This window comes from Dryobates pubescens, chromosome 13 (assembly GCF_014839835.1).
Source record: "Dryobates pubescens isolate bDryPub1 chromosome 13, bDryPub1.pri, whole genome shotgun sequence".
NCBI classification, from domain to species: domain Eukaryota; kingdom Metazoa; phylum Chordata; class Aves; order Piciformes; family Picidae; genus Dryobates; species Dryobates pubescens.
Window position 1 is genome coordinate 822,481 of NC_071624.1, and position 65,582 is coordinate 888,062.

At 64.4% G+C, this 65,582-nt stretch overlaps 3 protein-coding genes across 3 annotated transcripts in view; 2 read left to right on the top strand and 1 right to left on the bottom strand.

Annotated features, from left to right (window-relative positions):
• LOC104308791 (myeloid leukemia factor 1) overlaps window positions 1-9,280 on the top strand; it is an 18,734-nt gene extending 9,454 nt beyond the window's left edge. Inside the window, exons 3-8 of the mRNA XM_054166951.1 lie at window positions 1,908-1,952; window positions 3,624-3,713; window positions 4,480-4,608; window positions 6,876-7,035; window positions 8,009-8,123; window positions 9,030-9,280. Of these exons, the coding sequence (XP_054022926.1) occupies window positions 1,908-1,952; window positions 3,624-3,713; window positions 4,480-4,608; window positions 6,876-7,035; window positions 8,009-8,123; window positions 9,030-9,132 (642 nt within the window). The 3' untranslated portion in view covers window positions 9,133-9,280. The remainder of the gene's footprint in view (window positions 1-1,907; window positions 1,953-3,623; window positions 3,714-4,479; window positions 4,609-6,875; window positions 7,036-8,008; window positions 8,124-9,029) is intronic.
• A 3,648-nt stretch (window positions 9,281-12,928) lies between these two features.
• LOC128897692 (elongation factor G, mitochondrial-like) lies at window positions 12,929-38,218 on the top strand. Its single transcript, XM_054166813.1, has 17 exons — window positions 12,929-13,081; window positions 14,241-14,373; window positions 15,515-15,719; window positions 17,039-17,155; window positions 18,370-18,520; window positions 18,992-19,146; window positions 20,075-20,159; window positions 21,114-21,251; window positions 22,747-22,848; window positions 23,639-23,695; window positions 24,235-24,372; window positions 25,971-26,053; window positions 33,594-33,756; window positions 34,804-34,948; window positions 36,180-36,340; window positions 37,574-37,627; window positions 37,824-38,218. Exons 1-17 carry the CDS (start codon window positions 13,073-13,075, stop codon window positions 37,953-37,955), a joined length of 2,028 nt encoding a protein of 675 aa, XP_054022788.1. The 5' UTR covers window positions 12,929-13,072; the 3' UTR covers window positions 37,956-38,218.
• A 1,844-nt stretch (window positions 38,219-40,062) lies between these two features.
• Window positions 40,063-45,440, bottom strand: LOC128897654 (alpha-1,4-N-acetylglucosaminyltransferase-like). Its single transcript, XM_054166464.1, has 3 exons — window positions 45,417-45,440; window positions 42,911-43,360; window positions 40,063-40,674 (listed from the first exon to the last, which is right to left on the bottom strand). The coding sequence occupies exons 1-3, from the start codon at window positions 45,438-45,440 to the stop codon at window positions 40,063-40,065; spliced, it is 1,086 nt and encodes a 361-aa protein (XP_054022439.1).
• Window positions 45,441-65,582: the final 20,142 nt, after the last annotated feature.

Consider the following 65,582-nt stretch of genomic DNA (forward strand, 5'->3'; position numbering starts at 1 on the left):
GCTCCAGGCTGGGTGGAGAGTGGAGGCAGAGCAGTGCTGAGGAGAAGGAATTGACCTTCTCACCAGCCAGCAGCCCCAGCACAAGCCAACAGCTGGGGCAGGGAGGGGATTCTGCCCCTCTGCTCTGCTCAGACCTCCCCTGCAGTGCTGGGGCAGCTCTGGAGCCCTCAGCACAGACAGGGACAGAGGAGGCCACAGCAGTGCTGGCAGCTCTCTGCTGTGAGAGTCAGGGCTGTTCAGCCTGGGGAAGAGAAGGCTCCAGGGAGACCTCAGAGCAGCCTTGCAGGATTTAAAAGAGACTACAGGAGGCTGGAGAGGGACTTTGGACCAAGGCCTGGGGTGCCAGGATGAGGGCTGATGGCTTCAAACTGGAAGGAGCTGGATTGAGACTAGAAACTGGGAGGGGATTCTCTGGCAGGAAGGTGCTGAGGCACTGGGACAGCTTGCCCTGAGAAGCTGTGGAGGCTCCAGGGCTGGGAGTGTGCCAAGCCAGGTTGGATGAGACCTTGAGCAACCTGGGCTAGGAGGAGATGTCCCTGCCCCAGGCAGGGGGCTGGAACTCGGTGACTTTTGGGCCTCTTCCAAGGCCAAGCAGGCTGTGACTCTCTTTAACAGCCCTTGGCAGGCACTGTGAAGCACAGTTTGTGATCTGATGACTAACAGCTTCATTTCCGAGGCTGTTCCTTTGCACTGGAGATGTCTGTCAAAAACTCTGCTCTTTCTGTCACTCCCTGGTGGAGCTGCAGCCTGAAAGAGTCCCTGGAGGCACTCCACAAGCAGGGAATTCCTTCCTGTGGCCCCTCAGGCCCCAGGGCAGTGCTGCTGCTGTGTGAGCAGCCTCTCCTCAGGTTGGCTTTCCCATGACCCTCCAAATCCCAGCTTCCTGGAGCCATCCTGTGCTCCCCCAGCACCTCCCTGCCCTGGACTTGGGGATGCTGAATCTCAGCTGCTCCCCAGGAGCTGCACTTCCTGGTGCTCATAGCTGCAGCAGAGGAAGGAGATGCTCAGGGAAGCTTGGGGAGGCTCTGCAGATGATGATGGCTTTACCTGGAACTCCTTTGCACTGCCCTTTGAAAGTGCTGCCAAGGGAAGGCCTGGGCTTGTTCCTCCCAAGGGGTTTGTAGCTCTCCTGAGAACCTGTCAGCAGCAAGGCAGCCCTCCAGTGCCTCAGGCTCTGAAACTGGGTGCCAGGCAGAAGTGCACACTCCAGGGGGGAGTGACCTGATCCTAATGGCCTGCCAGTGCTTGCAGGGCAGGGGGCTTCCCTGAAGCAGGGATGATGCCCTCCACACTCAGCACTGGTGAGGCTGCACCTCAGACCTTGGGTTAAGTTTTGGGGCCCTCACTCCAAGGAGGACACTGAGAGGCTGGAGCAGGGCCAGAGAAGGGCAAGAAAGGTGAGGAAGGGTCTGGAGAGCAGGGCTGGGGAGGAGCAGCTGAGAGCTGGGGGTGTTCAGCCAGGAGCAGAGGAGGCTGAGGGAGACCACCTGACTCTCTACACCTCCCTGAGAGGAGGCTGCAGCCAGCTGGGGTTGGTTCCTTCTCCCTAGGAACAAGGGATAGGGCAAGAGGAAATGAGCTGAGGTTGCAGCAGGGCAGGTTTGGGTTGGGCATCAGAAGAAGCTTCCTGACTGCAAGGGTTCTCAGAGCCTGGCCCAGGCTGCCCAGGGAGGTGTCTGAAGCCCCATCCCTGGAGGGGTTTGGAGCATGCAGAGGTGGTTCAGCAGCAGCCTAGCTCGAGTCAGGGGGTGGTTGGAGTTGCTCTTGCAGCTCCTTTCCAACCAAAGCCATTCTCTGACTCCACTTGGCTGGAACTGTGCCACTTCCCCTGCTGGCTGTGCAGATCCCCTCTGCTGGCTCTGCTAACAGCCAGAGTGACTCAAGGTCTCTGCTGCTTTTCCTTCCAGGCCACAAGCTACTCCCTCATGCCCTTTGGAGGCTTTGGTAGACTGGTTGGTATCCCAGGAGCAGCCATCCCTGGAGCTCCTGCTGCTCTCTGTATGCTTCTGCATAGCTAAAGCATGGATGTGGGCTGGGCTGAGGCTGCCTGGGGGCTGCCTGGGGGCTGCCTGGCTTGGAGTGGTTCCAGAAGGACTTTTTCCTTCCCACAATGTTGGGATGGTCTCAATGTGCTGATCTCAAGGCTGTAGAGGGGACTGCTTGGCTTGTGTGCTCAGTGATGGATCTGCTGGTGCTTGATCTCTGGTGGCCAGGAATGAATTCATCCCTGGAGACAGACCCCAAGCTTGGACACTAGCACAGAATCCTGGCATGGTCTGGGTTGGAAGGGACCTCTGTAGGTCATCCAGCAGCTGGGAGGGAGGTGGAATCCATGATTCCAGCAAGAGCTGTAGCACAGCCTGCTTCTGAAGACAGAGTTGCCCCTGGAGCTGGCCTTGGAGTGCTCTCCAGCTGTAGGTTTGTGAGGGTCAGGAATACCTTTTAAAGACCTGTACAAAGGACTCCAGGAGAATCAGTTGCTGGCCCTCATGGAGCCTTCTGCTTCCTCTGGGAGGTTCTAAAGAGCCCTCAGCTTGGAAAGCCTGGAGAGTGGCCTTGGAGCACAGCTTGGTGTTGGGTGCTTCCAAAGGTCCCTCTGTGCCCTCAGCTTCCAGCCCCTACCAGGGCAGCCCTGCTGAGGAGCTCTCCCTTGTGCCCTCAGCTTCCAGACCCTACCAGTGCAGCCCTGCTGAGGAGCTCTCCCTTGTGCCCTCAGCTTCCAGGCCCTACCAGGGCAGCCCTGCTGAGGAGCTCTCCCCTGTGCCCTCAGCTTCCAGACCCTACCAGTGCAGCCCTGCTGAGGAGCTCTCCCCTGTGCCCTCAGCTTCCAGGCCCTACCAGGGCAGCCCTGCTGAGGAGCTCTCCCCTGTGCCCTCAGCTTCCAGACCCTACCAGTGCAGCCCTGCTGAGGAGCTCTCCCTTGTGCCCTCAGCTTCCAGACCCTACCAGGGCAGCCCTGCTGAGGAGCTCTCCCTTGTGCCCTCAGCTTCCAGGCCCTACCAGTGCAGCCCTGCTGAGGAGCTCTCCCTTGTGCTCTGAGCTTCCAGACCCTACCAGGGCAGCCCTGTGCATGCAGCCCTGCTGAGGAGCTTCCTCTGTGCAGTGTTGGAGTTCTGCTTTCCTTTTAACACCAGTGAATGTTTTGGAGTGAAGCTGCCACTGGAGTACCAAGTTTCAGCTGTGTGATGATGGCTTTTATCCCCCCTGCCCCTTCATGAGTAACCCTTGCTGCAGCTGTGCCTGCTGGGCTGCATCTTCAGTGTGGTTCCACCTGCTTGAAGGGATTCACAGGGAGGTGATTTGGTCACCAGCTGCTGATCAAGGCATGGGAGGTCACATGGTGCTTCCTGTAGCAGAATCTGCTTAGGTTATGTGGGACAGAACTGATGCTCATTTGGCACAAGGAGAGCTGCTGTTGATACTTGAGTGCCAAACCCTTCCCTTCTGTGCTCCCAGTGTCTCCACCAGCCAAGCTTCCTGCCCTGGCTTCCCCTGGTTCCCTCAAAGCAGCATTCTGGCCTGGCTGTGTCTGTGAGCCCTCCCTGGTCTGCTCTGCAGGAAAGAGGACCTGAGCAGTCCAGAGGCAGAGCTTCATTGTTCATCTCTCCTCTTCTGTTCCTGAGCAGGATGCAGATCTGGGGGAACCTTTCCTTGCCATGGACAGGATGATGGCAAACATGAGAAACAGCATGCTGGAGATGCAGAGGAAATTTGTAAGTGTGAATAACCCCCAGCCCCTGGCCTGGCCCTGAGGGGAGTGCTGCTGGAGGAGGGCAGCTGCTGAAAACTCTGCTGGCAGGGAAAAGGTCAAATCACAGCCTGGCAGGGGCTGGAAGGGGCCTCTGGAGATCATCCAGTCCAGCCCCCCTGCACAGCAGGGTCACTCAGGAGCACACCCAGGGGGGTTGGAAGCTCTCCACACCAGGAGACACCACAACCCCCCTGGGCAGCCTGCTCCAGGCCTCCAGCAGCCTCACACCAAACAACTTCCTCCTCCTGCTCACGTGGAACCTCCTGGGGGCCACTTTGTGCCCCTTGGCCTGTCCCTGGGCAGCACTGAGCAGAGCCTGACCCCAGCCTCTTGCCCCCCAGCCTTTAGCTCCCCTCTGGGGCTGCTCTTCTGCAGGCTCCCAGCCCCAGGGCTCTCAGCCTTTTCTGCTCCCAGAGCTGCTCCAGGCCCCTCAGCAGCTCTGCAGCCTCCCCTGGACCCTCCCCAGCAGTTCCCTGTCCCCCTTGAGCTGGACCCAGACCTCCAGACATGGCCTCCCCAGGGCCTGCCCTGTTTCCTACACAGGGAAACCAAGAGCCAGCCAAGGGCAGGAGAAGAGTGGGCAGCTGCCAGGGTCTGTGTTCCCCAGGCCTGAGGGTTAATTGCCAGAGGGATATTCTGCTTCATACCAAGGCAGCCTCAGAGGCCAAGAAGTAGCTTTTATCCCTGAGTTTTAACCTGCAGTAATGAGCAGTGTTCCTTGCTTGCAGGATGACCTGTCTGTGCACCCTGATGCACACACCTTCAGCTCTTCCTCTGTGCTGACCTACTCCAAAGTAGGAGATGAACCTCCCAAGGTCTTCCAGGCTTCAGCCCAGACCCGCACGGCCCCCGGAGGGGTAAGTGCTGCTGGGGTGGCCCTGAGAGGGGCAGGGAGAGGGCCTGCACCAACCCCCAGCCTCCTCCAGCTGCTTTGCCCTGCAGGCAGCTCCCCCTCTAATTTAGAAATGCAGGGGTGGGAAGGGAGCTCTGGGGCTTGAGTCCCAGCCCTCTGCTGCAGCTGGGTCACCCAGGGCAGCTCACACAGGAATGCAGCCACAAAGAGGTGTTGGGAGCTTGCCCTGCACCAAAGGCTGCTGGAGCCAGAGTGCTCTTTGCTCCCTGGGCATTTGGTCTGCTCCTAAGCATGCCTCAAGTCAATTGGAGGCCTAGCAAATGGAGGCCCAGGACAGCTGAATCTTCAAAGCCATCTCCAGCAGCTTTCCCTTCCCTTGAACACTTCAAGTCCTGCCTCAAATCCCAGCTAACAAGAAGCTGTTGATGTCTGCTCCTGCAGAGCCCAGCTTCAGCTCCTGCCCCCTCCCTCAAGCCCTGTGGGCTGCTTATGTAAGGCTGGGGCTGGGGCTGCCCTTTCAGACCTCCCCCTGCAGCTGTTGCCTCTAATCCTGCTGAGCAATTTGAATTTGAGTTTGAACCCTGCAGTGAAGTTCATGAAAGACTATCCCTGAGCAGGGCAGGCTGTGGAGGGCTGAGTGGCTGGGGGTGCTCAAGCTCAAGCAGACACTTGGGTTATCAAAAGAAGGGTTCTAATAATAGCCCCCAGAACACAGGGCTGAGTGGTTGCCTGGGTTTCAGCTGGGCAGCAGGACAGCCTGGCAAGGAGCTGGCCCTCCTGGGGGGGTTCCAAGCCAGGCAGCCCAGCAGTGAGTTGTGCCTTTGTGCTGAGAAGATTGGCAGCAGCTCCTCCTGTTGGTGCTCAGGGCTGGCAGGGAGGTTCAGGCTGGAGGTGAGGAAGGAATTCTTCCCAGGCAGAGAGATTGGCCCTGGGGATGTGCTGCCCAGGGAGGTGGTGGAGTCCCCATCCCTGGAGGGGTTCAGGAAGAGCCTGGATGAGCCCTTGGGGCCATGGTGGAGTTGATCAGAAGGTGCTGGGTGAGAGGTTGGACTGGGTGCTCTTGGAGGTCTTGTCCAGCCTGGTTAAAGCTGTACTGTGCTGCTGCCAGGCAGAATGGTGAGCACTTGGCTGCATGGTCAGACTAAGCTTTTCCTTTCCACCCCTCAGTAATGAATACTGCAGCCATCACCCCTCACCCTCTCACCCCATGCCTTGGGCAGAAGTCCCTCTCCAGCTCTCCTGTGGCTCCCTCCTCGTGCTGGAAGGCTGCTCCAAGGTCTCCCTGGAGCCTTCTCCAGGCTGAACAGCCCCCTGGAAATAAAAGAATCAGAGAATGGCTCAGGTTGGAAGGGACCTCAGAGAGCATCTCCTCCAAGCTCCCTGCCATGAGACTCAACTAGCCCAGGCTGCCCAAGGCCTCATCCAGTCTGGCCTTGAGTACCTCCAGGAGGCCTCCACGAACTGCCTGGGCAGCCTGCTGCAGATTTGTACCTGGGGAAGGCAATTTTCTGCAGCTTGAGCTGCTTGGATGCCCTGAATTCTCTCTAGCTCTTGCCCAGAGGTCTTGGTAGCCCTTCAGGAGTTGGAGCTCTTGCTCCTCAGGAACCAAGCTGAAGGTTTTTCAAGTTGGTTTATTTTCCTGAATGTAGCTGCTGGAAACCCCTTCAGCCAGGCAGCTGCTAGCAGGGTTGGCTTCCTTTCACTGCTATACATGGCCAACCTGCTCCTTCCCAAGGGCCAGCCCTGCTCTGCCTCAGCTCCAAACCATTCCCCTTGGCCTGGCTCAGACCCCCTCAGCAAAAGTCTCTCTGCAGCTTCCTGCAGGATCCCTTCAGGTGCTGGCAGCAGCTCTGAGGTGCCCCTGGAGCCTTCTCCTCTGCAGGCTGCACAGCCCCAGCTCCCTCAGCCTGTGCTGACAGCAGAGCTGCTCCAGCCCTGGGATCACCTCTGTGGCCCCCTCTGGACTCCCTCCAGCAGCTCTGTGTCCCTCATGGGCACAGGATTGGAGGGGAGGTCTGAGCAGAGCCCAGGGGCAGAATCCCCTCTCTGGCCACCCTCCTCTGGCTGCAGCCCAGCTGTGGGTGCTCTGGTTTCATCTTCCTGTCTGTGGGCTGGAGGCAGAGACTTGGTGCAGTGTGTTCAGCCCAGGCAAGGGAAGAGCTGCCTGGGGAAGCCAAAGCTGTCCCAAAAGAAAGGCAGCAAAACTAAACCTCTCTAACTTTGTGGCTTGGCAGGACACTTCATGTGGCTTTGGGCTTGCTTTCTGTCCAGGTTAAGGAGACCAGAAGAGCCCTGAGGGATTCTGAGAGTGGAGTGGAGAAGCTGGCCATTGGCCACCACCTCAGGGAGCGTGGCCATGTCATTAAGAAATCCAGGAACAGCAGGACTGGGGACGAGGAAATGAACCAGGAGTTCATCAACCTGGATGAGAGTAGGTCTTGGTGTGCAGCTCTGCTCTCTCACCTGCCAGGTCTCAAGCCTGAGGCAGCCTCAAAGGGAATTTACTCAGCCTGGAAGCCTGCAAATCAAACTCCCTCAGTTGTGATATACATTTGGGCAGCTTGAACCAAGCAGACCTGAGAATGTTGTGTGGTGTGCAGGGGGGGCTGGCTGCTGCAGCCCCTGCTGCTGCTGGGCAGGACTTGGGATCAAAGGGTCACAGAATGGTTTGGCTTGGGAGGGATCCTGAAGGTCACTGAGTTCCACTGTGGGCAGGGGCAGCTCCTCCTAGCCCAAGCTGCTCAAGGCCTCATCCAACCTGGCTTTCAACTCTGCCAGCCTTGGAGCCTCCACAGCTTCTTAGGGCAACCTGTCCCAGTGGCTCAGCCCCCTCCTGGGGAAGGCTTTCCTCCTCATGCCCAATCTCAATCCAGCTCCTTCCAGTTTGAAGCCATCAGCCCTCATCCTGTCTCTCCAGGCCTTGGTCCAAAGTCCTTCTCCAGCCCTCCTATAGTCCCTTTTAAATCCTGGGAGGCTGCTCTGAGGTGTCCCTGGGGCCTTCTCCTCTCCAGGCTGAACAGCCCTGACTCTCTCAGCCTGGCCTCACAGCAGAGAGCTTCCAGCCCTCCCAGCACTGCTGTGATCTCCTCTGGCCCTGCTCCACCAGGTCCCTGTCTGTGCTGAGGGCTCCAGAGCTGCCCCTGCACTGCAGGGGAGGTCTGAGCAGAGCAGAGCAGAGGGGCAGAATCCCCTCCCTGCCCCTGCTGCCCACCCTGCTGGGGCTCAGCCCAGGGCAGCTTACAGCCTGCTGGCAGCAAGCTTGGAGTTGTTTCCACATCCCTTGCAGTGTGAGGCCTCGTGGGGAATGCAGAGCTTCAACCCCACTGCTCAGAACCCCTCACCTGCATCACATGCTGCTTTCCCCCCTGTTTGTGTTTGTTACAGCTGAACTCTTTGTTTTCCAGCTGAGGCCCAGAGCTTTGATGAGGAGTGGCAGAAGGAGATTATGAAGTTCAAGCCCTCGAGATCTGGAGGCCATTTGGAAGCTCCAAAGTACAGAAGCATTCATCATGTGCCCAAGTAAGTTGGATTGAGAAGGGGAAAAGAGTTTCCAGGACAGGAGATAACTAGAGGCCAGATGAAAATGCAGCTGTGAAGCAATCTGCTGCTGAAGGAGCAGTGCTGCCAGGCAGGCTGAGGGGAAACAGCATCTCCTGGTCCTCCTCTGGGCAGAAGCTGCCCTGCTTGGGCTGCTCTCCACCAAGCCTTCTGGGCTTCTTCCTCTCCTACTGCCACAGGGGAAGCTGTGATGCCTTTATCAGTGCATGTTTGGTAGAGAAGGCTCCAGAAGGGCAATGCTTCTCTGCTCTAAGCTGCAGTGAGGCCAGCAGGCCAAGGCAGCTTCTCCTCCCCCTCTACTCTGCCCTAGGGAGGCTGTATTGAGTATTGGGTCCAGCTCTGGGCTCCCCAGTTCAAGAGGGACAGAGAACTGCTGGAGAGAGTCCAGAGGAGGCTGCAAAGCTGCTGAGGGGCCTGGAGCAGCTCTGGGAGGAGCAAAGGCTGAGCTCCAGCCCTGGGGCTGAGAGCCTGCAGAAGAGCAGCCTGAGAAGGGAACCTTCTCAAGGCTCAGCAAGAGCTCAAGGCTTACATCTGACAACTGGAGCCCCACAGAAGCAAGGGACAGAAACTCCATCATCATTTCTTGATGATGATTTAGGCTGCAGATGAGGAAGAAATTCTCAGCAGTGAGGGTGGGGAAGACACTGGAACAGGGAGGCTGTGGCTGCCTCCTGCCTGGAGGTGTTGAGGGCCAGGCTGGATGAGGCCCTGAGCAGCCTGTGCTGGTGGGAGGGGTCCCTGCCCAGGGCAGGGGGCTGGGGCTGGATGATCTCTGAGGTCCCTTCCAGCCCAACCCCTTGCATGACTCTCTGGATGTATTTTCCCCTTCCCCAGCACGTGGTGAGTGATGGTTGGCTTTTGTTTCAGGGAGAAGCCCCTTGCCATCAAGGCTTCCAGGGAGCCCAGAGCTTCCATGGAGAACCTGAATGTGAGAGGAACACACCTGCCCCTCAGGAGCAGCAAACAGTAGATGGCTTCCATTGGGCTGCTGGTGCTGCATTGCTTCTCTTGATCTAAGTACACCTCTCTCCATGACCAGTCTCTGTTCTTTGTGCTTCTGGGCAGTCCTGTGCCTTGCCACTCCCCATCTCCTGGCACCTGAATGTCCTTGGCAGCCTCACCTCGAGCCCTCTCATTGCAGCAGGTTGTAGCCCCACCACCCTCTCCACTTCAGTGGGTTTGCAGGAATTCTGCTTGGGATAAAACCAGCCCCAAACTTCTGCCCTGCAAGGGTTTGCTGCCCCCAGCTCAGACTTCTTGTTCAGCCTGGTGATGCAGCTGCTTTCCCCCCCCCACACTAACTGGCACAGGAAGTAAATTCTCTGTGTGGCTGGAATGATGACTATGTTAGTTTAGGTGACAGAGTAACTACACTGCAGCCACTGAACAGAGATCTAGAACTGATGTCTCTCAAATCAGACTGCAGATTGCTCTGCAGCCCCCAGCTTCCCCTCCTTTCCATGAAGAACAGCAAGAGGAGACAGGTTGAAGTCTTTGCCATGGCAGGGACTTGCACTTTATCAGCTTCCTTTTGGCCACAATTTGTTTTCCACCTCTTTCTCTCTGCTTCTGCTCCTTGCTCTGTTACCTGGGGAGGTCACCTAACAATGGGGTTCCCCCCCCCCCCCCCCTTTGAAGCTGTTCTGTAGTAGCTTCTAACTCTTTGGTGATAATCCCACACTGAGTCCTCCAGCTGAGCTGTGGCTTTGCTACTCATCAGCAAACTGGGCTGAGGAAGCAGGAGTGGAAGTGGATAACCAACACTGCACCTTTCCTGCTGCTCTGGAAGCCAAGGGGAGCCTTCCCCTGCCAGCTGAGATGTGCTTCCCTCCTGCTGTGCCCTGCTTGACTGGATGGAGCCTGGAAATCCCACACCTCATCCCCCTGAGTGTTGGCTTTGCTTACTGCTTGGTGAAGCTCTGAGGTTCTCAGCCTGGTGTCCAGAGCCAGAGAGGTCTCTGTGGCAGCAGGGTTGGAGCTCAGAGGAGATTCTGTTAGGCAGGATTGATCCCTGTGGCATCAAGAGCTTCTGTAGGCTGGAACACGACAGCTTCAGCACTGGAGGGTGGATTTCAAGGCTAAAACACTTAGTGTGGCCTGAAAAATAGACATCATTTGTATCAGCAAATAGCTTTAGTGACTTCAGCTTTGGCTAAGAAGGAAGTGGCCTTCAGATCCTCTCTTCCTGCAGCTGGTGACTTGCTGGTGACTTGCTTCTGCACTGACAGGTGCAGAGAGAACTGCTGTGGAATCCTGAGAGGGACACTGCTCTGAGGCCAGGAGTCCCTTTCAATTGTTTGTCACTTTCTGAGCAGGGAATTTGTCCCCCAGATACCTTTGTAACCTTTCTTTTCTGGCCAGGAAATGTGCCCAGGGTTCAGAGGAGCCCTGAGCTACTTTTCAATTCCCTTTTTTCCTGTTCTGGTAAGGAAAGTGTCAGAGTTGAGGCTGAACTGGCTCAAAACAATTCTTTGCTGCTTTATTGCATTCTAAACTTGGTCTCTTCCTGTTACTGGAGCAATAAATCCTTGGGGCTGTAATTTTGTGCTGTTGAATCATTTTGTGAGTGGCTCAGGTAAGGAAGGTGGTGAAGAGGATAACAGCAGGAGAGGATCAGCTCTTGCCCCAGCACACTGAGTCTGAAGGATGCTCTCTGACACTGAGCACACCTCAAGGGCCTCCCCTCCCATCCCTAGGGGTAAGCTAAGCTTTGCAGTGGGTCCCATGGGCAATTTAAGGCCAGGGAGGCATTTTCTATGCCTGACACTCAAATTTCAGAGTAATAAGCAGCAGCAAACCTTTGCCTCCAGCTTCAGCAGGCTTTGCTGGGAGGGGTGCTGCTCTTCAACAGGAGAATAAATTCATCTGGGAGCTGAGATGCTTGGCTGTGCTTCAGGAGCTGGAGGAATTGCAGGTGATCAATACAAGTGCAGACTGTGGCTTTGAGCAAGAGGAGGAAGAGGCTAACTGGTGACACTCAACTTTGTTATGCAAAAGAAAGGCACTCAGGGGCCTGAAGTCACACAGAGGAACTTGTTCTTCTCAGAGACAGCTGAAGCTGTGACTCTTGAATAAAAGTTATTTATTGGTTACTGTGGTGGTGGTTCTGGTTCATTCTGCACCACAAAGCCCTTGGTGCAGTGCTCAGTCCGGGCTGTTTCCAAGCACTCCTCAGTCACAGCGGGGCAGGGGCTGGAAAGGACCTCAGAACATCCTTGAGTCCAGCCCCGCTGCCAGGGCAGGGCACTCAGAACACATCCAGGTGGGGTTGGAAGCTCTCCACACAAGGAGACTGCACAGCCTCCAGCACCCTCACACCAAGCAAGTTTCTCTTCCTGCTCAGGTGGGACCTCCTGGCTGCCACTTTGTGCCCCTTGTGCTGTCCCTGGGCACCACTGAGCAGAGTCTGGCCCCAGCCTCTTGCTCCCCACAGGTCGTTTTGCTCAGCTCCCCTCTGGGGCTGCTCTTGTCCAGGCTCTCAGCCCCAGGGCTCTCAGCCTTTGCTGCTCACAGAGCTGCTCCAGGTCCCTTCAGTGTCTTTGCAGCCTCCCCTGGACTCTATCCAGCTGCTCCCTGTCCCTCTCCAACTGGGGAGCCCCGAGCTGGCGGCCGGACTGCAGCTGTGGCACAGTGGAGGGGGAGGAAACCCTCCCTGGGCTTGCGGACCGCACTCACCCTCCCGGCCCTCAGCTCACCCCTGGCGTTTCTGACCTCAAGGGCACGCTGCCCTGCAGCCCCAGCCCCTGCCCGGCGCGGCCCCGGCCCCGCCCCTGCCGCCTCCGCTCCGCCCCCGGCTCCGCCCCCGCCCCGCCCCGCCCCTGCGCCGCGCCGCGCCTGCGCCGTGCCCCGGAAGCGCTGCGGGCGCCGCGGGCAGGGCGCAGCCATGCTGGGGCTGCTGGCGGTGCTGCGGCCGCCGCGGGCCGGCCTGGCCCCGAGCCTCGCCCGGAGCCTCCTGCAGCGGCTCCGGCGCAGACACCCGCAGGTGCGGGCCGCGGCGTGACGGGCGGGGCGGCCCAGGGGCCGGGGGACACGGCCTGGGGCTGCGGGCTCGGGTCGCGGCCAGAGGGCTGAGCCCGCCCCGGGACACGCTGACCGCGGCGCGGGGCCGGGGGAGCCGGGGCCGGGGGGAGCCGGGGCCGGGGGGAGCCGGGGCCGGGGGGAGCCGGGGCCGGGGGGAGCCGCGGCCGGGGGGAGCCGGGGCCGGGCTGACCGCCGCAGGCTGCACGTAAGGTGACACTGCCCCGCCGGGGCCATGGGGGTCTCCCCCGTGTTACCGAGGCGCTGGGAGGGAGGAGAAGGGGATGGTGGCACGGAGGGCACAGAGCCGGCAGGCAGCACCGCATCAGCTGCGGGAAAACCCTGCAGGGACTCGGTCAGATGAACAGGACGGAAGGCTGGGACTGGAACGCGGGACATAGCCCGGGGGGGTTGCCTGGGTTCCGAGAGTGTGATGCAGAGCTGTGAGGAGGCACTGAGGAGCTTCTGGAAGGGCCACGGTGCTTTAACTGAGCAGCACGGCTGGGGCCAGGGCAGAAGAGCTCCATGGAGTCACAGAGCTGTCAGGGCTGGAAGGGACCCCAAGGACCATCCAGTCCCAGCCCCCTGCCATGGGCAGGGACACCTCCCCCAGCCCAGGTTGCCGCAGGCCTCCTCCGGCTGGCCAGGGAGGGACTATGCAGAGGCTCCCTGGGCAGGCTGCTGTGTGGTCTGCTGAGCCCCGGGGCTCCGGGGGAGCCGCTGAGGCGTGGTGTTGCCCTGCTCCCCAGGCCGCGGCGCCCTGCTGCCGGCTGTGCTCCTCGGCGGCGCTTCCCAACGAGCGGATCCGCAACATCGGCATCTCGGCGCACATCGACTCGGGCAAGACCACCCTCACCGAGAGGATCCTCTTCTACACCGGCAGGATAGCCCAGATGCACGAGGTCAGCAGCCGCGGGCAGGCCAGGGCAGGGCAGGCTCGGGGCAGAAGGGAGCCGCTGGGAGATGGAGCTCTGGAGAGCCCCCCGCAGAGCCACACAGTCACAGCAGGGCAGGGGCTGGAAGGGACCCCTGGAGAGCAGCCAGTCCAAGCCCCTGCCAGAGCAGGGGCACTAACAGCTTGGTGAACAGGCATGCACCCAGATGGGGCTGGAAAGGCTCCAGAGCAGGAGACTCCACAGCCTCTGTGGGCAGCCTGCTCCAGGCTCCAGCAGCCTCACACCAAAGCTTTTCCTCCTGCTGAGGTGGAGCCTCCTGGGTTCCAGCCCGTGCCCAGTGCCCCTCATCCTGTCACAGGACACCACTGGCAAGGCCCAAGAGCATGGATCTGCTGAAGAAGGTGCAGAGCAGCACAAGGGTGCTCCAAGGGCTGGAGCAGCTCCTGTGAGGACAGGCTGAGGCTTGGGGCTGTTCAGAGAAGAGAACCTTCTGGGGAAGCCTCAGAGCAGCCTCCCAGGGGGCTGAAGGAAGGGCTGCAGCAGAGCTGGAGAGGAGCTGTTTGTCAGGGCCTGTGCTGACAGGACAGGGGCAGTGGTCTGAAGGCAGGGCAGGGGAGGTTTAGGCTGGACAGCAGGGAGGAGCCCTCTGCTGTGAGGGTGCTGAGACACTGGGATGGGTTGTGCAGAGAAGCTGTGGACACACTGTCCCTGGAAGTGTTCTAGGCCAGGCTGGATGAGGCCCTGAGCAGCCTGGGCTGGTGGGAGGGGGTTGGAGCTGGGTGGTCTTGAGGCTGTGCTGCAGCTCAAAGCCATTCTGGGGCTGTATGAAACAGGGAGCCCAGGGCTCCAGGGATGCTCCCCTGTGGAAGCCACCCTGCAGATCCCTTCTCTCAGGGGGGCACATGACAGTCAGGTGTGCAGGGGAAGCTGCAGATGAACAGATGAATCACACTCCAGAATCATGGAGCCATTTGGGCTGGAGGAGACCTTCGAGGTCACCCAGTCCCAGCACTCAGCACTGAGCCATGGCCCTCAGCACCACATCCACACAGCCTGGGATGGGGACTGCCCTGGGCAGGCTGGGCCACTCTGAGCTCATGAAGCATCAGCCCTGCAGCTGGCAGGGCCTTGCTGAAGCCCCTCCTGGTGTGGTTTGTGTGCCAAGGTGAAAGGCAAGGATGGAGTTGGGGCTGTGATGGACTCGATGGAGCTGGAGCGCCAGCGGGGCATCACCATCCAGTCTGCTGCCACGTACACCATGTGGAAGGGCACCAACATCAACATCATAGACACCCCAGGTGAGCAGCTCAGGGGCTGGGAGGGGGCCCCTGGGCCAGCCTGCCTTCTGTGGTGGTCACTCAGGGGGAGCTCGCAGGCTGCCTGGGGCTGGAAGAGAGCTTGGAGTTGGTTGTGTCCGGGCACTGCCAGCTCACCACTGAGCCATGGCCTCAGCACCACAGCACCACAGCCTGCAAACCCCCTCAGGGAGGAGGATCCAACCACTGCCCCGAGCAGCCTGGTCCAGACCCTGGGGAGGAAATTGTCCCTCCTGTCTAACCCAAACCTCCCCTGGGACCTGCAGGCCTTTTCCTCATGTCCTCTCCCCCAGCCCCCGGCCCCAGCCCCCTGCGGGGTGCCTTCGCCCCCCCCGGCCCCAGCCCCCTGCGGGCTGCCCGCGCCCCCCCCCGGCCCCCGCCCCCTGCGGGCTGCCCGCGCCCCCCCCCGGCCCCCGCCCCCTGCGGGCTGCCCGCGCCCCCCCCCGGCCCCCGCCCCCTGCGGGGTGCCCGCCCCCCCCCCGGCCCCAGCCCCCCTGTGGGGTGCCCGCCCCCTCCCGGCCCCAGCCCCCTGCGGGGTGCCCGCCCCCCCCCCGGCCCCAGCCCCCTGCGGGCTGCCCGCGCCCCCCCCGGCCCCAGCCCCCTGCGGGGTGCCCGCCCCCCCCCCGGCCCCAGCCCCCTGCAGGGTGCCCGCCCCCCCCCGGCCCCAGCCCCCTGCGGGGTGCCCGCCCCCCCCGGCCCCTGCCCCCTGCGGGGTGCCCGCCCCCCCCGGCCCCAGCCCCCTGCGGGGTGCCCGCCCCCCCCGGCCCCAGCCCCCTGCGGGCTGCCCGCGCCCCCCCCCGGCCCCCGCCCCCTGCGGGCTGCCCGCGCCCCCCCCCCGGCCCCCGCCCCCTGCGGGGTGCCCGCCCCCCCCGGCCCCAGCCCCCTGCGGGCTGCCCGCCCCCCCCCCCGGCCCCGTCCCCTGCGGGCCGCCCCCCCGCAGCCCCCTCCGGGCCCCCCCCCCCCAGCGCTGCTCTCCAGAGCCTTGGTTGCCCTTCCCCGGACCCCCTCCAGCCCCTCGGCGTCCTCCCGTGGCTGGCGCGGAGCTGGAGGCTGCTGTGCCAGCTCTGCTCCCCCTGCAGCTGGCCAGCAGGGCTGGGGTCCCAGGGGCTCTGCTGCTCCCCAGGCCACGTGGACTTCACCATCGAGGTGGAGCGGTCGCTGCGGGTGCTGGACGGAGCGGTGCTGGTGCTGTGCGCCGTGGGAGGGGTGCAGTGCCAGACCATCACTGTCAGCAGGCAGATGGCACGGTACAGGGTGCCCTTCCTCACCTTCATCAACAAGCTGGACAGGCAGGGCTCCAGCCCAGAGAGGGCACTGCAGCAGCTCAGGTATTTACCCCCTGGGGGTGCAGATCTCAGCTCTTCCCAGAGCAGCTGAGTGTGAGAGGCTCTGAGAAGGCTTCTCCTGGGGGCAGGGTCCTGGGGTTGCAGTTCCATAGTGTCAGTCAGGGTTGGAGGGGCCCACAAGGATCATCTACCCCCCTGCCATGGGCCAGGAGGCCAGCACTTCACTGGAGGTTAAATCTGCATCTGACCCCCAGACCCTCCAGGAGACCAAGAGGTGCTGCCAGCCCAGGCTGGCAGTGCTGAGGAGCTGAGCTTGGGCATTGCTTTGGTTGATGGAACCTGAGCTTTTGTTTCCCCCCCTAGACTTTGGCAGGGCCCAGCAGGGAGCTGGCACAGTGCTGGGCATGGCTCACACCCCACAGGTGCTGCTTGTGCCTTACCTGCAGCCTGCCTGCTCTGTGGGACCCAGGGGGTAACAGTCATTGAGGCAGAAGCAGCTCCCCCAGGCAGGTGATGGATCTGAAGCTCAGCAGGAGCCAGCAGGGAGCACTGGCAGCCCAGAGAGCCAAGCAGAGCCTGGGCTGCAGCAAGAGAAGTGTGGCCAGCAGGGCCAGGGAGGGGATTCTGCCTCTCTGCTCCACTCTGCTGAGCCCACAGCTGCAGCTCTGGGGCCAGCTCTGGAGCCTCTGTGCCAGGAAGGGTCTGGAGGGGCTGGAAGGTGTCCAGAGCAGGGCCAGGAGGAGGAGCAGAGGGCTGGAGCTGCTCTGCTGTGAGCACAGCCTGAGGGAGTTGGGGTTGTGCAGGCTGGAGAGGAGAAGGCTCCCAGGAGACCTCCTTGTGGCCTTCCAGGATCTGCAGGGGGCTGCAAGAGAGCTGGGCAGGGACTTTGGAGGGTGTCAGGGAGGGATAGGACTGGGGGGGATGGAGCAGAACTGGAAGTGAGGAGTTGGCTGTGAGGAAGTTGTTGCCCAGGAGGGTGGTGAGAGCCTGGCACAGGCTGCCCAGGGAGGTGGTGGCAGCCTCCTGCGTGGAGGTGTTTGCAGCCAGGCTGGAGGTGGCTGTGAGCAACCTGCTGTGGGGTGAGGTGTCCCTGCCCATGGCAGGGGCTGGGGCTGGCTGAGCCCTGAGCTCCCTGGCAGCCCTGGCAGCTGTGTGGTTCTAAAGCAGTTTGTGCTGGAGGTTGCTCTGCTGCAGCCACTCAGGTTCACAGCAGCAGTGGTTGCCATCAGCACTGGGGGGGTTGGCACTGTCCAAAGCAGCAGGGAGTGTGGCTTTGGGCAGGCTGGGCTGTGGGCACCTGGGGAGCAGTCCCTTTCCAGGGGGTTCTGTGGTGGTGGTTTGCTCTTCTCTCCCTTTTCCAGGTCCAAGCTGAAGCACAATGCAGCTTTTGTTCAGATCCCCATTGGGCTGGAGGGCAACTTCAGAGGCATTATAGACCTGGTTGAAGAGAGAGCTCTCTACTTTGATGGGGATCTGGGGTGAGTTGGGGACCTTGGGCAGTGGGTTGGAAGTGCAGCAGGGCAGAGTTAGGTTGGACACCAGGAGGAAGCTCTGCACAAGGTCATCCTGTTCCAGACCCCTGCCCTGGGCAGGGACACCTCCCCACAGCCCACGCTGCTCAGGGCCTCATCCAGCCTGGCCCCCAACACCTCCAGGCAGGAGGCAGCCACAGCCTCCCTGGGCAGCCTGTGCCAGGCTCTCCCCAGCCTCACTGCCAGGAATCTCTTCCTCCTCTCCACTCTCAGTCTCTCTTCTCCCAGCTCAAAGCCATTGTTCCTCAGCCTGGCACTCCCAGCCCTTGTCCAGAGTCCCTCCCCAGCTCTCCTGGAGCCCTTCAGGCACTGGAAGCTGCTCTGAGGTCTGCCTGGAGCCTTCTGCAGGCTGAGCAGCCCCAGCTCTCCCAGCCTGGCCCCACGGCAGAGGTGCTTCAGCCTCTGACCATCTTGGAGGCCTCCTCTGCATCTGCAGCTGGTGCATGTGGGGGTGCCCTGGGGTGCTGCTGGGGGGGTGTGTGCAGCTGCTGGATGTGGGGTGCCCATGGGGGGGTGTGGGTGCAGCAGAGGGTTTTGGGGTGCAGCTGGTGGATGTGGGGTGCCCATGGGGGGGTCTGTGCAGGCAGAGCGTGCGCTCGGAGGCCATCCCGGCGGAGCTGAGGGCGCAGGCGGCGGCGCGGCGCCGGGAGCTGGTGGATGTGGGGTGCAGCAGTGGGTCTGGGGTGCAGCAGTGGGTCTGGGGTGCAGCTGGTGGATGTGGGGTGCAGCTGGTGGATGTGGGGTGCCCGTGGGCTGTGTGTGTGTGCAGGCAGAGCGTGCGCTCGGAGGCCATCCCGGCGGAGCTGAGGGCGCAGGCGGCGGCGCGGCGCCGGGAGCTGGTGGATGTGGGGTGCAGCTGGTGGATGTGGGGTGCAGCTGGTGGATCTGGGGTGCAGCAGTGGGTCTGGGGTGCAGCAGTGGGTCTGGGGTGCAGCTGGTGGATGTGGGGTGCCCGTGGGCTGTGTGTGTGTGCAGGCAGAGCGTGCGCTCGGAGGCCATCCCGGCGGAGCTGAGGGCGCAGGCGGCGGCGCGGCGCCGGGAGCTGGTGGATGTGGGGTGCAGCAGTGGGTCTGGGGTGCAGCAGTGGGTCTGGGGTGCAGCAGTGGGTCTGGGGTGCAGCTGGTGGATGTGGGGTGCCCGTGGGCTCTGTGTGTGTGCAGGCAGAGCGTGCGCTCGGAGGCCATCCCGGCGGAGCTGAGGGCGCAGGCGGCGGCGCGGCGCCGGGAGCTGGTGGAGTGTGTGGCCAACGCCGATGAGCAGCTTGGGGAACTGTTCCTGGAGGAGAAGATTCCTACAGCTGCTGAGCTGAAGGTGCCTTGGTGGTGGTTCCCCTCCCTGTGCACAATGGGAGCTGCGGGGGGGGAGGGGCTGGGGCAGAGGCCTGCCTGTGGCGCCCAGCGGCAGGACGGGAGGCAGGGAAGGGGCACCAGGAGGTGCCACGGGGAGGTGAGGGCCAAGGAGAGGGCAGCTGAGCTCTGGCTCGGCCCCAGGGAGCTCTGGTGATGAGCAGAGTGCAGAACCTCTGTCAGGAGGCTCTTGAGCAGGGCAGCAATGGCTTCAGGCACAGAATCACAGCCAGCGTTCAGCCTGGCACAGAGCCTCCGGAGCACCGAGTCCAGCCCAGAGCCCTGCTCTGCAAAGCTCAGCCTAAGCCAGAGCCCCAAGCAGCCAGCCCAGGAGTAGAGATGGCCAGAGGGAGGACCTGGACCGCTGCATGGCTGCAACCCCCTCAGGCTGCTGCAGCTGCTGCAGGGGGAGAGTTAGGAGCCTGCTCTTTTGCAGCTTGCCATCCGAAGAGCGACGCTGAAGAAGTCCTTCACCCCGGTGCTGGTGGGAAGTGCTTTGAAGAACAAAGGAGTGCAGCCCCTGCTGGATGCTGTCCTGGAGTACCTCCCTGACCCCTCAGAGGTGGAGAACTTTGCTATCCTGAACCAGGGGTGAGTCTGTGCAGGGGGGCATGGAGGGCTGGGGAGCTGCTGCCCAAAGCAGGCAAAATATGGAGCAGGAAGCTGCTGAGAGGCCACAGCAGCGCTGCTGAGTGCTTGGTTGTGCTCACATGAGGCTGCAGGAGCTGGGGCTGCTCAGCCTGCAGAGGAGAGGGCTCCAGGGAGAGCTCAGAGCAGCCTGGCAGTGCCTGAAGGGCTCCAGGAGAGCTGGGGAGGGACTCTGGACAAGGGCTGGGAGTGCCAGGCTGAGGAACAATGGCTTTGAGCTGGGAGAGGAGAGACTGAGAGTGGAGAGGAGGAAGAGATTCCTGAGAGTGAGGGTGGGGAGAGCCTGGCACAGGCTGCCCAGGGAGGCTGTGGCTGCCTCCTGCCTGGAGGTGTTGGGGGCCAGGCTGGATGAGGCCCTGGGCAGCCTGTGCTGGTGGGAGGTGTCCCTGCCCAGGGCAGGGGGCTGGAGCTAGTGCCAGGCCAAGGGGCACACACTGGCACCCAGGAGGCTCCATGTGAGCAGGAGAAAGTTGTTTGGTGTGAGGCTGCTGGAGGCCTGGAGCAGGCTGCCCAGAGAGGTTGTGGAGTCTCCTGGTGTGGAGAGCTTCCAACCCCCCCTGGGCACTGTGCTGCTGGGCAAGCTGCTGGGGGTGCCCTGCTGGAGCAGGGCTTGGGCTGGGGGAGCTCCAGAGGTCCCTTCCAGCCCCTGCCCTGCTGGGCTGTAGGATGTGAAGGTCTGACACAGTCTGAGCCTCCTCTGAGCACCTGCTGCAGTGTCTGAGGTGGTTCCTGAGAGTGTGAGAGCCACATCTGTGAGCAGCTTTGATTCTGCTACCACCCTGTGGAGCTGGAGGCCCTCAGGGGTGGTCTGAGGTTGGGCTCATCTTTGGCTTCACAACATAAACTCCCTCTGCACCTCTCTTCTTCTAAGGGATTCTAAGGGTGGCAGCAAGTTCCTGCTGAACCCTGCTCGAGATGACTCCCAGCCCTTCATAGGCCTGGCTTTCAAGCTGGAGGTAAGAGCTGCCCCTGGCCCCTCCTGGCACAAACCCAGCAGAGGCAGGGCACTGCCTGCAGGAGCTGCTGCTGCCTGCAGGCCCCGGGCAGGCTGAGAGCTGAGCCCATGGCAGCCTCAGGAGGGTCAACCAGACCAAGGGCAAGGTCCTGCAGCTGGCTCAGGGCAATCCCAGGCACTGCTATAGGCTGGGCAGGGACTGGCTTGAGAGCAGCCCTGAAGGAAAGGCCTTGGGGGTGCTGGGGGAGAAGCTCAGCAGGAGCCAGCAGGGAGCACTGGCAGCCCAGAGAGCCAAGCAGAGCCTGGGCTGCAGCAAGAGAAGTGTGGCCAGCAGGGCCAGGGAGGGGATTCTGCCCCTCTGCTCCACTCTGCTGAGACCACAGCTGCAGCTCTGGGGCCAGCTCTGGAGCCTCTGTGCCAGGAAGGCTCTGGAGGGGTTGGAAGGTGTCCAGAGCAGGGCCAGGAGGAGGAGCAGAGGGCTGGAGCTGCTCTGCTGTGAGGACAGACTGAGGGAGTTGGGGTTGTGCAGGCTGGAGAGGAGAAGGCTCCCAGGAGACCTCCTTGTGGCCTTCCAGGATCTGCAGGGGGCTGCAAGAGAGCTGGGGAGGGACTTGTGAGGGTGTCAGGGAGGGATAGGACTGGGGGGGATGGAGCAGAACTGGAAGTGGGGAGATTGAGATTGGCTGTGAGGAAGAAGTTGTTGGCCAGGAGGGTGGTGAGAGCCTGGCACAGGCTGCCCAGGGAGGTGGTGGCAGCCTCCTGCCTGGAGGTGTTTGCAGCCAGGCTGGAGGTGGCTGTGAGCAACTTGCTGTGGGGTGAGGTGTCCCTGCCCATGGCAGGGGCAGGGGCTGGCTGAGCCCTGAGCTCCCTGGCAGCCCTGGCAGCTGTGTGGCTCTGTGCCCCTGGGGCTGGCAGGGCTCCTGTCTGACTGGGGGCTGTTGGTGCTGTGTGGCAGGCCGGGCGCTTCGGGCAGCTGACCTACCTGAGGGTGTACCAGGGGCAGCTGCGCAGGGCTGAGCACATCTACAACACCCGGACCGGCAAGCGGCTGCGCGTCCAGCGCCTGCTGCGCATGCACGCCGACACCATGGAGGTGAGTGCCGGCTGCCCGGCCCCGGGCGCTGCTGGGCAGCCCGGGAGCGGCCCCTGCCCGCCGGGCTCCCCCCCTGCCCCGGCAGCCTCTGCCCGCCGGGCTCCCCCCCTGCCCCGCCGGGCTCCCCCCCCTGCCCCGCCGGGCTCCCCCCCCTGCCCCGCCGGGCTCTCCCCCTGCCCGCCGGGCTCTCCCCCTGCCCGCCGGGCTCCCCCCTGCCCCGCCGGGCTCTCCCCCGGCCCCGCCGGGCTCCCCCCTGCCCCGCCGGGCTCTCCCCCGGCCCGCCGGGCTCTCCCCCTGCCCGCCGGGCGCCCCCCGGCCCCGCCGGGCTCTCCCCCTGCCCCGCCGGGCTCCCCCCGGCCCCGCCGGGCTCTCCCCCTGCCCCGCCGGGCTCTCCCCCTGCCCCGCCAGGCTCTCCCCCTGCCCCGCCAGGCTCTCCCCCTGCCCCGCCGGGCTCCCCCCCTGCCCCGCCGGGCTCTCCCCCTGCCCCGCCGGGCTCCCCCCTGCCCCGCCGGGCTCTCCCCCTGCCCCGCCGGGCTCCCCCCCTGCCCCGCCGGGCTCCCCCCCTGCCCCGCCGGGCTCCCCCCCTGCCCCGCCGGGCTCCCCCCCTGCCCCGGCAGCCTCTGCCCGCCAGGCTCTCCCCTCCCCTCCCCTCCCCCTCCTCCCCCCCCCCGGCGGCCCCTCCCCGCTCACCTGCAGCGGCTCTGTCCGAGCCTGCACTGAGCTCTCCTGCGCTGCTGCGTCTGCCGCTGCAGCCCCTTAGCTGCTGGTGGTCCCCAGGGCTCCCTTCTGGGGCAGCCTCCTTCAGGTGGACTTCAGTCCCCTTCAGAGTGGACCCTCAGAGGTTCACAGATTGCATTGGGTTGGGAGGGACCTTCCAAGGGCATCAGAGCTGCAGGAGAGGCTGAGCCCCCCCAGGCTGTGCTGCCTGCAGCCTGCCCTGGCCAGGCTGAGAGCTGGGGGAGAGGAAGCTCAGGAGGTGCAGCCAGGGCAAGGGCAGGGTCCTGCCCCTGGGGAGGAACAACCTCCTGCAGCAGCACAGGGAGGGGGAACCTGCTGGGGAGCAGCTCCAAGGGGAAGGAGCTGGGGGACAACAAAGTCCCCGTGAGCCAGCAGTGTGCCCCTGGGGACAAGGAGGCCAAAGGTGGCCTGGGCTGCATGGAGAAGAGTGTGGGCAGCAGGGCAAGGGAGGTTCTCCTGCCCTCTGCTCTGCCCTGGTGAGGCCACAGCTGCAGTCCTGGGGCCAGCTCTGGGCTCCCCAGTTCCCTGGAGCAGAGCTCTTGGTGCTGCCTTCACAGCCATAAGGCAGAAGAAGTTGGCATCCAAGCTGAGCTCTCCCTGTTGTGCTCTGAGGAGCTCTAAAGAGCCTTCAGCCCAGCTGGGACTGCCAGAGGAGCTCAGCCTCCAAGCTGTCGAGCACAGGCCTTGGGGCCCCTCTGAGCAGCAGCTGGGAGCTCTCAGGGCACTTCTGGTGCTGAGTGACCTTTTCCTTCTGAAGGATGTCAATGAAGTGTATGCAGGAGACATCTGTGCCCTCTTTGGGATTGACTGTGCCAGTGGGGACACCTTCACTGATAAAACAAGCACAGACATCTCCATGGTGAGCCCCCTGCCCTTCCTCCCTCCAGCCACTGCCCCCTGGATCACTCCTGAGCACTCCTTGGGTGCTCCCTGCTGCAGCTCTCCTTGGTCAGTGCTGCCCCTCTGGGAACCACCTCCCCAGGGCCTGGGGGAGCTGCACTCCAGCTGTGGGGACCCTCTCTGGTCCCTGTGTCCAGCAGCATCCAGAAGGGCCTGGAGCAGCCCACAGAAGGCCAACAAAGCTGCTGGGGGTTGTGCTCTGTGCTGGGCACTGGGGAGGACACAGCTGGAGCCCTGGGTTCAGGTGTGGGTCCCTCACTCCCAGAAGGACACTGAGGAGCTGGAGCAGGGCCAGAGAAGGGCAGGAAAGGTGGGGAAGGGGCTGGGGACCAGGGCTGGGGAGGAGCAGCTGAGGGCCCTGGGGGTGTTCAGCCTGGAGAGGAGGAGGCTGAGGGAGACCTCATTGCTCTCTGCAGCTCCCTGAGAGGAGGCTGGAGCCAGGGGGGGCTTGGGCTCTGCTCCCAGGATGAGAGGAAATGTCCTCAGGGGGAGATTTGGGTTGGAGATGAGGAACAGTTTCTGTCACAGAAGGGTTGTCAAGGCCTGGCCCAGGCTGCCCAGGAGGGGTCCCTGGAGGGGTCATAAAGCTGTGGTGCCAAGGGGTCAGTGGTGAGCTGGCAGTGCTCCATGAGCCCAACCCTGGGGCTCCAGAGGACAGCCCCCAGCTGGGGCTCAGTGCTTGTGGAGGGGTGAGCTCAGCAGGCAGAGTGGAGCTTGACTCTGTTCCTCTTCCCTGATGGCTGCTGCAGGAATCCATCCACATCCCTGACCCTGTTGTCTCGGTGGCCATGAAGCCTTCCAACAAGGTAGGAACCTGGGAATCAGCTTCCTGCCCCCTGAGCTGCTCCTCTGCTCCTTCCCTGGGGCTTCCCAGCTCCCTGGGGGCCCAGGGGCTGCAGTCAGCAGGTTTGCAGTGCTCTGCCTGGAGTGGGTTAGAGCAGCACACAGCTGCTGGGGAGGAGCCCTTGCACCCAGAGCTGGTGGCCTCCAGCTGGCTGAACTGGGGCTTGAAATACCTGGGGGGGAGAGACACAGCTCCACAGGGCTGCCTGGGCCTCCACAGGGCTGCCTGGGCCTCAAAAGATAACCTCAGGAGGGGAGAGAGGAACATTGGAGGCCTCTTAGATGTATGACTGCTGGGTAGGAGGGGAGGCTGGGGCTGGGTGGCTGCCCCCTGAGGCTGGGGCTGGGTGGGAGGGGAGGCTGGGGCTGCTGCTGGGTGGCTGCCCCCTGAGGCTGGGGCTGGGGCTGCTGCTGGGGGCTGCCCCCTGGGGCTGGGTGGATGCCCCCTGGGGCTGGTGCTGCTGCTGGGGGCTGCCCCCTGAGGCTGCTCCTTGCCTCCCAGAACGACTTTGACAAGTTCTCCAAGGGCCTGAGCCGCTTCAGCAGGGAGGATCCTACCTTCAGGCTGCACTTTGACGAGGAGAGCAAGGAGACCATCGTTTCAGGCATGGGGGAGCTGCACCTGGAGATCTATGCCCAGGTAGGCAGCTTCCAGCTGGCCCCTGCTCCTGGCTGCCTTCCCAACCACCAGGCCCCTTCCCCTCCTGGCTGAGCCCAAGATGGAGCTGCAGCTGGGTGAGCAAAGCCACCCTTGGCACCAAGGTCAGGGGGTGGTTGGAGCTGCACAGCTGCCCTCAGCCTGTGTGCAGACCAAGGGGAGGGGGCAGAGGAGTGCTGAGGGCTTCCCAGCAGGGAGGCCTGTGGCAGCCAGGGGCACAATTGTGGCTGCTTAGGGAGGGGCCTGCACTTCCCAGCTCTGGGAGACTGCTTCCCCATCCTCACTGTTGAAGAGTCTGTCCTCCATCCCTGGAGGTGCTTGGAAGCCACTGAGGAGTGGTGCTGAGGGCTTGGCGCCAGGCTTGCAGGGGGGTTGGAGTTGAACTGGAAGGAGTTTCTCCAGGCAGAATGGATCTCTGCAGTGCTGCTCTGCTGAGGGCTTTGCAGGCTGCTCTGCTCAGCTTCCTGCCTGGAGTGCCTTTCCTTGTGGGCCAAAGCCACAGGAATCCCTTTCAGTGCAGCACCAGAGCTTGCTGGGGCTCCCCAGGAGTCCTGCAGTTAGCCCTGTCCTGAGCACTGCCTGTGTCCTCTGAGGCCACTCCAGAGTGAGAGAGGAGGCAGGAGGCAGCAGCTCTGGGAGGGATTTATTGGCTTCAAGCTGACCTCTGCCTTTGACTCTAACACAGCCAGTGTAGCTGAGGTGGGGAAAGGGTGAGGAAAGGCTGAGCTTGGGTGAGCTTTGGGCTGGAAAACCTCAGCTGGGCTGAAATGATGAATGCTGTTCCCCTTTCCTGTGCCTGGAGCAGTGCCTGCAGGGCTCCTGCAGGAAGGCTGCAGAGAGACTTCTCCTGAGGGGGTCTGAGCCAGGCCCAGGGGAATGGTTTGGAGCTGAGGCAGAGCAGGGCTGGACTGGAGCTGAGGAAGAAGTTCTTCAGCAGGAGGGAGCTGAGGCTCTGGAATGGGTTTCCTGGAGAGGTTGTGGCTGCCTCTTCCCTGGGGGTGTTCCAGGCCAGGCTGGGTGAGGCCCTGAGCAGCTGAGTGTAGCTGAGAGGTGTCCCTGGGCATGGCAGGGGGCTGGAGATGAGCTCTGAGCTCCCTTCCAGCCTGAGCCACTCTGGGATTCTACATCTCCCAGACAAGGCTGACTACAGAATCTGGGCTGGAAGGGACCTCCAGAGCTCCCCCAGCCCAAGCCCTGCCCCCAGCAGGGACATCCTGCACTGCAGCAGGCTGCCCAGAGCCCTGTGCAGCCTCACCTTGAACAGCTCCAGGGCTGGGGCCTCACCTGGCACCTCCCTGGGCAGCCTGCTGCAGGGTTCCAGCAGCCTCCTGGGGCAGAGCTTGTTCCTCACTCCCAGTCCCAGTCTGCTCTTGCTGGGTGTGCCAGGGAACCATGCACACCATTGCCAGAGAGCAAAGCAGCCCCAAGCCACCAAGCTCCCCAGAGCAACCCACCCCCAAGGCAAGAGCCTGCTTAACCCTGCTGAGGTTCCTCACTGCAGAAAGAGCTGCAGCTCAAATCACTGCCACTGCACTGCTCCAGGGCAGCAAGGTCACTGCCTTCTGTTGTCTCCTCTGCAGAGGATGGAGAGGGAATATGGATGCCCCTGCACCATGGGGAAGCCAAAAGTGGCCTTCAGGGAGTGCATCTCCTCGGCTGTCCCGTGAGTATTGCTTCTGGAGCTGAGGGGCTGGTGCACAGTGGAGGCTGGAGCAGAGAAAGAGCCCCTTGGATTCTCAGATCAAAGCACAGTGTACAGGAAGAGGCCAAAAACTGGCCAGAAAAGGCCACAAATTGGCCAAGAAAGCAAATGCTCTCCTGAGGTGCAGCATGAGTGTGGCCAGCAGGCCCAGGGAGGTTCTCCTCCCTGCTCTACTCTGTCCTAGGGAGGCCACAGCTGGAGTACTGGAGGCCACAGCTGGGTTCTCCAGGTAAAGAGGGACAGGGAACTGCTGGAGAGAGTCCAGGGGAGGCTGCAGAGCTGCTGGGGGGCCTGGAGCAGCTCTGTGAGGAGCAGAGGCTGAGAGCCTGCAGAAGAGCAGCCCCAGAGGGGAGCTAAAGGCTGGGGGGCAAGAGCCTGGGGCCAGGCTCTGCTCAGTGGTGCCCAGGGACAGCACAAGGGGCAGAGGGCACAAAGTGGCAGCCAGGAGGCTCCATGTGAGCAGGAGGAGAAAGTTGTTTGTTGTGAGGGTGCTGGAGGCCTGGAGCAGGCTGCCCAGAGAGGTTGTGGAGTCTCCTCTGGAGAGTTTCCAACCCCCCCTGGGCACTGTGCTGCTGGGCAAGCTGCTGGGGGTGCCCTGCTGGAGCAGGGCTTGGGCTGGGGGAGCTCCAGAGGTCCCTTCCAGCCCTCTCCCTGCTGGGCTTCTGTGCTTCTGTGGGAAGTTCCCCTGAGGAAGGATTTGTGCCTTCAATCCCTGCTTGCACCCCAGCCCAGCACCTCCTCTGCCCTCCCCCCAGGTGCTGGCTGTGGCAGTGCAGCACTCCCTGGCTGCAGCTCTGTCACTCCAAGCTGTGCTGTGCCTGGCAGCTGGCCTGTGTGACCTGCACCCCGTGCTGGGGGTGCCACAGGACCCTCATCTGCCAGGGGATGATCTCCTGCAGGGAGAAAACACAGCTGGAGAAAGGCAGAAGGAGCTGAGTGCTGTGACAGAGCCTCCTCCAGGCTGCTCAGCAGGAGGCTGAGCAGCAGCAGTCAGGGCCCAGCACCTCACAGCCCTCTGAGCTCTCCAAGCATCTGAGCCTCTCCTGCAGAGCCTTTGCAGCCTGTGCTCTGCTCCCTGCTGCCCCAGCTGCAGTTGGCTTTCAGCTGGGCCAGGTTTGGAGCTCAGGCCTGTCTGTGTGGGGCACCCCTCTCTGGCACCTGTCCTTCAGCACCAGGCAGAGCCTGCAGTTCTGTGCTGTCCCCCAGCAACTCCTCCTCCTGGAGCACTTAGGAACCAAGCCAAGGTAGCTGGGAGTGGGGTGGGAAGCAGTGAGAGCCTTGGTGGTCATCAGTGGATGATTTCTCACAGGAGGCTGCACAGCTGGGAGCTTCTCTTCCCCAGCTGCTGTTCTCAGAGCATTTGCTCAGCTCACAAAGTGAGGAAGGGGAGCAGCAGAGAGTGCAGACAGTGTGCTGGGAGCCACAGTTCCTGCTGCTCCCTTCTCAGGGGAGCTGCTGGCTCCCTGCACTGCTCCACCACTGCTGGCCTCTGGCACAGCAGCTCTGGGGAGCTCCAGCTGCAAAGCAGCTCCAGGGTGCTGCCAGCTGCTTCTTCCCTTCATCCCTGGCCTGTTTGGCCACAGCATCTCCCAGGAGGTGAGGAGCCAAGTGCTGAACCTCTGCCATTCCCAGCCAGGCCCAGGGGCAGCTGCCAGCTGGGGCAGAAGCTGGCAGGGCTGGGACAACTCTGCCCTCCCCCTGGGGCTCTGCCCTCCCCCTGGGACCCCTCAGCAGCTGCAGCTCTGAGCTGGGAGGCTGCCCAGCTCTCAGCCTGCAGAGGAAGGCTGACTCCAGCAATCCACTGCTGTCCAGTGCAGTAACTCAGCTAGCTCTCCTGGCAGCTCAGATGCCCAATGGAACCAAGGCTGTACCTGGGACACCAGCTCGTGAAGCAGAACCAGGTAGTCAAATTCCAGATACTCATCTCTTCTTCTCTGGAAAGAGAAGATGGGAAAGGATCAGTCTGGGGCTCCCCCTTCCCCCCAGCACCCTTGGGAGATCTGAATCAGCTCTCTTCACTCAGCAGAAAACCTCTCTGCTGCAGATCAGTTCCAGCTGGCAGCTCCTCTGCAGGTGGAAGCTTCTTCTCATGTCCAACCTAAACCTCCCCTGGGGCAACCTGAGGCCATTTCCTCCCATCCTAACCTTTGCTCCTATGGAGCAGAGCCCAACCCCCAGCTGGCTGCAGCCTCCTCCCAGGGAGCTGCAGAGAGCAAGGAGGTCTCCCTCAGCCTCCTCTGCTCCAGGCTGAACACCCCCAGGGCCCTCAGCTGCTTCTCCCCAGCCCTGCTCTCCAGACCCCTCAGCTTCATTGCCCTTCTCTGGCCCTGCTCCAGACCCTTCTTGGAGTGAGGAGCCCAAAACTGAAGCCAGGATTTGAGGTGCAGCCTCCCCAGTGCCCAGGCCGGGGGGGGCAATCCCTGCCCTGCTCCTGCTGCCCACAGCACTGCTTGTGCACAGCCCTGCAGCATCTGTGAGCACTTGCAGGCAGCCCTCAGGGGGAGCAGAACATGGACAAGCCCTGGGCTGAGCGGAGAAGCCCTGCTCCCACGGGCAGGTTCTGCCTGCCCCCCTCCTGCCCAGAGCTTCCTGGGCAGCACTGCCTGTGCTCAGTGGCAAACACCTCCTTGGAAGCACTCAGAGGCAAGAGGAAGTGGAGGCTGGTGTGTGCTGGGGGCTCTGCTCCCTGTCTGTGCTGGCACACCCCCTGAGTTCTCTTGGCTCCCCAGGGGGTGATGGCTGCTCCTCATGTGAGCAGGACAGGGGAAGGGCAGGGGGAGCAGAGCCCAAACTCTGCCTTGGAGACAAAGCAGACCAAGAAGTTGAGAGACAGCTGAGTGGTCCTGCTGAAGAAGCTGGCTGCAGCTCTTCCTGGCACAGCTGCTTGTCCTGAGCCCCCCTCCCCCTGCTGGCCACTTACCACTTGCTTGACACGTTTGACCTGGGCCAGCTGCAGCCTGGTGCTCTCGGTGGAGTTCTGCCAGATCACATAGCCAGAGGCCACCCAGGCCAGCAGGTGGAGAGGCTCCATCTCTGGGGACACGCTGCCCTGGCTGTCTGGCAAAGAGAGGGGACACAGCCATGAAGCTGCTGCAGCCAGCAGCAGAGCCTCAGCACCTCCCAGCAGGTGCTCAAGTCACCTGGAGCAGCTCTGCTGCCAGCACAGCCAGAGCCAGCAGCAGACTGCTGAGGGCAGAGGGAGCAGCAGCAGGCAGAGCTCAAGGACAGGCACATGCAAATCAGCTGCCAGGTCTGGACTGCAGGGGAGAGTTTATGATTGACACCACCCTGAAAGAGAGACAGTGAAGCAGGATGGGTTCAGAGTGAGGCCTGCTCCCCCCTGGTCATGGAAAGGGTTGGAAGGGACCTGAAAGCTCAGCCAGCCCCAGCCCCCTGCCAGGGGCAGGGACCCCTCCCCCCAGCCCAGGCTGAACACCTCCCATGTGGGCCATGGAACCACCACGGGCTGAGCTCAGCTTGGCCTCTGCCCATGGAGGGCTCCTCCTCACCACTCCCCTCCCTGGTACCTGGAATGTCTTCTGCCAGCAGCTCCTGCTCCAGGCTCCTGACTAGGTGGTAGAAGAGCTGATCTGCTCCAGCTGTGGCCCTGAGCTCCCCCTCGAGGGTGACCTGCACAGCTGGAGCAGGGCTTGGGCTGCCCAGGTGATAGAGCACCTCAGCAGTGCAGCTCAGAGTGCTGTCCTGTGGGGTTGATCAGGTGGATGAGTGCCTGACTCAGGGCAGGTCTGATCAGGGCAGTCTGCACCTCTGCAATGTTTCTGCCTGGGGCTGCCAGTTCTCTCTGGAGGCTGCTCCCCAGAGCCTTGTGATGAAGACAGGGAGAAAGCCATTCCTGGCCCCTCAGGGCACTCTGCTTTCAGCCCTGACAAGGGGCAGCAGTGGTGGTGCTCAGAGAGCTTCAGCTCGAGATCCAAGCCCAGCAGGAAGTCCTCCTCTGGAAGCATTTGGTTGTGGCCCAGGGGTGGGCAGCAGATGGCTGGGGGCAAAGTTACCTCTTGGTGACACTGAGCCTTTGGGGACCAGTTTGGGATACAGAATCACCTCCAACACTAGAGCAAGGCTCAGGGCTGGGGGCACTGCCCTCAGCTGGGGCAGCAAGGCTCAGGGCTGGGGGCACTGCCCTCAGCCAGGGGCAGCAAGGCTCAGGGCTGGGGGCACTGCCCTCAGCTGGGGCAGCAAGGCTCAGGGCTAGGGGCACTGCCCTCAGCTGGGGCAGCAAGGCTCAGGGCTGGGGGCACTGCCCTCAGCTGGGGCAGCAAGGCTCAGGGCTAGGGGCACTGCCCTCAGCTGGGGCAGCAAGGCTCAGGGCTGGGGGCACTGCCCTCAGCCAGGGGCAGCAAGGCTCAGGGCTGGGGGCACTGCCCTCAGCTGGGGCAGCAAGGCTCAGGGCTGGGGGCACTGCCCTCAGCCGGGGCAGCCAGGCTCAGGGCTGGGGGCACTGCCCTCAGCCAGGGGCAGCCAGGCTCAGGGCTGGGGGCACTGCCCTCAGCCAGGGGCAGCCAGGCTCAGGGCTGGGGGCACTGCCCTCAGCCAGGGGCAGCCAGGCTCAGGGCTGGGGGCACTGCCCTCAGCCAGGGGCAGCCAGGCTCAGGGCTGGGGGCACTGCTCAGCAGGGGCAGCAGAACCCAGAGATGGCTCTTTAAGGCACAGCAGTGTTGGCAAGCTGCTGCCTGCAGACTGTGACTCAAACTGAACTCACTGTGGCAGTGACATCTTCCAGCTCCAGTTCCAGGTGGTACTTGTGCCCAACATCAGCTATGTCCTGCAGAAGGCAGAGGAAGAGCATTGCTTGGGGGAGAGGCTGAGTTCCTGTGACTGCAGTCACTGAGAGCTGTGTGCTGGCAGGGTCCTGGAGCTGCATCCCCTCTCCTAGCTCTGTTGCCCTTCTCTGGCCCTACTCCAGCCTCTCAGTGTCCTTCTTGGAGTGAGGAGCCCAAGACTGAAGCCAGGATTTGAGGTGCAGCCTCTCCAGTGCCCATCCCTGCTCATACTGCCCACACCACTGCTGCCCCAAGCCAGGCTGGTGCCAGCTGGGCACCGCTGGCTCATCCTCAGCCACTGTCAGCGGCTCCCAGCCGCTCTGCCCCCAGCCTGGAGCCTTCCTGGGGCGGTGGTGCCGCAGGGGGCGGCAGTGCCGTCCTGGGTCACAGCCTCAGCACCCCGCAGCCCCCGTGGGCAGGCCCAGGAGGCAGCGCAGCAGAGCAGGGCCCGGCCCCGCTGCCGGCCCGCACCTCACCTCCCGGCGTGCTCGGCGGACTCCGCGCAGCGCCAGGGCGCGGCTGGGGCCCCCCCGCCGGTAGCAGAGGTAGGCGGCGGCCAGCGCTGCCGCCCGGCTGGCCGGGAAGCCGCTCGGGGAGAGCTCCGTGGCGGTGTCCGGCGCTGCCGCCCGGCTGGCCGGGAAGCCGCTCGGGGAGAGCTCCGTGGCGGTGTCCGGCGCTGCCGCCCGGCTGGCCGGGAAGCCGCTCGGGGAGAGCTCCGTGGCGGTGTCCAGCGCTGCTGCCCGGCTGGCCGGGAAGCCGCTCGGGGAGAGCTCCATGGCGGTGTCCAGCGCTGCCGCCCGGCTGGCCGGGAAGCCGCTCGGGGAGAGCTCCGTGGCGGTGTCCAGCGCTGCTGCCCGGCTGGCCGGGAAGCCGCTCGGGGGCAGCTCCATGGCGGCGGCGAAGCCTCTTCCTCCTCCAGCGGGGCCGGGGTCGGGCGAGGCTGGAGAGGGGCGGGGCCTGGGTAGGCGGGGCCTGGAGAGGGGCGTGTCCCGGGGCGGAGCCTGTGCCGGGGCTGGTCTCGGGGCGGTTCCTCCTGCCCTGCCCCGGGCGCTGCGGAGACCGTGGGCGAAGCTCTGCGGACTGTGCCCTGGTAGGCTTCGCCCGTGGGTGGCCGTGGGTGGAGGGTTGGCCGCCGTGGTTGGCAGCCCAGGCTGCTATGCGGTGCTGTGGCCGCTGTGCGGCGCTGTGGCTGCTGTGCGGCCGTTCTGTGGTCGCTGTGCGGCGCTGTGGTCGCTGTGCGGCGCTGTGGCCGTTCTGTGGTCGCTGTGCGGCGCTGTGGCCGTTCTGTGGTCGCTGTGCGGCGCTGTGGTCGCTGTGTGGCGCTGTGGCCGCTGTGTGGCGCTGTGGTCGCTGTGCGGCGCTGTGGCCGCTCTGTGGTCGCTGTGCGGCGCTGTGGCTGCTGTGTGGCCGTTCTGTGGTCGCTGTGCGGCGCTGTGGCTGCTGTGTGGCCGTTCTGTGGTCGCTGTGCGGTGCTGTGGCCGCTGTGTGGCCGTTCTGTGGTCGCTGTGCGGCGCTGTGGCCGCTGTGTGGCCGTTCTGTGGTCGCTGTGCGGCGCTGTGGCCGCTGTGTGGCCGTTCTGTGGTCGCTGTGCGGCGCTGTGGCCGCTGTGTGGCCGTTCTGTGGTCGCTGTGCGGCGCTGTGGCCGCTGTGTGGCCGTTCTGTGGTCGCTGTGCGGCGCTGTGGCCGCTGTGTGGCCATTCTGTGGCCGCTGTGTGGCCGTTCTGTGGTCGCTGTGCGGCGCTGTGGCTGCTGTGTGGCCGTTCTGTGGTCGCTGTGTGGCCGTTCTGTGGTCGCTGTGCGGTGCTGTGGTCGCTGTGCGGCGCTGTGGCTGCTGTGTGGCCGTTCTGTGGTCGCTGTGCGGCGCTGTGGTCTCTGTGCGGCGCTGTGGTCGCTGTGCGGCGCTGTGGTCGCTGTGCGGTGCTGTGGTCGCTGTGCGGCGCTGTAGCCGCTCTGTGGCCGTTCTGTGGTCGCTGCGGTTTCACTTCCAGAGTAGTTTCTAGTTTCGTAGTGCTGCCTTTCCCTCTTGACTGTTTCTTTGGCTGTGGCTTGCAATTAAGGTCAGAGGATCCCAGCAGGGCAGGGGCTGGAAGGGAGCTCTGGAGCTCCCCCAGCCCCTGCTCCAGCAGGGCACCCCCAGCAGCTTGCCCAGCGGCACAGTGCCCAGGGGGGGTTGGAAGCTCTCCACACCAGGAGACTCCACAACCTCTCTGGGCAGCCTCACACCAAACAGCTTTCTCCTCCTGCTGACATGGAACCTCCTGGCTGCCACTTTGTGTCCTTCTGTGGACTTTGTGGGTGGAAGCAGCAGGCTTGTGCAGGGGGAAAGCCAGAACTGTTGTTATTTAGCCAGCAAAACTTAGAAGCCTGAAGATAGAGAGCCCTGAGCAGCCTGGGCTGGGGGCAGGTGTCCCTGCCCAGGGCAGGGGCTTGGAACTGGATGAGCTTGGAGGTCCCTTCTAACCCAAGCCACCCTATGGCTCTATGCTGCTGCTTCCTGTGGCTGGTTTTGGAGGCATGTAGCTCATCCTGATCCCTCAGCTCCCTGCTTGCCAGATGAAGAGCTGTGGTGCTCCCTGTTTGGGTACTGACTGCCCTGAGCTGCTGTTCCAGCTGCTCTGCTGGCATTTAGCCCTTACCAAGAGCAGGGTGGGAATGTTTTCCCCTTCGAGCCCTGTGGTTTGTGTCCTGAGTGCTGTGCCTGGGGGGTTGGTTGCTCTTAGGTTTGAGTTCACACACAAGAAGCAGACTGGAGGAGCAGGCCAGTATGGCAAAGTCATTGGTTTCCTGGAGCCCCTGGAGCCGGAGGACTACACGAAGCTGGAGTTTGAGGACAGGACCATTGGCACCAACATCCCCAAGCAGTTTGTGCCTGCTGTTGAGAAGGTACAGAAGGTTTCTTCCCCTCTGTGTATCTAACATGACAAATGCTGCCTGGGGTTGCTTTCCTGGCACCTAGCCACCTCTGGTCACTCTCTTGCCCCAGGCCAGCAGGCTCTCCCCACTGCTGGGGTGGGAGCAGGGCCAGAGGAGTGTGGCTTTGCTCCATCCCTAGGCTTCCCAGGGAACTCAGAGCTGCTCTCTGTGTGCTGTGGTGGTGTGTCCTTGCTCCATGCCTGCGGCACTGCAGAGGGTTGGCTTTCCTCTGGTGCTCTCAGAAACCCTTCCTCTTGAATCTGCCTTTCTCTTTTGCTTTTGGCTGTGGGCAGACAATTCTGCCTGAGCCCCAGCCTGGACCCTTCCCTGTGCTCCTCTGGGGGCAGTCCTGTGGAAAACTGCCATCCAGTGACTCTTCCTCCATGAAACACCAAAGAGTCTTTCTCTTCCCTCCCTCCTCCAGGCTTCCTCTGCCCCTGTCCCTCGGGCACTGTGTCATTCAGCATGGTCTTTGAGCTCCTCAGCCTCCAACAATCCCTTCCTTACTCCATGATAAAACACTCCCAGGGGTTTTGGACAAAAAACACCCCCAAAACATCCCAGGATCTTGGGGGTTGAGTGGAGGGAGCTGTGCTTCCCACGTGGAGCAGCCATTGGGCTTTGGAGCAGAGGAAAAGCAAAGCCCCAGAGCAAAACTTCTGCCGGCCCTTCGCTTGCTCCCTCCTGCCAGGGCAGGGAGGTTGGTCTGGAGGATCTCCAGAGGTCCCTTCCAGCCCCCTACCCTTCTGTGATTCCTCCTTTTGATACTTCAGAGTGAAACTGAGCTGCCCCAGCAAGGTTTGCCAGCGCTGGGGGACGGAGAGCTTTCCCCAGTGCCCTGTTCCCCCATGCCAAGCACCGGCAGGTTGCTTCAGTTCCTGTGGGGCTCCCCTTAGAAGAGCCCATGAAAGGTTTTGAGGGCCTGCAGCTCTGGTTTCAGCTTGCTGCCTTTGGCAGGCTGTTGCTGGTGCTGCCCTGTGCTGTGCACACCGCTGAGGCTGAGCTCTCCCCTGCCAGGGGTTCCGGGAAGCCTGTGAGAAGGGGCTGGTGTCCGGGCACCGGATCTCGGGCGTGCGCTTCGTGCTGGAGGACGGCGCTCACCACATGGTGGACTCCAACGAGATCGCCTTCACCAGGGCAGGAGAAGGAGCCCTAAAGCAAGGTGTGAAGGGAGCTGCTGGAGCACCTGCTCCTGGTGCTGTGCTGGTGGAGATAATGGCCTAGGGAGGGCTAAGAAGATGCTGAGGGGGCCTGGAGGAGTTCTGCGAGGAGCAAAGGCTGAGAGCCCTGGGGCTGAAGTGCCCAGGGCTGCGTGGGGCTGCAGCAGGAGCTCCCTCTGGTGCCCAGGGCTGCATGGGGCTGTGGCAGGAGCTCACTCCAGTGCCCAGGGCTGCGTGGGGCTGCAGCAGGGCTGCAGCAGGAGTTCACTCCAGTGCCCAGGGCTGTGTGGCGCTGCAGCAGGAGCTCCCTCCCGTGCCCGGGGCTGCAGCAGGGCTGCAGCAGGAGCTCCCTCCCGTGCCCAGGGCTGCGTGGGGCTGCGGCAGGGCTGCAGCAGGAGCTCCCTCCCGTGCCCACGGCTGCAGGGCTGCGGCAGGGCTGCAGCAGGAGCTCCCTCCCATGCCCAGGGCTGCGGCAGGGCTGCAGCAGGAGCTCCCTCCGGTGCCCAGGGCTGCGGCAGGGCTGCAGCAGGAGCTCCCTCCCATGCCCAGGGCTGCGGCAGGGCTGCAGCAGGAGCTCCCTCCGGTGCCCAGGGCTGCGGCAGGGCTGCAGCAGGAGCTCCCTCCCATGCCCAGGGCTGCAGCAGGGCTGCAGCAGGAGCTCCCTCCGGTGCCCAGGGCTGCAGCAGGAGCTCCCTCCTGTGCCCAGGGCTGCGGCAGGGCTGCAGCAGGAGCTCCCTCCCATGCCCAGGGCTGCAGCAGGGCTGCAGCAGGAGCTCCCTCCGGTGCCCAGGGCTGCAGCAGGGGCTCCCTCCTGTGCCCGGGGCTGCAGCAGGGCTGCAGCAGGAGCTCCCTCCGGTGCCCAGGGCTGCAGCAGGAGCTCCCTCCGGTGCCCAGGGCTGCGGGGCTGTGGCAGGGCTGCAGCAGGAGCTCCCTCCCGTGCCCAGGGCTGCGTGGGGCTGCAGCAGGGCTGCAGCAGGAGCTCCCTCCGGTGCCCAGGGCTGCAGCAGGAGCTCCCTCCTGTGCCCGGGGCTGCGGCAGGGCTGCAGCAGGAGCTCCCTCCTGTGCCCAGGGCTGCGGGGCTGCGGCAGGGCTGCAGCAGGAGCTCCCTCCCGTGCCCAGGGCTGCGGGGCTGCAGCAGGGCTGCAGCAGGAGCTCCCTCCCGTGCCCAGGGCTGCGGCAGGGCTGTGGCAGGGCCGCTCCGGGGCTGGCTGCAGCGCAGTGTCGCGGTTGCAGCGATGGAGGGCGCTGTGGTGCGCATCCTGGAGCCCGTCATGGCGGTGGAGGTGATGGCTCCCATTGAGTTCCAGGGCGCGGTCATCGCGGGACTCAACCGGCGGCACGGCGTCATCACCGGCCAGGACGGCACCGGCGACTACTTCACTCTCTACGCTGAGGTCTGGGCTGCTCCTGCCCTCTGCCTTCCCTCCCTGCTCCTCCTTTTCCTTCCTCACCTGCCCCCAGGCACAGCTGAGGCAGAGGCACCTGGGGCCCTGGGGTGGGCTGGTGGTCACAGGCACACAGGATGGCAGGGCTTGGAAGGGACCCCCAGGGATCATCCAGCCCAAGCCCTCTGCCAGAGCAGGAGCAGAGACTCCAGCACAGGGCACACAGAACACATCCAGACAGGGCTGGAAAGGCTCCAGAGCAGGAGACTCCACAACCCCTCTGGGCAGCCTGCTCCAGGGCTCTGGGAGCCTCCCAGTGCAGAAGTTCCTCCTCCTGCTGAGCTGGAACCTCCTGTGCTGCAGTTTCCATCCATTGCCCCTTGGCCTATGGCAGGGTGCAGCTGAGCAGAGCCTGGCCCCTGCCTCCTGACCCCCAGCCCTCAGCTATTGATGGACATCTATTACATCCCCTCTCAGTCTCCTCTCCAGCCTAAGCAGCCCCAGGTCCTTTGCAGTCTGGTGGTGCAGCCTCCCAGTGAGAGGTACAGAGGGAAAGGTCTCTCTGGCAGAGACTTGTCCTCCACAGCCCTTCTTTCAGGTCCCCTCTGCACATGGATCTGTTCTCCTGCTAGGTCACATCAGGTCTGCTTCTGGCACCTGGGGAGGGTAGATTGAGAGCTGGGCCAGTACCAGCTTCATGCAGCTCAGCAGAGCCAAATGCAAGGTCCTGCAGCTGGGCCAGGGCAATCCCAAGCACAAATCCAAGCAGGGTGGGGAGCAGTGCTGGGGAGAAGGACCTGGAGGTGCTGGGTGATGAGTTCAGTGTGAGCTGGAAACAGCCCAAAAGGGAACAGCCTCAAGTTGCCCCAGGGGAGGTTTAGGTTGGCCATGAGGAACAATTTCTTCCCCAGAGAGGTTGTCCAGGCCTGGCCCAGGCTGCCCAGGGCAGTGGTGGAGTCCCTGTCCCTGGAGGGGCTTCAGAGCAGTGGAGAGGTGGTGCTGGGGGCCATGGGTTGGTGCTGAGCTGGCAGTGCTGGGGGAAGGCCTGGACTGGGTGATCTTGGAGGCCTTTTCCAACCTAAATGATTCTGTGAAACTCAGCTTAATTGGAGGGGGGGGGGTGGGGGGGGTGGTGTTGGGCTGGATGACCTTTAAAGGTCCCTTCCAGCCCAAAGCATTCTGTGAGGCTGGACCCCACCAGGGGAAGCAAACCCTCTTGTTCTGCCTCTGCTTGGCTTTCAGGTGCCCCTCAATGACATGTTTGGGTATGCCACTGAGCTGAGGTCGTGCACAGAGGTGAGTACCCTCTGGGGGGCTGTGGAGTCTGCTGGGGTGGAGAGCTTCCAACCCCCCCGGGCACTGTGCTGCTGGGCAAGCTGCTGGGGGAGCCCTGCTGGAGCAGGGTTTGGGCTGGGGGAGCTCCAGAGCTCCCTTCCAGCCCCTGCCCTGCTGGGATCCTGGGATGCTCTGACTTGTGTCTCCTGCTGCCCAGGGCAAGGGGGAGTACACCATGGAGTACTGCAGATACCAACCCTGCTCCCCCAGCGTGCAGGAGGAGCTCATCAACAAGCACCTGGAGGCAACAGGCAGACTGCCTGCCAAGAAGGGGAAATTCAAGAGCTGATGTTGAGCCCTGTGCTGACCTTGTTCCCCCTGAGGTCACCTGGGCCACCCTCCTGCCCTGCCCCTGGGGAGGAGCAGCTCTGGAGCCTGTGCACTGCTGCCTGGGGGAAACACTTGCTGGACAGATAGGAATGAGCAGGCTGGAGATGGCAGCTCCCAGCTTCCCTTCTGCCTCTCCAGGGGGGGGTTGCTCCAGCTGAGGCTGGCCTGGGTTTTTTTCACTGCCTGTCAGGGCTTTGGTTTCTCCCCACCCCCAAAATAAAAGCAATGAATCATTTCAGAGCACTCTCTGTGTCCCTGCACCGGCTCAGGGCTGGCATGGCAGCTGCTGCCACTGCCAAGTCAGAGTTACCCTTTTGACCCCCATGCTCTCCAGCTTCTCCTCCAGCATGAGGCAGAACTGCTTCAGGAGGCAGATTTGGGTTTCTCCACAGGGCTTCCAGCAGCCTCTGCTGCCCAGCCAGGGCCTTCTCCCTGTCTGGACTAAAGGAGGGGTGCTGGGACCCCTGGGGGCAATGGCTCCCCCCAGCCCCAGAGAGCAGCTGGCTGCTCTCAGCAGGAGCAGGGCAGGGAGTGTGCCCCTGGACTCAGCACTGCCTTCAGCTCTGGATCCCTCACTGCAAGGAGGACACTGAGGAGCTGGAGCAGGGCCAAAGAAGGGCAACAGAGCTGGGGAGGGGTCTGGAGAGCAGGGCTGGGGAGGAGCAGCTGAGGGCCTGGGGGGTGTGCAGCCTGGAGCAGAGGAGGCTGAGGGAGACCTCATTGCTCTCTGCAGCTCCCTGAGAGGAGGCTGCAGCCAGCTGGGGCTTGGGCTCTGCTCCCCAGTCTCGAGAGAGAGGACAAGAGGCAATGGCCTCAGGTTGTGCCAGGGGAGGCTTAGGTTGGACTTTAGAGGAAGCTTCTTCAGTGAAAGGCTTCTCCAAGCCTGGCCCAGGCTGCCCAGGGAGGTGGTGGAGTCCCCAGCCCTGGAGGTGCTCCACAACCCTGTGGCCATGGCACCCGGGGCCAGGGTTGGGTGGTGCTGGGTTGAGGGTTGGCCTGGAGGAGCTCAGAGGCTGAGACTAGAGCCCCCAAGAGCTGGGCAGGCTGCCCAGTTTGCTGACTCTGGAAAAGCCCCAAAGCCACTGGGTGCTCAGCTGGGCTTCAGTGCAGCCCTTTGCTCCTCACCTCCAGGGCAGATGACCTCCACTGACCCCAGAGGGCTTTGGGAGCCCTGAGGGACCACCCCCATGCTGTGCCAGAGCCTCAGCACCTCCTCCCTGTCCAGCAGGAGCATTCAGCCAGCACTGACCTCGGGGGACAGGGCAGGGCAAGCCCCTTCCTGAGGGGAGCCCAAGTGAAAGGCTGGCAGCTGGGGCTTTGCCAGGGGCCTGCAGGGCAGAGCAGGCTCAGGGCTGGTGGCTTTTGAACCACTTTATTCTCTCTGGCACCAGCAAGGTCCCTCTCAAAAACGTAGGGGGTGAGCTGGGTGAGAAACCAGAGGGGAACAGAGGGGCAGGGCCCTGGGCTGCCCTTCCTCAGCAGCTGCAGCTGGCAGCCTTCCTCCAGCTGCAGGACACCGGCCTCAGGCTTCAGCCCACGCCAGCTCCTCTGAGAGCAGGAGCTGCCAGCAGGGCCACCGGGGCCAGAGCAGAAAGTGCTCCCCAGGGAAGAACTTGCTCCCCCCAGAGCAGAAAGTGCTCCCCAGGGAAGAACTTGCTCCCCCCAGAGCAGAAAGGGCTCCCCAGGGAAGAACTTGCTCCCCCCAGAGCAGAAAGTGCTCCCCAGGGAAGAACTTGCTCCCCCCAGAGCAGAAAGTGCTCCCCAGGGAAGAACTTGCTCCCCCCAGAGCAGAAAGTGCTCCCCAGAGGCCAAGCTTCTCCTCAGGACCCCGTGAGTCCATCTGTTTGAGGAAGGTTTGGTTCCTGAGCACCTCTGAGTTCACAGCCCTGAGGCCGAGGTGTCCTTAGTGCCACCGGAGCCTCCTGCCCAGGGGTAGCCAGCACCATGCTGCAGCCCCCGCCGAGCCCCCCGGGCCAGCAGGGCTGGGGGCCGCAGGCAGCTCTGCGCCCTCCCGCGCCGGGCTGCGGCCCCGGGGAGGGGAGGGCCGGGGGGCCGCCGGCGGCAGCTCAGGCGGCGGCCCCCGGGGGCGCGGGGTCCCCGCGCCGAGCGTTGCGGACGAGGTCCCGGTAGGTGGTGGGGCAGCGGGCGCGGTAGAGCTGCTCGGCCAGCGTGTTGCTGCCGGCCACCACGGCCTGGCGGTTGTGGTTCATGAAGTTCCAGAGGTGCAGGGCGTAGGAGTGGTTGAAGCTGGGGCTCCGGTCCCACACCTTGTAGTACCTCCTCCACGCCGGGTAGGGGATGGGGTAGAAGCGCTGGGGGTTGAGGAAGGAGATGTTGCGGCAGCTGTGGTCCTCGGCGCCGCGGAAGTCCGTCAGGTTGCAGAGGGCCTTCAGCACCCTGGTCATGAGGAGGGGGCCCTGGTTGCCCCAGATGTCGCCGTTGTACTTGAGGACGAAGTCCTCCATGCAGGCCCAGAGGAACCAGTGGCGTGCGGGGAAGCCGAAGATGCCGTTGCTGGAGAAGCGCGACTTCTGCGCCGCCAGGAAGCTGCCCGGCGGGATGGGCCGCAGCGAGATGACGTCCGTGTCCATGTAGATGCCGCCGTACTTCCAGAGCAGGGCCAGCCTGCCGGCGTCCGAGCTGACGTGCACCCAGTTCTTCTCCTGCTCCGGGACCACCTGCGGCGGGCACAGCGCGCTCGGGGAGGCCGCCGGCGGCCCGGGGGCCGCAGCCGGCCGGCGGCACCGGCAGCGCGCTGCGGAGGGCGCCGGGGAGACCTTGGGGTGGCTCTGCGGGAGCTGAAGGGAGAGCTGGGGAGGAACAGGGCGAGGGCTGGGACAGGGCGAGGGCTGGGGAGGGGACAGGGCGAGGGCTGGGGAGGGGACAGGGCCAGGGCTGGGGAGGGCCAGGGCGAGGGCTGGGACAGGGCTGGGGAGGGACAGGGCGAGGGCTGGGACAGGGCTGGGGAGGGACAGGGCGAGGGCTGGGGAGGGACAGGGCGAGGGCTGGGGAGGGACAGGGCGAGGGCTGGGACAGGGCGAGGGCTGGGGAGGGACAGGGCGAGGGCTGGGAGGGACAGGGCAAGGGCTGGGAGGGACAGGGCGAGGGCTGGGACAGGGCGAGGGCTGGGACAGGGCGAGGGCTGGGAGGGACAGGGCGAGGGCTGGGACAGGGCGAGGGCTGGGACAGGGCGAGGGCTGGGACAGGGCCAGGGCTGGGACAGGGCCAGGGCTGGGAGGGACAGGGCGAGGGCTGGGACAGGGCGAGGGCTGGGACAGGGCCAGGGCTGGGAGGGACAGGGTGAGGGCTGGGACAGGGCCAGGGCTGGGGAGGGACAGGGCTGGGGAGGGACAGGGCTGGGGAGGGACAGGGCGAGGGCTGGGGAGGGACAGGGCGAGGGCTGGGACAGGGCGAGGGCTGGGGAGGGGACAGGGCGAGGGCTGGGGAGGGGACAGGGCGAGGGCTGGGACAGGGCGAGGGCTGGGGAGGGACAGGGCGAGGGCTGGGGAGGGACAGGGCGAGGGCTGGGGAGGGACAGGGTGAGGGCTGGGGAGGGACAGGGCGAGGGCTGGGGAGGGACAGGGTGAGGGCTGGGAGGGACAGGGCCAGGGCTGGGGAGGGGCAGGGCCAGGGACAATGGCTTTGAGCTGGGAGAGGGCAGACTGAGACTGGAGAGGAGGAAGGAATTCTTGGCAGTGAGGCTGGGGAGAGCCTGGCACAGGCTGCCCAGGGAGGCTGTGGCTGCCTCCTGCCTGGAAGTTTCTCCTGTCCCACCGAGCCTTGAACACCTCCAGGGAGGGGGACAGCCTGAGGCTGGCCAGGGAGGTTGTGGATGTCCCCTCCCTGGGGATGTTCAAGGCCAGGCTGGATGAGGCCCTGGGCAGCCTGTGCTGGTGGGAGGGGTCCCTGCCCAGGGCAGGGGGCTGGAGCTGGATGAGCTTCAAGATCCCTTCCAACCCAGCCCCTTCCACGGTTCCATGCTCACACCCCCAGCCCTGCACAGGCACCACCACCGATCTGCCTCCAGCTGTGGAACCTGGGATAAGCCAAGGGGGCAGCAGAGGGCCTTGGAGAGCCTTGCTGTGGAAACAGCTGAATGCAGAGCAGCTCTCCGCTGCTTTGGGGGTGTCACCAAGGTGCCATCAGTGATGCCACCAACCCCTGCCTGCTGCTGCAGTGGGACAGAGCCATGTGGGCACTGCCTGAGCACTGCCAGCTCTTGGAGGCAGGCTGGAGGCTTCCCTCTGGCACTGGTGCTCATTTTGTCTCAGAAAAAGGAAGAAGAAGAGGATGTGGGAGCAGAGGAGGCTGAGGGAGACCTCCTTGCTCTCTGCAGCTCCTTGCAAGCAGGCTGCAGCCAGCTGGGGCTTGGGCTCTGCTCCCCAGTCTCAGGGGATGGAAGGAGAGGCACTGGCCTGGAATTGTGCCAGGGGAGGCTGAGGTTGGAGAGGAGGAGAAATGCCTTTGGTGCCAGAGTGGTCAGGGCCTGGCAGAGGCTGCCCAGGGAGGTGGTGGAGTCCCCATGCCTGGAGGGGTTCCACAAACTTGTGGCCACTTGGGGCCAGGGTTTGGTGGCCATGGTGGCGCTGGGCTCATCCAGTCTGGCCCTGAACACCCCCAGGCAGGAGGCAGCCACAGCCTCCCTGGGCAGCCTGTGCCAGAGCCTCAGCTCCCTCCTGCTGAACAACTTCTTCCTCAGCTCCACTCTAACCCTGCTCTGCCTCAGCTCCAAACCATTTCCCCTTGGCCTGGCTCAGACCCCCTCAGTAAAAGTCTCTCTGCAGCCTTCCTGCAGGATCCCTTCAGGGGCTGGCAGCAGCTCTGAGGTGCCCCTGGAGCCTTCTCTGCAGGCTGCACAGCCCCAGCTCCCTCAGCCTGTGCCCACAGCAGCCTCCCCCCTGTCCCTGTGCCCACCTGGTTGTACCACTGGAGCAGAGGAGTCTCCTGGAAGATGGCTTCCAGCCGGAGGGGGAAGATGAAGACGTTCTTCATGGCGGAGAGGAGCGAGAAGGCTGCGTGGCTGGAGTTGCCCTGCAGGGCTGTGTGGTTGCTGAGCCCCTTCATGAAGAGGATGATCGCTCGGTCCTGGTAGGTCCTGGCGGCAGACTCCACGGAGCAGGACACCAGCGGGGGCGGCTCCAGGCGCTCGCTGGTCTCCAGGAAGATGATGCTCCTGCCCAGGCTCAGCACCTCCTCGGGGCTCAGGAGGTGCTTGGAGAGGGGCACGTAGGGGAAGAAGCAGCCAGAGAGCAGGGAGAGCTCGTACAGGATGCCTGAGATGAAGGAGAAGCAGAGGCAGAGGTGGATTCTCTTCAGCATCCTTGCTCTGCCGGGGCCCGGGCGGTCACGGCGCAGCCGAGGGCGCTGAGGAGAGACAGCAACAGGTGAAGAGGGCAGGGGCTGGGCAGGGGCTGGGCAGGGGCTGGGCAGGGCAGGGCAGGGGCTGGGCAGGGCAGGGGCTGGGCAGGGATGTGTGGACAGTGTGGTGGGAAGGCAGTGTGGGCGGCTCTGAGCTCCATGGCACTGTGTGGGCAGCTCTGAGCTCCATGGCACAGTGTGGGCAGCTCTGAGCTCCATGGCACAGTGTGGGCAGCTCTGAGCTCCATGGCACTGTGTGGCAGGCTCTGAGCTCCATGGCACAGTGTGGGAGGCTCTGAGCTCCATGGCACTGTGTGGGCAGGCTCTGAGCTCCATGGCACAGTGTGGGCAGGCTCTGAGCTCCATGGCACAGTGTGGGCAGGCTCTGAGCTCCATGGCACAGTGTGGGAGGCTCTGAGCTCCATGGCACAGTGTGGGCAGCTCTGAGCTCCATGGCACAGTGTGGGCAGCTCTGAGCTCCATGGCACTGTGTGGGGAGGCTCTGAACTCCATGGCACAGTGTGGGCAGGCTCTGAGCTCCATGGCACAGTGTGGGCAGGCTCTGAGCTCCATGGCACAGTGTGGGAGGCTCTGAGCTCCATGGCACAGTGTGGGCAGCTCTGAGCTCCATGGCACTGTGTGGGCAGGCTCTGAGCTCCATGGCACTGTGTGGGCAGGCTCTGAGCTCCATGGCACTGTGTGGGCAGCTCTGAGCTCCATGGCACAGTGTGGGGAGGCTCTGAGCTCCATGGCACAGCGTGGGCAGGCTCTGAGCTCCATGGCACAGTGTGGGCAGGCTCTGAGCTCCATGGCACTGTGTGGGCAGGCTCTGAGCTCCATGGCACAGTGTGGGCAGGCTCTGAGCTCCATGGCACTGTGTGGGCAGGCTCTGAGCTCCATGGCACTGTGTGGGCAGGCTCTGAGCTCCATGGCACAGTGTGGGCAGCTCTGAGCTCCATGGCACAGTGTGGGGAGGCTCTGAGCTCCATGGCACAGTGTGGGCAGGCTCTGAGCTCCATGGCACAGTGTGGGAGGCTCTGAACTCCATGGCACAGTGTGGGCAGGCTCTGAGCTCCATGGCACAGTGTGGGCAGCTCTGAGCTCCATGGCACAGTGTGGGAGGCTCTGAACTCCATGGCACAGTGTGGGCAGCTCTGAGCTCCATGGCACAGTGTGGGCAGCTCTGAGCTCCATGGCACAGTGTGGGGAGGCTCTGAGCTCCATGGCACAGTGTGGGCAGGCTCTGAGCTCCATGGCACAGTGTGGGCAGCTCTGAGCTCCATGGCACAGTGTGGGAGGCTCTGAACTCCATGGCACAGTGTGGGCAGGCTCTGAGCTCCATGGCACAGTGTGGGCAGGCTCTGAGCTCCATGGCACAGTGTGGGAGGCTCTGAGCTCCATGGCACAGTGTGGGCAGGCTCTGAGCTCCATGGCACAGTGTGGGCAGGCTCAGGCCTTTTCCCCAGCACACCCCTGGCAGGAGGTGTCATGCTGCACCCTGTGGGGTGAGGTGCTGGGGTCACACCTCCTCACCCCTGTCCAGGCAGGGGCCACCAGGAGAGGTCCTGGGGAAGCTCTGTGCTGATGGCACAGCTGGGCAGGCATTGGGTTGGCAGAGAGGGAAGGAGCAAGGCAGAGAGCAGGGAGGGCAAGGTGAGAAGGATCAGCTCAGCCCACGGCAAGCCAAGGGCCACCAAGTCAAGCCCTGGGGCAGGGTGGTGTGGCAAAGTGCTGCCAAGCACTGCAGCATTGTGCCAACACTGCTTGTCCACAGCCAGGAGACGCCCAGGGGATGCCAGGACCCAAATGTGCCAGTGGCAGTAGGTGGTCAGTGGCATTAGGTGGTCAGTGCCAGTGAGGTCATGGTGAGAGTCTGGGATGCGTCAACCAAAGCCAAACCAGCAGCCCCTGGGCACCAAGGTTTGTCTCAGACTTCAGCCCTGAGGGCTGTGAGGGTTTGGGGCTGCAGGAGCAGAGGGAGGCAGATGTGAGGCCAGCAAGCAGCTGGTGCTGCACAGCAAGGGGCTGGGACCTACCTGGGTTATAGCTCTGAGAAACCCACACGGGCAGGTGGCTGCTCTGCCATCCCAGCGGCACTTGGAGCCCTTCGAAGCCCAGCTCCCTGCTGAAGCCCCCCAGACTCTCTGCAGCATAAGCAGAGGGGGTTCTGAGGGCAGGACACCGATGCAGAGGGGAACTCAGTCCCACTCCCGGGGGTGGTTTGGGGCCAGCAGGACTCACCTGGAAGGACAAAGCAGGGGCAGGGTTTAGGGGAGCCTGCCTCAGCCTGGCCCAGCTCCTCCTTCCTGCTCTGCCCACAGGAGAAGGCCCCAGGGCAGCAGGAGTGAGTCACAGCTGCATCACCCTCTGGGACAGGCTCCTGACCAAGGAAATTCCCTCCTGAAAGGCTACCTGGCTGCACCCCAGCAGCAGTCCTGAGCCAGGGCCCAGCAGAGAGGAGACACTGAGTGGCAGAGCAGGGTCCAACCACCCCAGCCTGCCTGAAGGGGATGTGAGGGAGCAGAGCTCTGTGTGCTGGGCACAGGAGGCACAGGCACCAAGCAGAGCACAGCTGAGCCCACAGCACAGCTCAGCCCTCTGGGAGCTCCCCAGCCAGTGCTGGAAGCTGTGGCAGCTCCTGATCCACATCCCCAGCCAGATCCTCCCCACATTGGGTGCTGAGGATGAGGAGCAGTGGTTTGGAGCTGGAGCAGGGCAGGGTCAGGTTGGACACCAGGAGGAAGCTCTGCACAGGGAGGCTGGGGAGAGCCTGGCACAGGCTGCCCAGGGAGGGGGCTGAGGCTCCATCCCTGCAGCCATCCAAGCTCAGCCTGGAGGGGTCCCTGGGCAGCCTGCTCCAGCTGGAGCTGTGCCTGGGGCTGCAGGGGTGGGACAGGATGCCCTGGGAGGACAGGGTCAGCTTCCAACCTGATGCAATCTGTGGCTCTGTGACTGTTCACAGCATGGGTTGGGCTGGAAGGGACCTCCAAGATCACCTAATTCCAACCCCCTTGCCATGGGCAGGGACCCCTCCCACCAGCCCAGGCTGCTCAAAGCCTCATCCAAGCTGGCCCTGAGCACCTCCCCATAGTCCCACAGCAGACTTTGCTCCCTGGGTGACCACCACAGCAGGGGAGAAGCAGCCAGGGCTGAGCAGGGTGCCAGTGCTCCAGCCAGCAGTGGCTGTGGGTAGGACTGCAGGACACAGCAGCCTGCAGAGCAGAGAATGCTGCCTCTGCTTTTAGCTCCAGCCAGCCCTCCCCAGGGTCCTCCCAGCGCTCTGCTGTGCTGCCCCAGCAGCCTGCAGCCCTTCCTGCAGGAGGCAGCACCCAGGGCCTCCTCCTGCAGATAAGCAGCTTGGACGGAAGGACTGGAGAGCAAACACGAGAGGTTCGGGGACAGCTTGTTCCCAAGCCTGCAGATAAAGCAGCCTGAGCTGCAGAGCCCCAGCCAGGCTCAGCCCCAGCCAGGCTCAGCCCCAGCCAGGCTCAGCCCCAGCCAGGCTCAGCCCCAGCAGGAATACTCAGAGCCCAGGGCAAGAGGGACTGAGAAAGCCCAGCAGAAGGGAGAGTCCAAGCAGCCCCCAGGAGGCTGCAAACTCAGCCCCCAGGAGCTGAGACATAAACCACCAAGAACCCCCAACCCAAAGCACCAGGAAGCCAAAACACAAACCAGCAAGAAGCTGCCCAACAATCCACCAAGAGAAGGCAAAAGAAAGCCCTGAGGAACAACAACAGCGAAACTCCAGCACCAAGGGAGAGCAAAACAAACCCCCGGGAGCCCCAAGCCCTCCTGCCCCCTCCCCTTCCTCAGGCTCTTCCTCCCGAGGTGCTCCAAGCCAGCCAGCCCAGGGCAAGCAAGCTCTGGGCCCTGGCAGCTCCCTCCCCACCCCCGAAGCCTGCCCAGGGTTTAGGCTTTTCTGACCTGGTCCCTGCCTGCTGCTGCTGCTGCAGTGCAGCCCAGGGGCCAGCAGCTGCTGCTGAGCTTTGGCAGTGCTGAACTCCCAGCTGCTCTCTCTCTTGGGCTGCTTGGAGCAGCAAAGCCAAGGGCAGCACCTTGCCAGCCCCAGGCTGCCAGCCCCAGGCTGCCAGGCCCAGGCTGCCAGCCCCAGGCTGCCAGCCCCAGGCTGCCATCACTGCTTGGATGGCTCTGAAGATGCAGTGGCTGAGGTCTGGCTGAGCCTAGCAAAGCCCTGGGCTGGGGGCAGTCTGGGAGGGGCCTGGGCTGCAGACGGTGAGGGGGCAGCAAGCAGCCCCCGCAGCAGCCCCCAGCCCCCCGTGCTGCAGAAGGCAAACCCCCAGCCTCTCCTCCTGGGAAATTGCCTTCCCCCAGGGGCCTGTGTGGAGAGTTTGGGATTCTCATCCTGGCCTGGGGGCTGCTGTTGGCAAAACGTTCAGTGCCCAGCTGCAGAGCTGCAGGGCTCAAAGCCCGGCCCCGGGGGATCACCCTGCCGAGGGGGCTGCTCCCTGCCTGCAGCAGAGCTCCATGCGGCAGTCCCGGACATGCTGCTGCGCCTGGGGCAAGCTCAGCGTTGGCAGCTGGGGAGGGAGGGGGCTGGCAGGGCACAGGAGAGATCCCAGCGGCTGCCAGGGGTGCCCAGGGCTGGGACTGCTGCTGAGGAGTCCTCTGGGGTGTCCTTGGGAAGGTGCAGCAGGGTTTGTCAGTACATCATGGAATGGTTGGGTTGGACCTCAGTGTTCATCCAGCTCCAGCCCCCTGCCCTGGGCAGGGACCCCTCCCACCAGCACAGGCTGCTCAGGGCCTCATCCAGCCTGGTCCTGAACACCCCCAGGCAGGAGGCAGCCACAGCCTCCCTGGGCAGCCTGTGCCAGGCTCTCCCCACCCTCACTCAACAATCTCTTCCTCCTCTCCACTCTCAGTCTCTCCTCTCCCAGCTCAAAGCCATTGTTCCTCAGCCTGGCACTCCCAGCCCTTGTCCAGAGTCCCTCCCCAGCTCTCCTGGAGCCCTTCAGCTGCTGGAAGCTGCTCTGAGGTCTGCCTGGAGCCTTCTCTTCTGCAGGCTGCACAGCCCCAGCTCTCCCAGCCTGGCCCCACAGGGGAGGGTCTGCAGCCTCTGCTCATCCTGGTGGTCTCCAAAAGGAGTAAATGAAGCTGCTGGGGTGCACTGGAGCTGTGGGGTCCAGCCTGACCCCCCCAGTGCTGAGCTCCTGATGCTCTGGGAGCAGCCTGGGCAAGGCTCAGCTCTCTGGGGTCTCTGCTCCTTATCTGCCCAAAGATCTCTGTTTCATACAAACTGCAGCTTGGAGTCCTGCAGTCCACAGAGCCACAGAGCAGGGCAGGGGCTGGAAGGGACCTCCAGAGAGCATGCAGCCCAAACCCCCCCTGCCAGAGCAGGGCACCCAGGGCAGGGCACACAGAACACACCCGGGGGGGGCTGGAAAGGCTGCAGAGCAGACTCCACAGCCTCTGTGGGCAGCTTCCTCTGAGCACGGGTGGGGATCTGCAGCTGGCTCTGTGTGCTGCCTGCTCCTTGTTTCTCCTGGCAGGGAAGAGCCCCAGGGCAGTCCCTGCCTGCAGCACACACAGCACTGCTTGAGCCTCCACCACCCTGTCCCCCCAGCCCCAGTCAGTTCCAGCCACAGCCAGGTCAGCACAGTGCCTGCACCCCACAGCCACCTCCCTGCCAGCCTGGGCACCAGGCACACCTGGAACCCCCTCTCAGATGGCAGAGCTGTGGCAGAGTTTCTGCCGACCCTTGCAGGCTGTAATCAGTGCAGCCCCTGCAACCTCCAAGGGGCTGCAGACTGCACAGCTGCTGACCTGCTGCCCTGATTCCACAGCCCCACACCCCCAGGGAGGAAGCAAAACTCACCTCTGGGCTGCAGGAGAGCAGCTGCAGGAGAGCAGGCACAGGGAGCAGGCTCTGGGGAGGCAAAGCCGAGCTGGACCACGCTAGGAAGTATCCAGAGCTGCTGGAGAGCCCTTTGCTTGGGCACTGCCTCTCTCTCTGCTGCCCTGCCAGGGCCTGGGGCAGCCTCATGGCTTGCTCTGCAGCAGCTCTGCTGTTTGCATTCTTGCTGAGCTGAGATAAGGCTGAGCTCAACCTGAGATCAGAGCCAGGGCTGCTCTAAGGGGCACAGAGCACGGTGCAAGGCCCTGGGGGCAGCCCCAGCCGCCCTGGGAGGCTCACAAGGGACGGGCAAGGCTGAGCCCAGCAGGCAGAGCACTTGCCCCTGGTGCCAGCAGGGGCAGCCCCACCCTGAGGGAGGCTGCTGGGCTGCCCCTGGGGCTGTGCTGCAGCGATGCTGCGCAGGCCCCCGAGGCCAGCAGCACCAAAGCCTTCTCCTGCACGAGCACAGCCCAGATGCCATCACACAGCCTGGGCTGGCTGCCTGGCAAGCTCAGCTGCTGCCCACTTCCCCATCAGCAGGCAGGCAGGCAGGAGGTGTTGCTGGGCCCTCAGAGCCTGTCCCCAAGCAGGGGGCTTGAGCTGTCCTGGAGCACCCTCAGGTGCCCCCCAGGTTGGCACCGCAGGCTTGGAAGGACCCCTGAGGTGTTTCCTGGTCCTGATGTCTAAGGGCTGTGGACTTCAGTGACCATTCTGTGCTGAGGGGGAAGTCCTGAGGCAGAGGTGGAGCTGCAGCACCAAAGAGACCTCCCCAGTGCAGCCCTGTGCGAGCCTGACCTGTGCTGGCACAGCTCTGCCCAGCCTGGGGAGGGCACCAGAGGATGCTGCTGGGGGGTGAGCCTGGCTCCCAGCCACCCCCCAGGAGCCAGGGAGCAGATGAGCTGCACAGAGCACATCTCCTGCTCCATGGCAGGGCTCTGCCTCCAGGACAGGTTTGCCAGCAGGGCTGGAAGCTTTGTCCAGCCCCTGAGTGCCAACAGCCACACACAAGGTGCAGAGTGGAGCTCGGCAAAGCCACCCAGAGCACCCCCACCAGCACCCCCCCAGTGCTGAGCAGCCACCACCCCTCAGGAAAATACCAAACTCACCCAGGAGCAACCAGGTTGGAAGAGACCTCTGAGACCATCAAGTCCAACCTCTCACCCAGCACCATCTGATGAACCAAACCATGGCACCGAGTGCCTCATCCAGGCTTGTGCTGAGCACAGGAGGGGCAGTGGCTTTGAGCTGGGAGAGGAGATTGAGGCTGGAGAGGAGGAAGAAATCCTTGGCAGTGAGAGGGGGGAGAGGCTGCCCAGGGGAGGCTGTGGCTGCCTCCTGCCTGGGGGTGTTCAGGGCCAGGCTGGATGAGGCCCTGAGCAGCTTTGCATTCAGAGTTAGCCTTTAAAGTCTGCTGCTGAGCAGGAGGAGACATCTCTCTGCCTGCCCAAGAGCTGCCATGGCCCCTGCAGAGGGGCTCAGGAGGTGTCCCTGCCCAGCGCTGGATGATGCTCAGGGTCCCTTCCAGCCCATCCTGTCCTGGGAAGCACGACTCGGCTCCTCCCCTGCCCAGCCCAGGGGCACCCCGGGCTGCGGAGGGCCTGCCCCAGCTCTGTCCGCTGTGCCCCAGAGGTGTTTCCTGCAGAGCCTGGCCGGGAGCAGCAGCAGCTCCCGCGGGCACGGCCGGGAGCGCAAACAGCGCCCGCGGGGAGCCGGCGAGATAGGCAGAGCCCCGGCGGCAGATAGCAGCCCGGCCGAGCGCCAGCCCGGCCGAGCGCCAGCCCGCGGGCACTGACGTGAGCCGGCAGCCCCCCGCCCCGCCGCGCCTCTGCCACCCACCCTCCCCTTCAGCAAACACTGCCCAGGGCCCTGCTCCGCACGGAGCTGGAGCCGGGCGGGGGCTGGGCTCCTCTGCCCGGCCCCAGGCGAGAGAAGGAGAGGCAATGGCCGGGGCAGGGCTGGGTTGGAGAGCAGGCAAAATGCCTTTGGTGCCAGAGTGGCCAGGGACTGGCACAGGCTGCCCGGGGGGGTGGTGGAGTCCCCAGCCCTGGAGGGGCTCCAGAAACCTGTGGCCGTGGCAGCTGGGGCCAGGGTTGGGCTCCCGGCGGGGGTCCCGGTGGGGCTGGCTGCCCTGGGAGAGCTCTTCCAGCCCAGGCAGTGCTCTGATTGTTTCAGCACCCCCCTGCCCTCCTTCACTCAGCTGCTGTGAGATGAGTTCCTACCTCCTCCCCGCAGGGCTCTGGGGCCGGCCCGCTGCTGCTCGCTGTTTGCTGGGGGCTGTGCCCTCGGGGGGGGTTGTTAGCTGCTGGAGGGTGCAGGGAGAGATGGAGCCCTTGGGGGTGCTTCTAAAGCTGCCTTTGCCCCGGGGAGGCTTTTAGTGCTGCTCTATCAGAGTGCAAACACCATCAGAGCTTGGGGGCCTCACCTGGCAGAAGTCTCCTCCCATCAGAAGCTGCTCTGCTCCCTCTGGCCAGAGCCAGTGCCCAGCAGCAGCTGGCATCATGGGCAGCCAGGCTGGGCTGATGCTGCAGCCCTTGCAAGGCAGAAGTCCTCAGCACACAGAGCCCAGCACCTCCTTTCTGGGGCTGCTTTGGTGGCTTCTGTGGGGTTTGGTGGCCTCTTGGCTTTGGTGGGGGTTTGGGTTTGGCTTTTAAGGCATCACAATAGCACAGAGGATCTCTGGGGGCATCTTCAGCTCCCAGGCAGCCTTCTTTGTGCACTCCTGCTGTTGTCAACCAAGCTGCTGGGCAGCCAGGACCCTCCCAGAGCTGCTGGCTTAGGGTCGAGCAGCTCAGAGGCAGTGCCTGCAGGGAGCCATTGGCATAACTCAGGTCCTGAACCATCAAGCTTGGAGGTCCTGGGCTCCTCTTCCAGCTGAGATGCTTGGGCAGGGCTGGGCTGGGAGCTCACTGTGCTGGGCCTGGTTCATGGAGAGTGAGAAGCTCAGGCTGGTCTCTTGCTGACCCTTGAGGTCACTTCCAACCTTATTGATTCTGTGATTCTTCCCCTTGCCCTGCAGAGCTTTGGCTCTTGGGCAGGAGGAAGCTCTTTGCTATGAGGGTGGTGGAATCACAGCAGGGGCTGGGCTGGAAGGGACCTCCAGAGCTCCCCCAGCCCAAGCCCTGCCCCCAGCAGGGACATCCTGCACTGCAGCAGGCTGCCCAGAGCCCTGTGCAGCCTCACCTTGAACAGCTCCAAGGCTGGGGCCTCACCTGGCACCTCCCTGGCAGCCTGCTCTAGGCTCCAGCAGCCTCCTGGGGCAGAGCTTGTTCCTAATGAGAGGTGAAGGATGGAAGCAGCCCCCCCTGCCGTGGCAGCAGGACTCTGGAGGGGGCCCAGGTGAAGCCCAAGGGGCTGGGGAAGTTTCCACCCCACCTGGGGAGAAGTGGCACAGGGGGGGCAGAGGGCAGACCTCTGCTGAGGTTTGCAGGTCAGATGGCACCGAGTGAAGCCCCACACATGAATGGCTCACCAGGGAGGGTAGGGGAAGTGAAGAGCCTGAGCCAGGCTGCTGTGGTAACCTGCTCAGGGTGCTGCAGGACACATCCTGAGGGAAACATTAATTGAAGGCACTGAGAGGAAGGAGCTGAAGTGCAACAGAGCTTCACCAAAGGCAGCCTATGCCAGGCTGGGCTGAGGCCCTCCTTTGATAAGGTAATTGGCTTGCCAGACAAGGGAAGTGTGGGAGAGGCAATCTCTCTGGGGCTCAATAAAGCATTTGATGTGCTGCCACCTGGGAAACCCTCTGTGAAGCAGGGGAAATGGCAAAGAGCAGAAGCAGGCTGCAGGGGAGGGAGGCACAGAGCCAGCAGCAGGACTGGCACAGGGGGAAGTGGGACCCTCGAGGGGCCTGCTGGGGGGCATCCAAAACACCTACCTGGAGACTGACCCTGGCCAGGGCTGGCATGGCCAAAGGAGGGAACAGAGAGGGGAACTGTGATCCTTACCCAGGTTCTGTGCAGCAGGAGCCAGGCATGCCCAGAGCCCAGGAGTGCCACAGCCAAGAGCATCGCTGCTGGAGGGCTGCTGCAGTGCCAGGGGATGGCATCAGAGCTGCCCCAGGCAGAGCCCTGAGCTGCACCAGGGGATGGCATCAGAGCTGCCCCAGGCAGAGCCCTGAGCTGCACCATTCAGATGGCATCAGAGCTGCCCCAGGCAGAGCCCTCTGCTGCTGCAGTGCCAGGGGAAGGCATCAGAGCTGCCCCAAGCAGCAGCCCTGAGCTGCAGCAGTGCCAGGGGATGGCATCAGAGCTCCACCAAGCAGCAGCCCTGAGCTGCAGCAGTGCCAGGGGATGGCATCAGAGCTGCCCCAGGCAGAGCCCTGAGCTGCACCAGGGGATGGCATCAAAACTGCCCCAGGCAGAGCCCTGAGCTGCACCAGGGGATGGCATCAGAGCTCCACCAAGCAGCAGCCCTGAGCTGCAGCAGTGCCAGGGGATGGCATCAGAGCTCCACCAAGCAGCAGCCCTGAGCTGCAGCAGTGCCAGGGGATGGCATCAGAGCTCCCCCCAGGCAGAGCCCTGAGCTGCACCAGGGGATGGCATCAGAGCTCCACCAAGCAGCAGCCCTGAGCTGCAGCAGTGCCAGGGGATGGCATCAGAGCTCCCCCAGGCAGAGCCCTGAGCTACACCATTCAGATGGCATCAGAGCTCCACCAGGCAGAGCCCTCTGCTGCTGCAGTGCCAGGGGAAGGCATCAGAGCTCCCCCAGGCAGCAGCCCTGAGCTGCACCAGGGGATGGCATCAGAGCTCCACCAGGCAGAGCCCTGAGCTGCACCAGGGGATGGCATCAGAGCTCCACCAGGCAGCAGCCCTGAGCTGCACCAGGGGATGGCATCAGAGCTGCCCCAGGCAGAGCCCTGAGCTGCACCAGGGGATGGCATCAGAGCTCCACCAGGCAGCAGCCCTGAGCTGCACCAGGGGATGGCATCAGAGCTCCACCAGGCAGTGCCCTGAGCTGCACCAGGGGATGGCATCAGAGCTCCCCCAGGCAGCAGCCCTGAGCTGCACCAGGGGATGGCATCAGAGCTCCACCAGGCAGAGCCCTGAGCTGCACCAGGGGATGGCATCAGAGCTCCACCAGGCAGAGCCCTGAGCTGCACCAGGGGATGGCATCAGAGCCCCCCCAGGCAGAGCCCTGAGCTGCACCAGGGGATGGCATCAGAGCTCCCCCAGGCAGAGCCCTGAGCTACACCAGAGGATGGCACCAGAGCTCCACCAGGCAGCAGCCCTGAGCTGCACCAGGGGATGGCATCAGAGCTGCCCCAGGCAGAGCCCTGAGCTGCACCAGGGGATGGCATCAGAGCTCCACCAGGCAGCAGCCCTGAGCTGCACCAGGGGATGGCATCAGAGCTCCACCAGGCAGTGCCCTGAGCTGCACCAGGGGATGGCATCAGAGCTCCACCAGGCAGCAGCCCTGAGCTGCACCAGGGGATGGCATCAGAGCCCCCCCAGGCAGAGCCCTGAGCTGCACCAGGGGATGGCATCAGAGCTCCACCAGGCAGAGCCCTGAGCTGCACCAGGGGATGGCATCAGAGCTCCACCAGGCAGAGCCCTGAGCTGCACCAGGGGATGGCATCAGAGTTCCACCAGGCAGCAGCCCTGAGCTGCACCAGGGGATGGCATCAGAGCCCCCCCAGGCAGCAGCCCTGAGCTGCACCAGGGGATGGCATCAGAGCTCCACCAGGCAGAGCCCTGAGCTGCACCAGGGGATGGCATCAGAGTTCCACCAGGCAGAGCCCTGAGCTGCACCAGGGGATGGCATCAGAGCCCCCCCAGGCAGCAGCCCTGAGCTGCACCAGGGGATGGCATCAGAGCCCCCCCAGGCAGCAGCCCTGAGCTGCACCAGGGGATGGCATCAGAGCTCCACCAGGCAGAGCCCTGAGCTGCACCAGGGGATGGCATCAGAGCCCCCCCAGGCAGCAGCCCTGAGCTGCACCAGGGGATGGCATCAGAGCCCCCCCAGGCAGCAGCCCTGAGCTGCACCAGGGGATGGCATCAGAGCCCCCCCAGGCAGCAGCCCCTCTTTGCCAGCTCTGCTTTCATTGTCTGCACCTGGCTCTGCCTGTGCTCCACAGGGCACCAGCGCTTGCAGATGGGAAACGCCGGCGATGATGATGATGATGATGGTGGTGGTGATGGTGGTGGTGGTGGTGGTGGTGGTGCAAGCTTAATCAGCCCCTGAATGGCTCAAGGCCTATGGCTCTGGACAGGCAGTTGTTGTGTGGTGAGGCTGAGGAGGTGCAGGGTGTCCAGCTCAGGAGCCTCTGTGCCAGGAAGGGTCTGGAGGGGCTGGAAGGTGTCCAGAGCAGGGCCAGGAGGAGGAGCAGAGGGCTGGAGCTGCTCTGCTGTGAGCACAGCCTGAGGGAGTTGGGGTTGTGCAGGCTGGAGAGGAGAAGGCTTCAAGGAGACCTCCTTGTGGCCTTCCAGGATCTGCAGGGGGCTGCAAGAGAGCTGGGGAGGGACTTGTGAGGGTGTCAGGGAGGGATAGGACTGGGGGGGATGGAGCAGAACTGGAAGTGGGGAGACTGAGATTGGCTGTGAGGAAGAAGTTGTTGCCCAGGAGGGTGGTGAGAGCCTGGCACAGGCTGCCCAGGGAGCTGCTGGCAGCCTCCTGCCTGGAGGTGTTTGCAGCCAGGCTGGAGGTGGCTGTGAGCAACCTGCTGTGGTGTGAGGTGTCCCTGCCCATGGCAGGGGCTGGGGCTGGCTGAGCCTTGAGCTCCCTGGCAGCTGTGTGGCTCTGTGATTCTGCATGGGAAGGGAAGGTCACAGCAGGGGCTGGGCTGGAAGGGACCTCCAGAGCTCCCCTGCCCCCAGCAGGGACATCCTGCACTGCAGCAGGCTGCCCTGAGCCCTGTCCAGCCCCACCCTGAGTACCTCCAGGCATGGAGCCTCAACCACTTCCCTGGGCAGCCTGTTCCAAGCAAGGCATCACTGCAGAGCCAGGCCACACAACCTCCCCCAGCGCACAAAGCCTCCTTGCCCCTCTCCCCCGAGCAGGCAGTGGTGCTGGGGCTGCCTGCACGGCAAGGAGGGAGAGGGGGAGGTAATTTCATAGAGAAGTGAAACCTGCTTATCCCCTCCTTGTATTTTTAGCTTCAATTACACCCAAATGCCAGCTGATCAATTCAGCTGCAATGAGCCCTTAATCCTAATAAGTCCTGATCACCTTCTCCAAGCCTGAGAACAGCAGGGGAGGTGTTTGCAGGCAGGCTCAGCGCCGTGCTGCGCCGCTCCTGGGCCCTGCACCAGCAGCTAATGCTGCCTGGAATACTAAACAAGGCCTTGGAGAGGGCCAAGGAGAGGCTCTGGGCTGCTCTCCCTCCCCCTGCATCACACAGCCACTGAAGTGCTGTGCTTGGCTCCCCGAGGCCAGCACCACCACGGCCACCGAACCACGGCCACCGAACCACGGCCACCGAACCACGGCCACCCCTCCAGCCATGGGGACTCCACCACCCCCCTGGGCAGCCTCTGCCAGGCCCTGGCCACTCTGGCACCAAGGACATTTCTCCTCCTCTCCAACCTCAGCCTCCCCTGGCACAATTCCAGGCCATTGCCTCTCTTTCCATCCCCTGAGACTGGGGAGCAGAGCCCAGCCCCAGCTGGCTGCAGCCTCCTCCCAGGGAGCTGCAGAGAGCAAGGAGGTCTCCCTCAGCCTCCCCCTGGCTGAACACTCCCAGCTGCTGCTCCCCAGACCCTTCCCCAGCTGTGTTGCCCTTCTCTGGCCACATCTGCTCCTTGCATCCCCTCCTTGCAAGGCAAGGACCATTACAGCTGCCTGACTTCAGCAGCCCAGGCAGCAGTGAGCTGCTCTGCTTGGGCTGAGCCAAGGCCACCCTGCCTGGGCCCTTTCTGCCCACCAGAGGCATTTCAGTCCCAAGCAAAGCAGAGCAGAGCGAGCAAGAGGAGGCTTCTGCAGACACCTCCCAGAAAGGAGCTGCTCCTAGAATCAGGGCAGGGGAGGCTGGGAGGGAGCTCTGCAGGGGGCCTGGGCCAGCCCTGCTGCTGGGGAGGGCTTTCCCCTGTGCTGGGGCAGCCCCAGCCAAGGCTGAGGACCCCCTCCTGTGCCTCGGGGAGCAGCTGGGAGCTCCTCCTTCCTCCAGCCCAGAGCAGCGTTGTCTGTTGCCATGAGCCTTCAGGGGAGCTCTAGCTGTGGCCCTTGCCCCGGGGTGCTGCTGTGGGGCAGTGTAGGGGGCGGCAGCCCACCCTAAGCCCCCCCCCAGTCCTTAGCCACTGGGGTGCCTCCTGAGCACTGCGCTGCAGGCACTGCTGCTGCTGCAGGCACTGCTGCTGCTGCAGGCACTGCTGCTGCTGCAGGCACTGCTGCTACTGCAGGCACTGCTGCTGCTGCAGGCACTGCTGCTACTGCAGGCACTGCTGCTGCTGCTGCTTCCCCCGCTGCTTCCCTCACTGCCAGGGGAGGGCCACACAGTCAAGTGGTCCCTTTCTGCCTCCCCTTCTCCCCCAGAGCAGGAATTCCGGCGGGGCGGGGCGGGGCGGGGCGGGGCGGGGCAGGGTGGGGCGGGGCGGGGCTGCAGCAGAGGCAGGGCTGGCAGGCAGGATCTCCCTTTATAGCCTTGCCCCAGCCTGGCCCCAGCAGTGCAAATCAAGGGGCATGCAGCTGGCTGCAGCCAGGGTTGGTCCTGGCTGAGTGCTTGCTGAGGGGGCTGCTGCTGACCTGGAGCTGAGGGTGCTGCTGGTGTGTCACCTACCCTGGGGGTGGGAGCACCTCCACTGCCCCCCCAGAGCGAGTTTGCTGCCAGCAGCAGGGAAAGCCTCTGGAGCACCCTGGCTGGGGCTGGAGGTGCCCCCATGGGGAGGGGGTCAGCTGCTCCAGGGAGCCCCAGCTCCATCCCAAGCACTGGCTTGGGAGGGACCTTTAAAGCTCAGCCAGTGCTGCCCCTGCAGGCACAGGGACATCCCCACCAGGAGCAGGCTGCTCAGGGCCAGATCAAGCCTGAGCTTGGATGGCTGCAGGGATGGAGCCTCAGCCCCCTCCCTGGGCAGCCTGTGCCAGGCTCTCCCCAGCCTCCCTGTGCAGAGCTTCCTCCTGGTGTCCAACCTGACTCTGCCCTGCTCCAGTACCAAACCACTGCCCCTGGTCCTGTCCCCCCAGCCCCTTCTGAGCAGTCCCTGCCCAGCCTGCCTGCAGGATCCCCTCAGGTTCTGGCAGGTGCTGGATGAAGCTTTGAGCACCTTGGTCTAGGGGCAGCTGTCCCTAGGGGCCCATGGCAGAGAGCTTGGAACCAGATGATCTTCAAGGCCCCTCCCAAACCACTCTGTGGTTCTGTGGCCTCAGTTTCTAAGGGATCTATGGAAATGGAGCTTCCCCTTTGGGCTCCACCTGAAAGCCCACACCAGGCTCTCAGCACTGTGAGCCTCAGCATTTGGTCTCCAGCTTCAACCCATCCTGGAGGGCCAAACACTGGGTTCAGAGCCAGGCTGGATGAGGCCCTGAGCAGCCTGTGCTGGTGGGAGGGGTCCCTGCCCAGGGCAGGGGGCTGGGGCTGGGGGAGCTTGGAGGTCCCTTCCAACCCAACCCTCTCCCTGACTCTCTGGTGGTGGCCATGGGGCTGGGTGTGACTCTCACCTCTGCTGGGCTGGTGAGGAGGCACAGACCCTTGCCCAGGTGGGGCTGGTCTGCTCAGGAAGCCTTGCTGGCAAGGATGCCCCCTGCCCGGGGCTGCCCCTGCCCCCTGCCCCCTGCCTGGGCTGCCAGCAGGGCAGAGCCAGAGGCAGCAGAGCCCCAGGCTGCCTGCCCTGCCCCCTGCCCAGGGCTGCCCCTGCCCCCTGCCTGGGCTGCCAGCAGGGCAGAGCCAGAGGCAGCAGAGCCCCAGGCTGCCTGCCCTGCCCCCTGCCCTTCCAGCAGCAGTGGCAGACGGATGGGGAGGTGGCCCAGGAGAGCAGAGAGCCAGGGAGTCGCTTCCCAGCCTGCTGCCTCTCTCAGATGCCACAGGGCAGAGCCCTGCTGCCTTCCCACACCTTGCAGCCTCTGCCTGCCCCTCAGGGTGCTGCCACCGTCCCAGCTGGCACCCCAGGGGCAGCAGGAGGCGGCTGGGCTCCCACTGTGTCCATCTGGCAGCGAGGACAAAGTGCCAAGGGTGGATTACACCCCAGCCCCAGAGGGGCAGAGGGCCCTGGGCAGGCTGCAGAGGAGGCTGAGGAGAGCCTCAGGAGCTTCAGCAAGGCCAAGGGCAAGGTCCTGCACCTTGGTCAAGGCAGCCCTTGGCACCAGCACAATCTGGGGGGGATGAGGGTGAGAGCAGCCCTGCAGAGAAGGACCTGGGGGTGCTGGTGGGGGAGAAGGCAGCAATGGGCACTGGCAGCACAGCCTGGGGCTGCCCTTGGCCTTCTGTGGTGCCAGTGCCTGCTGCCAGAGCTTGGCCTTGCTTCAGCAGAGGACCCTGCCCCAGCTGAGCATCCCCAGAGCTGCCTGAGCTGCAGCAGTCCTCTGCTCTGTGGGCAGCGCTGAGCTGGGGGCTGGGGGCGTAGCAGCAGCCTGATCGATGCTTTGTGATCGCAGCCATCGATCCCTGCTTTGTTTGTGGACTGCAGCCATTGATACACATTAGAAAGTTCAGCAGCGTCGATGGGCTTCAATCAGCAGCTCCGGGAGGAGGAGGAGAGGCAGCTGGTGAAACAGCACTGCAACAGCTGAGGGGCAGTGGCAGCCTGCAGGTGGAGACTGCTGAGGTCACCCAGGGAGGGGATGGAGGCTCCAGCCCTGCAGACATTCAAGGGCAGCCTGGGGGTGTCCCTGGGCAGCCTGGGGGTGTCTCTGGGCAGAGGGGTTGGGAGCTGCCCAGCAGGGGAAGCCCTGGGGGTGCTGGGTGCCAGCAGCTGGAGGTGAGCCCAGGGGGTGCCCAGGGGGGCAGAAGGGGCAGCAGCAGCCTGGCCTGCAGCAGCAGTGGTGTGGGCAGCAGGAGCAGGGCAGGGAGTGCCAGAGTGGTCAGGGCCTGGCACAGGCTGCCCAGGGAGGTGGTGGAGTGCCCATGCCTGGAGGGGTTGAAGGAACCTGGGGACCCCTGGGGCCGTGGTGGTGCTGGGTTGAGGTCTGGCTGCTCCTGGAGGCCTTTTCCCACCCAGCCAGCTCCATGGTGCCCCGGGGATGCCAGGGCAGGGTCCTGGTGCTGTGCCCTACCCTGCAGCACCGCTGCCTGTGGCCCTGGGGGCTGTTGGCAGCTGCCCTGCTCTGCCCTTGCCTCCCCCTGCTGCCTGCCCAAGTGGTGCCCCTGAGGACAGCCTCTCCTGCAGCCTGCCTGGCCCCTGGCTGGCTGCTGGGGAGCGCTGTGCAGGCAGGGCTGCAGAGCCTGCAGAGGGCACCTGGGGAGGGAGTTGGTTACCCCAGGCAGCCCCCTGGGGCCCTGGGCTTGGGCTTTGGGTTCATTTATTTCACTTCTGTCCTTTCGATCCCAGCTCTGGGCTCCAGCTCCCAAAATAGCCCAGGGCTGAAGAGGGCTTTGGAGCTGCATGGAGCTCTGCTCACAATTAGTGCAGAGCAATCTCGAATTATCTGAAGGGCTTTCAGAGCCTGAAGAGCTCCAATGATTGTCATTACTGAATGGCTCACCTGCTCTGCCTCCCCCCTGCTCCCCAGCTCACAGTCCCCGGGAGGGCTCTGGAGTGGCACACTGCAGGCTGAGCAGGGGCAGCCTTGGAGGAGCTGCTAAATGTGGAAGCACTTCTGGGGCTCCTGCATCACAATGAGCAGAGCCTGGCAGGCAGCTCCCCAAAGGCTCCCTTGAGTCACAGAGCTGCCAGGGAGCTCAGGGCTCAGCCAGCCCCAGCCCCTGCCATGGGCAGGGACACCTCACCCCACAGCAGGTTGCTCACAGCCACCTCCAGCCTGGCTGCAAACACCTCCAGGGGGGAGGCTGCCACCACCTCCCTGGGCAGCCTGTGCCAGGCTCTCACCACCCTCCTGGGCAACAACTTCTTCCTCACAGCCAATCTCAAGCTCCCCACTTCCAGTTCTGCTCCATCCCCCCCAGTCCTATCCCTCCCTGACACCCTCACAAGTCCCTCCCCAGCTTGCTTGCAGCCCCCTGCAGATCCTGGAAGGCCACAAGGAGGTCCCCTGGGAGCCTTCTCCTCCCCAGCCTGCACAGCCCCCTCGAGGCAGGGGGGAAAGGCTGAGCTGAGGCTTGGGATGGCTGAGGGCAAGTGGCAAGGGCAACCCTCCAGGCAGCAGTGCCCGGGGGCAATGTGCCCTGCAGACCCCCCCAGAGGGGGTGATGGAAGCTGAGCCTGTGAGAAGTGATGGAAAAGCCTCCAGAGAGGGACAGGGAAGTCCAGGCTGGGGCTTGCTGGAGCAGGGTGAGCAGAGCTGCAGTGGGGAAGGCTTCCTGCTCCCCCAGCAAGGTCTCCTGCACCCACCAGCAGCTGCAGGGGGCTGGGCACACTCTGGGCACACGCTGGGCAGCTCCCAGGGCACACATTTGGGCAGACCTCTGGGCTCATATCTGAGCAGCTCCCAGGGCACACTCTGGGCACCTCTCTGGGCACACCTCTGGGCACAGCAAGGCCAGGAGGGCACAGCTGGCAGCAGTCTCTGTGGGCTGGCCCCAGAGGCTCTTCTTGCACCCCCGGAGAGTGTCTCTGCGGCTTCCCCCTCCCGACCCTGGCGGTGCCCAGGGCGCAGGAGGGCAGAGCCCCTCCGCAGGGCGGATCCTGAGGAGCTGAGCACAGCCCAGGGGCAGAGGCCGCTCGGGGCCGTGGTGCTGCCCCCGGGGGGCGCCGCAGAGCTCCTCCCTGCTTCAGCCTCCCAGCCGCAGCCTCCCAGCCGCAGCCTCCCAGCTGCAGAGCTCCTCCCAGCCGCAGCCTCCCAGCCGCAGCCTCCCAGCCACAGAGCTCCTCCTGGCCGCAGAGCTCCTCCCGGCCGCAGAGCTCCTCCCAGCCGCAGCCTCCCAGCCGCAGCCTCCCAGCCGCAGAGCTCCTCCCAGCCGCAGCCTCCCAGCCGCAGCCTCCCAGCCGCAGAGCTCCTCCCAGCCACAGCCTCCCAGCCGCAGCCTCCCGGCCGCAGAGCTCCTCCCAGCCGCTGCCTCCCAGCCGCAGAGCTCCTCCCAGCCGCTGCCTCCCGGCCGCAGAGCTCCTCCCAGCCGCAGAGCTCCTCCCAGCCGCAGCCTCCCGGCCGCAGAGCTCCTCCCAGCCGCAGCCTCCCGGCCGCAGAGCTCCTCCCAGCCGCAGCCTCCCAGCCGCAGAGCTCCTCCCAGCCGCAGAGCTCCTCCCAGCCGCAGCCTCCCAGCCGCAGAGCTCCTCCCAGCCGCAGAGCTCCTCCCAGCCGCAGCCTCCCAGCCGCAGAGCTCCTCCCAGCCGCAGCCTCCCAGCCGCAGCCTCCCAGCCGCAGAGCTCCTCCCAGCCGCAGCCTCCCAGCCGCAGAGCTCCTCCTGGCTGCAGCCTCCCAGCCGCAGCCTCCCAGCCGCAGAGCTCCTCCTGGCTGCAGCCTCCCAGCCGCAGCCTCCCAGCCGCAGAGCTCCTCCCAGCTGCAGAGCTCCTCCCAGCCGCAGCCTCCCAGACGCAGCCTCCCAGCCGCAGAGCTCCTCCTGGCTGCAGCCTCCCAGCCGCAGCCTCCCAGCCGCAGAGCTCCTCCCAGCCGCAGAGCTCCTCCCAGCCACAGCCTCCCAGCCGCAGAGCTCCTCCCAGCCGCAGAGCTCCTCCCAGCCGCAGCCTCCCAGCCGCAGAGCTCCTCCCAGCTGCAGCCTCCCAGCCGCAGCCTCCCAGCCGCAGAGCTCCTCCCAGCCGCAGCCTCCCAGCCGCAGAGCTCCTCCTGGCTGCAGCCTCCCAGCCGCAGCCTCCCAGCCGCAGAGCTCCTCCTGGCTGCAGCCTCCCAGCCGCAGCCTCCCAGCCGCAGAGCTCCTCCTGGCTGCAGCCTCCCAGCCGCAGCCTCCCAGCCGCAGAGCTCCTCCTGGCTGCAGCCTCCCAGCCGCAGCCTCCCAGCTGCAGAGCTCCTCCTGGCTGCAGCCTCCCAGCCGCAGCCTCCCAGCTGCAGAGCTCCTCCCAGCCGCAGCCTCCCAGCCGCAGCCTCCCAGCCACAGAGCTCCTCCTGGCTGCAGAGCTCCTCCCAGCTGCAGAGCTCCTCCCAGCCGCAGCCTCCCAGCCGCAGAGCTCCTCCTGGCTGCAGCCTCCCAGCCGCAGCCTCCCAGCTGCAGAGCTCCTCCTGGCCGCAGCCTCCCAGCCGCAGCCTCCCAGCCGCAGAGCTCCTCCTGGCTGCAGCCTCCCAGCCGCAGCCTCCCAGCCGCAGAGCTCCTCCCAGCCGCAGCCTCCCGGCCGCAGAGCTCCTCCCAGCCGCAGAGCTCCTCCCGGCCGCAGCCTCCCAGCCGCAGCCTCCCAGCCACAGAGCTCCTCCCAGCTGCAGAGCTCCTCCCAAGCCGCAGAGCTCCTCCCAGCCGCAGCCTCCCAGCCGCAGAGCTCCTCCTGGCTGCAGCCTCCCAGCCGCAGAGCTCCTCCTGGCTGCAGCCTCCCAGCCGCAGCCTCCCAGCCGCAGAGCTCCTCCTGGCTGCAGCCTCCCAGCTGCAGAGCTCCTCCTGGCCGCAGCCTCCCAGCCGCAGCCTCCCAGCCGCAGAGCTCCTCCTGGCTGCAGCCTCCCAGCCGCAGAGCTCCTCCCAGCCGCAGCCTCCCGGCTGCAGAGCTCCTCCTGGCCGCAGAGCTCCTCCCAGCCACAGCCTCCCGGCCGCAGAGCTCCTCCCAGCCGCAGCCTCCCAGCCGCAGAGCTCCTCCCAGCCGCAGCCTCCCAGCCACAGAGCTCCTCCCAGCCGCAGAGCTCCTCCCAGCCGCAGCCTCCCAGCCGCAGAGCTCCTCCCAGCCGCAGCCTCCCAGCCGCAGAGCTCCTCCCAGCCACAGCCTCCCAGCCGCAGCCTCCCAGCCGCAGAGCTCCTCCTGGCTGCAGCCTCCCAGCCGCAGAGCTCCTCCCAGCTGCAGAGCTCCTCCCAGCCGCAGCCTCCCAGCTGCAGAGCTCCTCCCAGCCACAGCCTCCCAGCCGCAGCCTCCCGGCTGCAGAGCTCCTCCCGGCCGCAGCCTCCCGGCCGCAGCCTCCCGGCCGCAGAGCTCCTCCCGGCCGCAGCCTCCCGGCTGCAGAGCTCCTCCTGGCCGCAGAGCTCCTCCCAGCCACAGCCTCCCGGCCGCAGAGCTCCTCCCAGCCGCAGCCTCCCAGCCGCAGAGCTCCTCCCAGCCGCAGCCTCCCAGCCACAGAGCTCCTCCCAGCCGCAGAGCTCCTCCCAGCCGCAGCCTCCCAGCCGCAGAGCTCCTCCCAGCCGCAGCCTCCCAGCCGCAGAGCTCCTCCCAGCCACAGCCTCCCAGCCGCAGCCTCCCAGCCGCAGAGCTCCTCCTGGCTGCAGCCTCCCAGCTGCAGAGCTCCTCCTGGCCGCAGCCTCCCAGCCGCAGCCTCCCAGCCGCAGAGCTCCTCCTGGCTGCAGCCTCCCAGCCGCAGAGCTCCTCCCAGCCGCAGCCTCCCGGCTGCAGAGCTCCTCCTGGCCGCAGAGCTCCTCCCAGCCACAGCCTCCCGGCCGCAGAGCTCCTCCCAGCCGCAGCCTCCCAGCCGCAGAGCTCCTCCCAGCCGCAGCCTCCCAGCCACAGAGCTCCTCCCAGCCGCAGAGCTCCTCCCAGCCGCAGCCTCCCAGCCGCAGAGCTCCTCCCAGCCGCAGCCTCCCAGCCGCAGAGCTCCTCCCAGCCACAGCCTCCCAGCCGCAGCCTCCCAGCCGCAGAGCTCCTCCTGGCTGCAGCCTCCCAGCCGCAGAGCTCCTCCCAGCTGCAGAGCTCCTCCCAGCCGCAGCCTCCCAGCTGCAGAGCTCCTCCCAGCCACAGCCTCCCAGCCGCAGCCTCCCGGCTGCAGAGCTCCTCCCGGCCGCAGCCTCCCAGCCGCAGCCTCCCAGCTGCAGAGCTCCTCCCAGCTGCAGCCTCCCAGCTGCAGAGCTCCTCCCAGCTGCAGCCTCCCAGCTGCAGAGCTCCTCCCAGCTGCAGCCTCCCAGCCGCAGAGCTCCTCCCAGCCACAGCCTCCCAGCCGCAGAGCTCCTCCTAGCCACAGCCTCCCAGCCGCAGAGCTCCTCCCGGCTGCAGAGCTCCTCCCGGCCGCAGCCTCCCAGCCGCAGCCTCCCAGCTGCAGAGCTCCTCCCAGCCACAGCCTCCCAGCTGCAGCCTCCCGGCTGCAGAGCTCCTCCCAGCCACAGCCTCCCAGCCACAGCCTCCCAGCCGCAGCCTCCCGGCCGCAGCCTCCCGGCCGCAGAGCTCCTCCCAGCCGCAGCCTCCCGGCCGCAGAGCTCCTCCCAGCCGCAGAGCTCCTCCCAGCCGCAGCCTTCCAGCCGCAGCCTCCCAGCCGCAGAACTCCTCCCAGCCGCAGCCTCCCAGCCGCAGAGCTCCTCCCGGCACGGAGCTGGCCCCAAACCCC

Bases quoted from the DNA above. Each gene is read 5' to 3' on its own strand.
- LOC128897692 (XM_054166813.1), top strand. The intron at 21,252-22,746 runs GTGAGTGCCGGC...TTCCTTCTGAAG, and splicing joins TGCACGCCGACACCATGGAG to GATGTCAATGAAGTGTATGC. The intron at 36,341-37,573 runs GTCTGGGCTGCT...CTTGGCTTTCAG, and splicing joins ACTTCACTCTCTACGCTGAG to GTGCCCCTCAATGACATGTT.
- LOC128897654 (XM_054166464.1), bottom strand. From the start codon at position 45,440: ATGGCAGAGCAGCCACCTGCCCGT. The intron at 43,361-45,416 runs GTGGGTTTCTCA...GTCTCTCCTCAG, and splicing joins CAGAGCAGCCACCTGCCCGT to CGCCCTCGGCTGCGCCGTGA. The intron at 40,675-42,910 runs GTGGGCACAGGG...TGCCCGCCGCAG, and splicing joins TGCTCCAGTGGTACAACCAG to GTGGTCCCGGAGCAGGAGAA.